The 61,011-nt window shown below is 47.5% G+C and overlaps 2 protein-coding genes across 8 annotated transcripts; one reads left to right on the forward strand and one right to left on the reverse strand.

The window, feature by feature from the left end:
* Positions 1-17,182: 17,182 nt before the first annotated feature.
* On the forward strand, positions 17,183-31,140 carry LIG3 (DNA ligase 3). The gene is made up of 20 exons (XM_071575242.1): positions 17,183-17,314; positions 17,837-18,372; positions 18,856-18,993; positions 19,876-20,073; positions 20,514-20,665; positions 21,591-21,757; positions 22,415-22,492; positions 22,602-22,770; positions 23,527-23,682; positions 24,076-24,207; positions 24,968-25,047; positions 25,496-25,583; positions 26,126-26,203; positions 26,462-26,585; positions 26,961-27,103; positions 27,874-27,948; positions 28,507-28,653; positions 29,653-29,827; positions 30,527-30,618; positions 30,753-31,140. Exons 2-20 carry the CDS (start codon positions 17,856-17,858, stop codon positions 30,987-30,989), a joined length of 2,946 nt encoding a protein of 981 aa, XP_071431343.1. The 5' UTR covers positions 17,183-17,314; positions 17,837-17,855; the 3' UTR covers positions 30,990-31,140.
* A 785-nt stretch (positions 31,141-31,925) lies between these two features.
* Positions 31,926-60,703, reverse strand: RFFL (ring finger and FYVE like domain containing E3 ubiquitin protein ligase). Of its 7 annotated transcripts, none has more exons than XM_071575243.1 (9): positions 60,598-60,703; positions 57,031-57,105; positions 56,137-56,274; positions 42,681-42,868; positions 38,878-39,282; positions 37,243-37,329; positions 36,539-36,746; positions 35,350-35,373; positions 31,926-34,441 (listed from the first exon to the last, which is right to left on the reverse strand). In XM_071575243.1, the coding sequence occupies exons 4-9, from the start codon at positions 42,861-42,863 to the stop codon at positions 34,260-34,262; spliced, it is 1,089 nt and encodes a 362-aa protein (XP_071431344.1). In that variant the 5' UTR covers positions 42,864-42,868; positions 56,137-56,274; positions 57,031-57,105; positions 60,598-60,703; the 3' UTR covers positions 31,926-34,259. The 7 variants fall into 7 exon arrangements, with proteins under 7 accessions (XP_071431344.1, XP_071431348.1, XP_071431347.1 ...); XM_071575247.1 differs by lacking the exon at positions 60,598-60,703 and adding an exon at positions 59,189-59,328; XM_071575246.1 differs by lacking the exon at positions 60,598-60,703 and adding an exon at positions 59,125-59,328.
* Between the last annotated feature and the right edge of the window lie 308 nt (positions 60,704-61,011).

The raw sequence follows: 61,011 nt of genomic DNA on the forward strand, positions 1-61,011 counted from the left end.
TTCACCGCTGGCATCTTGTATTTATAGAGTGTAGATGGAGAACTTAACATCCATGTTTTCTCCTTTTAAAGTCTCTCCTTTGATCTAGTTATCCATCCAGGAGATTGCTTTGATCCTTGCAGTTTTGCTAATTCCAAATACGCAATTATGCTTATCTAGTCCTGGAGGATCTGAGTGTTTCAAGCTGTCCCTCACACACTGCTGGTTTACCAACACACCCCAGCTCTCATCAAAAGGAGTTGCTCTTGCCCAGAGCACCAAAGGATATAAATTCATCTGCCAGCCTCAAAAACCTGCTCCTCCTTGCCTGGCCACACCACAGGATGACAGGGAAGCAGGAGAGAGAAGAGGCTGACCTGTGACAGAAGGGCATCTCCTCGGGCTGAACAGTGAGGTTGGAGAGCACATGGAGGAGTCCAGAAGGAATGGTTCCACCAAGGAACAGAGCTCAGGGCTCAGCCCACTGGGTCACCTGGTCATGCTGCCTTTCCCTCTCTGTCTCCCTGTGTTTCAGTCACTCAGAGCCCATTGCTTACAGAGCTGGCATTTGATGCCAGGCACCAGGGGGTGGGTGAGGAACTGGACATCCTGGCCCATGAAGGAACCAAAGTCAGTATGGGAAGCAGCAGAAACGGCATGGGGAGCTGTTCTCCAAAGAGACAACCATCTTTCCCCATCCACCAACCACAAGGAGACTGAGCTGAGACTGATTCCAGGTCTGTTTGTTGCTTGTTTTAAAAATCTTCTCCCTTACAGTATCAGCGAATGAAGGCTGGTGTTATCTAAACCTGCCTGTTCTCTCCCCAGGGGAGCAGGGGGGGAGGCAGAGGAGGAGAATGCCATTATTTCATGATGGGATCTGAAGTGGTTGGGGATTTCCTTTCAGCTTCCAGAGGATTGAAACAAATTGAGATGCAACACCCTAATGCTTCACTGCTCAGTATTTTGACACCACATTTCTGCTCAGCACCTGAAACGGATCTGATGGAAGACGTGACCACAGCCATGCTCTCCTCTCTGCCACCAACTTCTTGTTTGCTGTTCCCCATTCTCACACTCAGAAAGAAATTAAAGCCTTCTCTAATGTGTTAAAGAATGAGAGGGAAGAAACACAAGAGGAAGGAGAAGGTAAGAAAATCTGAAGAAGCAAGTGGTTATAGCTGCAGTACAGCATTTAAATAATTATCTTCTTACATGAGCCCAGACAAGCCTTCTGGAGGTGCAAATTTTCTCCCACCAAAAGACAATTGCAGGTTCCCTTCCCTCCCTATATAAAGGCTGGTATTTCTTTTCTTGCAAACTGAAGGCTAAAGTGGCAGTTTCTGTGCAAAAGCTTCTCCTACCAACAGCACAAGGAAGAAAAATCACCTATTATGTCTTAGCACCACCCTGGCACTACCAGCAGCTTTTCAAGAGGCAGATTATGCATGGAAGGTGGGAGCCCAGCTACTAAATCACCTTCCTCTATCCAGCAAAGCACATTATTCATGTTTTGCTTCAAACAAGGCTGACAGTACCAGAGCAGCCCCAACAACACATTGTCTTCAATAAATCAGCTGAGAGATTAAAGAGGACTTTATTTTGCCAGTCTGCCCTCATGAGAACCACTTCTCAGGAGCTCTCAGAAGTTCAGACAGGTCCGTACTGAGGTTCAGTGTCTGCCCTTGCAGAGGGAGCCACGATTCCACCAGGGGGTGCAGGAAACAGGCCTGGACTGGGGAGAGACACCTGTTAGTGATGCTGAGTGCACAGTCCTGCCACGGTGCTCCAGTGAAAACCCTCCCAGGAAAGCTGTGCCAGTGGAAAAGGAAAGGAGGTGGCAGGGGTTGGAGCCCTTATGAAGGTGGCTTTGCTTGCCACACTGCAAAGCTCTCACACAGGCAGAGTTTGCTTCTTACAGAACTTCAGTGATCACCATCACCTGAAGGTCCAGGGAGGGTCACCATAACCTCCCAGCAGAGCTGTGTTTGGCAGACTCACTGTTCAAAGCTGCAGCCTTCTGAACCAGCTCTTCCAACTGAATTACTTGCCTGACGCTTGATAAGTCTCAGTGAACTCCCTTTCTTTGTAAGGGAGGACCTTGAAAATCCAGTCTCCTTTGTATAGCAGAAATCCCCATTGAGTTCTTCTCTGGAAAAGCTTAACACTGAGTTTATGCTGCAACAGGGCACGGGCTCAAGCTCTGCCAGGGGAAATTGAAGTTGGAGAGCAGAAAGAAATTCTTTGCAGAGAGAGTGCTCAGGGGTTGGAATGGGCTGCCCAGAGAGGGGGTGGATTCCCCATCCCTGGAGGTTTTTCAGGGACTGGTTTTTAAAGGGACTGGAGTTGGACCAAGGGTTGGACTTGATGATCTCAGAGGTCTTTTCCAACCCAATCCATTCTATGATTCTGTAATTCTATGAAACAGAGCAGATTTCTGCTCTGACAGATTTTAAACTATCAGTCCTAGACATAGATACACCTGTTGAATGTTTCTGAGCTTTACATTTTGCCTGAAAGAGACTCAGTGGTGTAAGATTGTTTGTAAATTCAGTAGGGAAAGGATGAGCACTTAGTAAATATTTTTTTGTAAAGTTTTAAGAAACAGACCTGGTAACAAAGTTACATTTTTTGTGACTGACTGCCAGTGAGTTTCACTGTAACACCTCGTCTCACTTAGGTGAGTGCAGCTCTACCCAAGACATTTTTCTAAAAAGTAGGTTCATCTTACTCTGAAGAAAGACAACTCACAGGTGATTCTACAGAACTGAAATCTATTTAAAACTGTGAATTGCAATACCTCACTTTTTTCTCCTTGAAACATTTGTCTGCACAGGTGTTGCACCTTTGGTGGCATGGGGTGAAAACAGAAGGGAAATGGAAGTGTATGGAGGTCATCTGGAAAAGAAAAGAGGAGGGAAAAGAAAGAAAGGAAGGGAAGGTAATATGGGAATAATACAAATAGTTCCAATCTTGTTCCTTTGCATAGAATGTGTCAGACAGGTAACATATGTGGTTCCAACCCAGCACAAGCAGCTAACACACTCCATCTGCCCAAACCACCAACCCAGGCAGATTTGGGATGATAGATGAAGGACTGGCAGGTATTTATCCCTTAACTATCCAGAGATTTAATCATCAGGTAAGCAAGAAGGCTGCTAAGAAGCTCCTGCCTCACAGCACAGGAATTTAGAAGCTGAAGGTTGCCCAGATTCAAAACCTGCTGCATTTGATTTTCATGCCTGTTTTACCATCACTTAAGAGACAGACAGCTCCAAGTCACTTGACATTTGCACTGGGAGACCTGAGCAAACAGACAGAGCTGGATAAGGGCGTCTCTGCTGCGTGTGCTGACAAAGCAATGGACAAACATGTCAAGGCAGAAGCTCTGCAAGTGTGTTTGGCACGGCTGCAGCTCGGAATAGAGCGGGGAGAGGCTGCAACAGTGTCGGTGGGAGCAGCAGAGGCTCATAAAACACCTCCTGTGCTTGAGGGATGGCTCTGGAGGAAAAGGAACAGAGGGAAAACTGGAAACTTGGCCTTCCACAGCACCTCACTCGCTCCTGAAGGCGTGACATGATCTGCACGGTGGCCACACGCACCGTTACCCTCCTTCTGAACCAGCAGAATCCAAGCTTGGTTAGACAGAGCTGGAGAGCAGGAGGTTTATATTACAGAGCTGAGACCTCTCACAGCTCTGTTAAAAATGCAGTCTGACCTCTGTTCTAAAGCACTTTAGGGAATCTTTGTCCCAGAGCTTGAGAAAAAGGCAGAGCTGTAAATTAAAAATGCATTAGTAGTTTCTGAGGTGGTCTGCAGAGCTGGTAGGAGAGTAGCAAGGAATTTTTAATTTTTTATTTTTGGTTTGGGGTTTTTTTGCATTTATAAAAAGTTATACCCCAAAACTATATGCAGTGCCTTAGCATGGAAACACAGATCCACTAAAAATGAAGAAGTAACATTTAAGCCTTGTATTGCTCAACAGAGGAAATGGCTTTACTGAAAGACCCAGTATATTAATTGTTGTTTGTAGCACTCTTGGAATCCTCTATGCCTTTGTGATATCTACATAAAAGCACAAACCCCTCATTCTTTCCAAAATAAGTTTTTCTATGCTGTTTCAGATACATGAAATGCACAGAATTTGGACACTTTCACTTGTAGCTGCACTAATTCCAGGTGATTTCTAGTTAGGGCTTAGAGAGCTTTGATCTACTTTCAGCTAAAAATCAAGTTATATTCCACACATTGGTTTTCTACTGAGAGGGTAGTCTGAAATTAATCCATAGACATACTATTTTACTGCTTTTGGACTGTATTTCCTGTTTGAATGCTAGAGGTGTTTGATGGAAGGTAACAATCATTTAAACCTTAAGAACAGTCATCTTGGGGACACAGTTGTCAGATTTAAGGATCAGGAATTATACAGGCAGCTGTAAAAGGATAGGAAGTGAATAGATCAATATTATGAGGTCCAGTAACTGAAGTATTAAAGTGAAATGGGGGAACTGTTTGCAAGAATAACTTGATGATTTAAGTGATGCAGCAACTTCAGGGGCAGGTAAGGATCAAGTAGAACCTCTGCACCATTTCCTGAAGGGGTTAAGGACATCCTGACCAAAAAGAGGTTTGTCCCAAAGCAAGGACAGGCTAAGGAGGTCTGGCAGTACTGCCCAGCTCTAGGCTGGCAAACAAAAATCCTTGACAGAACAGCACTGGCAGCCTCTTCATCTGCAGGAGAGTCACCAGGGGAGCATTTGTAGGGAAAAGATCCCTGACATCACACAACCCTTTAGCAGGTGCTGTCAGCCCCCTCCACATCTCTATTTACATGCAGGAAGTGAGCAAACCATCAGTGAATTAATCTTCCATTTCCATCACACAGTTAAGGATGTTTATGGGCAAAGCCCTGAGTGTGCAGTAACATTCTGTGTGATGGTACCAGTCCTAAGAGAATCTGGCATTGTTTGGAAGCATTTGGTCAATGGCTTTGTGGTGCTCACTCTGCATGCAGAGCAGGAAGGAGCAGCCCAACACATCAGCCACAACACGGGTTCTCCAGAAGGATGTGGATGTTTGAAAGCAAGCCCAGGATGCAGCAACCCTGCCAGTCTGAAGAGCTACTCAGAATTCAGATCAGTTCAGGAGGAGCTGCACAGCTCACAGGGAAATGGAGCGAGCCAAAGCTCTGCTCAAAGAGCTCAAAACCACCCACAAAGTTGGGTGTCCTATTCCCCTTTGAATTTCAACCAAACACATGAGAGTGTCATTTGTCATGTGGGAAGAGTGATCCAAGTCGTGTCATCCTTCATCCCATCCCACTCCAAGCTCACAGCACAGGTGAGTTAAATTCTTAATGTAAGATGACTTTATGAATTTCACTTGGATTTCAGAATTGAGCCTGTAGACTTAAGCATGCCAGGTCCAAAGAGCAGTTATTTGGTTTAGTGATTTTTGTGGGACACAGACTTTTATGGTTGCAGCACCAAAGTTTAGAACCTCTGGTATTTTTGTGGATTTTTGAACATGACAAAGCAATTCCACCTGGCTAAGCAAGTCCAAACCAACAATCCAGATTTCTCTTCCAGCCCCACCTGAGGATAAACTTACCTAAACACAGCCTTTTATCTGCCTTTGGAAGGCAACATTATATCAGAAAAAAATTTAGTAAGATTATTTAATGAATGAAGAAAACAACTGCCTTTGGTTCATTCTCTTGGTCCTCTTATTTCCTGTCCCCTTTCAAAAAAGTGTCTGTTTACAGACCACAGCAGGGTCTATTAAGCCCCTGGATCCTGTTATAACTCCAAAATTTAGCTCAGATCACTCCTAAAGAAGCAGGAAATGCCCCAACCTGGTTCATCTGTACCAGGTAATGGAGAGGACATTGGGAAGTGGAGATCACTCCAAGCAACACACTCCTGGAGGAAGAGTCATCCTGGTCATCCCACCAAAGTCCAAAGGCAGATCATCCACCTCCTGTGTTTGGACACACTGCCTGAGGTGCTCAAGAGCCTTGGAGACATCTGAAATTCAGATTGGGAGGCTCTGATTTCAAGGGTTTGTCAGTGTTTGTTTCTCAGCAGTGCTATTAGCCCTGACCAGATTTCAGGCAGCATTAGCAATTCAAAGCATCTCAAGGCAAGGACACAACCCTTACAGGGAGTGGAAACCTTTCCTACATTTCCTAGCAGCAAAATGGTGTCCTAAATCAGCAAAAAACAAGACAAAGTGTGGAAGGTTCCCACAGGAGAGAGGTTACCCTGCTTGTTTCAGATCTCAGCTAAGAGGTTCCAACACCAGGTAACCTCAGCTCCTGTACTTTCTATGGAGCAAACACAACCCTTCCACCTGAGCTGGCTGACAGCAATAACTCTCCTCACACTTTGCATAATGAGGTCCCATCTATAGCTCCAGAAGTTGTTTAACCCTCAGCAGTGACTTATTCCAGGCTACCAGCCAAAGGAATGCTTAAGTAGAATATATGTAGCTATGATCTCTGCAGGCTGGTATTCATCTTGTCTCAGAAATTGTTTAGGGCAGAGAGGTTAAGAAGAATAGAGTGCAGGCTTAAAAAAGATTTGTTTCTAAGAGACACTTCACTACATTCATTCAATTTAGTGAAAAAACTAAGGTTAGGAGAATGCCTTTTAGGAACTATTGTCCCATGGTAATTTAATACACAGGTCTTCAAAAGAAGACAGCAGTTAAGAAAAGTTGCAGTTCAGTCAGATAAGGAGCTCTCCCATTAGTATGGATTAGATCTAAACACCTTAGAATAGCTGTCAGTCTCTATACAAGGCACATCCTATACCACTTCCCTTTAGACTCTACAAGCCAAGCTACCCAGAGCTTTTAAGGGGCCCTGTCACATCACAGACTTACCAATTAGTCTAAGAATATCCCTGAAGTAAGGCCAAAAAGATTCTGATCTAGATAAGGCAATTAGGCCTGGCTTAAAGAAAGTTCACTGACCAGACAGGCATTTTTCTCAAATAGTGCAATTCAGCATCTCCTGTCATAAGAGGTTGGAGTCTCCAGAAAACAGGGAGTGAAGCACCCAGCTCTGAGCCACACACCTCTCTCCCAGGCAAAGAACCAGCAGGGCTGATGCTTGGGGTGTTTATAACAGCAGGAGGCCACTTAGTTGGGTTTCATCTGCAGCAGGTTGGTGTGTCCAGCACTGTGGGCATCTGCCCAGACAGTCAACCTGACCTTGTGCATCCAGGTACTGCACATGGAGTGGCTTTCCCCAAAACACCAACAGCAGATGCTGACCAAGACAGTAAAGCTTTTTTAAAAGGTTGTTTTAAATGTATTTGCTTCAGTGTGCTGGTGTTTTCACTCACTCATCTGCATCTCACTGAGATTCCAGATTTGGAATTATGAAGGGGGAAACTGGGAGGCAGGAGGGAATGGGAAGGGAAGACAGAGGGACAGGCCAAGGCTGGACTTTACTGAGGGGTCAGCAGGAACCTCACATGTTCAACAAAGCCCCTCTACCTGAGACAACTGCACTCCATGCACAGGGGCAAGCTGGGCCCTGTGAAGGACCTGATGGCTCTCACAGCAACACAGGGAATTTATTTGTATTTAAGTCTAGTTATTTGGCTGGAGCCAAGTGGCAGCTCCTCAGTTCATCTACAGCCAGTTGCAAAACCCTTCAGAAAGACAAAGGAGCCTCATTTCACTGGAAGGGAAGGGATGAGATATCCCAGGCAGCAATAACCCTGCATCCCCCAGCGGGCTCTGAGGAATCACAGAACCAAATGGCCCCAAAGCAGCATTTCCATATAGGTCAGAGGTTTTGCATTTGCTTTGGCTTTGGTTTGACCCCATTTCCCAAGCCCCAGGGCAGTGCAAGTGAGACAGAAGCATTGTGACAACCCATCCATCCTCCAGAGAGGGGAAGGCAGCACTTGGCAATCATTAGGACTCCCACTGTTGCTGCAGGAACCCAAACCCCTGGTTCCAGCACTGGTATCTCGTGGCAGGGCCTTTGGAGCACAAACAGCAGCAAATAGCCCATCCCTGGAGAGTTATTCCCTGCATAAATAGCTGCATAAACAGCTCTGCAGTGACAGTCACAGTCTGGCTCTGAAGAGTTTTATGTCCCCAGTTTCCAATGAGGACTGGTTTAATTTTTTTTTAACATCCTGTCTCCCTAATAAAACTCATCTCCAGTGTGGAATGGGCCCTGAGAATTGCAGTTCTCTGATCATAAGTGCTTTCAAGTGATGTGGCACTGTGATCAATGTGAAGGTTGGGTTAAGGTTTAGACTGCAGCTTTTGGGAGTCACACAAGTCACTAATTACACACACAGCCCTCAGCACAGCAATGTGTAATGCTGCTCACTACTTGAGGGAAGATTCAAAGAGGAATTACACAGTTTAGCACTAAAGTAAGAAAGTTCCTGTAACATTAAAAAAGCAGAATTTCCCTCCAAGCAGAGGTTTGACTGTGCCTCCTGAGCAAGGGGTATCTGAGGCTCTGTTAAAGCCCAGAGACAAAAACTCCTGCACATGCTGAAGAGCAGAGGCCAAAAGCCACAGTCTCCAGAATTCCTTGTAACTGAATTTCCATTTGCCTTCCAAACTGTGGTCTTGGCTGTGGAAAGCCTCAGAAGTCTAATACTTGATGCCTATGGGGTTTTTTATTTTTTTCATTTTTATAGATTTTAGAAGTGTTTGTAACTGTAGTAAAAAAGCAAATGTAGTGTGTTAATATTTCTAACAGCTTAAGTTCATTGTTTGCCTCCTAACCTTACCACGTATCAGTAGCTCAAATTCTTTTAGCTGTTTAGACATCTTTTCAAAGTAGAAAACTAAAGAAAGTCAGAAAGCCTGCAGAACAAAACATAAACATAAACCAACAACCTTGAGTCTAAGAACACTGCAAAACCTCCAAGAGCCCTCTGTGTGCTGAAGAAGAAGAGAAAGTTGAAGACAGAGGGTCCCACTGACCCCAGCCTCAAATCTTGAGGTGTGACCAGGAGCAAGACGGGGCTGGACTGAGAGATGTGTGAACTTGGGATTGGGTGGACATTATTATAAAAACCATGGAAATCAGTGGTCAGGGGGCATGTCATCATGTATTCCTAAAAGCCCTAAGCCTAGACATTAAAGAATCTTCATTTTTGTCTTATCCCACTATCGGGGTCACCCTTTCTTGGGGTAAGGTAGATCAGAGGAGGCAGAGACAGCTCAGGCTGCAGTGGGATCAGGAGGCTCACCCAAGACAAAGGACTTTATTTTTAGTAACAGCTTCACTTTTATCTACTCCTGTATATAACATGCCAGCACACCATTGGTCAGCAGTTCACCTCACACATGGAAAGAGTCTACTGGTTACAAGGCATCCACATCCTACAGGTGCCTCTCTGGTCCTTAGGGATGGATCATCAGTCACCTCAGACCTTAAGAGATCCACACACACACTGTCACCCCCACATCCCACACTAATTTGGCTCAGAGTCTTTTTGGGGTCTCTCACAGCACCAGCTTCATTTAGCCAAAGAGATGCCACAGCCTCCTTGGGCAGGACCAAATGGAGTGCCTGTTGTTCCTGCTGCTGAGCCCTGAGGTGAGATTAGATCTGCAGGTCTCAGCCCCACGTCGCAGGCAGCATCCAATCTCTACTGGATTTGTTCAGGAGTTTCTTTCACAGAGCAGCTGGCGAGTGCAGATTGGACAGATGTGGCTGGAAAGGACATGGAAAGGTGCTCAGCAGCCTGGGACGACTTTGGGTTAAAGCAGAGAACCTGAGACCCAGAAAGGAGTTAGAGCTGCCCTGTCTGTGTCTGTTTGTACACAACTGCCACTTAGTGTAACGAAGAAACAGAGAAGAGAAATTGGGGATTTGAAGCCTGCAAGATTCCTGGCTGTTAAGATAATAAGCAGTGCTTTTAACCCAACCAAGTGCAGATCCAGTGGGGACGATGAAAGGTAGGCACCAATTAATTGCACCATTTTCTTCCTGGTGACAAGTGTTATTTTGCAGAACTAGTCAGAATTATTTCAACAAAAAGCTGTTTGCATTCAAAAATAGCCTTTTTATCAGAAGATGTAAAGAACTTTCCAAAATAAAAATGGACAAAGGTGTTGAAACTTTTATAACCTTTCTTGATAACATTTGCGGGTTTCTGAAATTAATTTTAGATGCCTCAAAGAACAGGATCACAGTGATCTCCAGGGTTGGGCAACAGTGGTTGCCTAGCAAGGTCAATTAAAAAAAATTCAGCCATGGTTTCAATTTCATCCTCAAGGATTCAGAGTTAAAATTTTGAAATAAAATTTTGAAAAAATATTTTGAAAAAATCTCCTCCCAGCATGCAGAAATGACAAATGAATTTGGGAAATGCTTTGAAACAAATCCCCAAAAATAATATATGTCAAGCTTTGACATCAGATTTCCTTTGTTTTCCAAAATTAGGTGTCATCTTTCAATCAGCACCACCACAGAGGGTGAGATTTGTGTTCACTGTACTTGCCTGTGTAATGATGCTGGTATAATTCACAGCAGATGTACATTTGGGGAGGAATTATTTTCCTCAGAACCTATTTGTGTGGGAGGATGAAGTATGGTTATAATGAAGGTGCAGTGGGAGCTGAATGACTTTGCATCTCAAGTACAGGTGCACTTGGGTGTAACTTAAACATAGTTTGCAATCTCTCTAAATGGAGCATTTATAGCCAATTACACTTGTCATTCACCTTGCAAATACCTCTATCTAATTTAACAGCATATGCAGCAGGCAGAAAAGTAAAGGATATTCTATTAGGTGACAGCAGAATAGAAGTGTGGGGATCTGCATCTGTATCTGTTGCACATTTGGCAGATTTCTCAACCGAAATAGAATCAATTCAGAGAGTGGCCTCCAATGCCCTTATTCTCCCTGCATCAGAAGCCTCCTGTCAAATGCAATTTCCTCCAGGAAGACATGTATCTAGTTGAGACTCTCCAAAACCTGTCCAAGTGATTTGGACACTCACTTCTCATTAGTATTAACAGCAAATGGGCATGAGCATCTCCTAAATGCCTTTGGAAATCTCTGACACGATTTTTTTTTTTGTGGCTGTTAAATGACTCTTTGGGCAACCTGCACTAGAAATGACAAATTTCACATTTGTTTCCCTGTCCTCAGACATTCATAATGACCATGTCCCAGATGTCAAGATTTTCCCTCAGAAAGACAGCTGAGATGTGGTAAAGGGGAGGGGAGAGACAGATTGGGGCTGTGCTTGGATTAAAGGACAAAGTTCACATTCCAAAACTGTCTCCTGCACGGAGGGCTGTATATACCAATTTTAGGATGATCCCACAGTTATTGTCATCTTTTTGTCACTGCCCCAGGCAGGCCTGTCACTGTGATGGGAACAGGGATGCAGAGCAGCTCCATGGCTGCAGTGCCACAGGCACTGAGTCACTGCCCTGCAGAGTCCAGCACAGAGGGAAGGGAAGGAGAACCTCCCTGGGAACACCTGGCTGTGAGCCCTGCAGAGGGAACAGCTGTTCTGAGAGACCCAAACATCCAACATCACACCTTAGAGCAGATCCAGGCCCACTAAGGAAGTGCAGGGAACTCACCAGTCTGGGGAACACTAAGAGGAAAACGTGAACTGAAGAACAGCAAATTTCTAGAGGTGTTTAGCCTGGAGAAGAGGAGGCTCAGAGGTGACCTCAGCACTGTCTAGAACTACCTGAAGGGAAGTTCTGGCCAGGTGTGGGTTGGTCTCTTCTCCCAGGCACTCAGCAATAGGACAAGGGGGCACAATGGGCTCAAGCTCTGCTAGGGGAAATTGAAGTTGGAGAGCAGAAAAAAATTCTTTGCAGAGAGAGTGCTCAGGCATTGGAATGGGCTGCCCAGAGAGGGGGTGGATTCCCCATCCCTGGAGGTTTTTCAGCTGAGCTTGGCCGTGGCACTGAGTGCCATGATCTGGTAAAGGGACTGGAGTTGGACCAAGGGTTGGACTTGATGAACTCAGAGGTCTTTTCCAGCCCAATCGATTTCATGATTCTAAATTGACAATAGATTGTATTTTTCCTTTTCCCCACCAAACTGAGAGCCAGAAAGAGGCTTGGAAGAGATTTCATTCCTGTCATACCAGATTCCACTTTTCACACCCTCAGAAGGCAGAAGAAAACCTTGCAAGCCACTTGTCCAACCAAAGCACCACAAATCCCTTCAGACTGAACCACAGAGCTGGGAGCAGCTTTTCCTTACAAAGCCCTCTCTAATAAAGTCAGTCTTACCAACAAACATAAATGCAAATAAGTGAGTAATATTGAGCTTTATAAATCCATTATGTGGCTTCTTGATCTGTTATTTAACTGACATCCCTTCCCTTTTTTAAAATGTATTTCATGTATATGTGTCTGTTTTCTATAATCTTTTCCATTTCTCTTATCACTTGTATTTTAATAAACCACATGTCCAGATTCAGTATCTTCTTTAGCAGTCGGAGAGGGAGATATATTTGTTCATTGGAGTTATTAAAATTCTAAATACCTCCCTCTTTTTATTTGATTTTAGTGAGATTCTGGACATTTTCTCAATACCAGGAAGATTGGATTCGTTGGAATATAACTCTTGACAGAAGTCTTGCATCACAACTTTAATTTTAGTTCAAACCCCATTAACTTAAGATATCCCCAGAAGATCTGGGCAAGCTGAACCTTTTTTTTTTATGAACTATTTTCAACCCTAGTTTCAGATGAAACTAAAATGTGTTTTTTGCTTCTTAACACACAGACAAAACCTGAGACCATTATTTCACTTTCACATATATTTTAACTCCTGAGAGAACTCTTGATGGACACTTGTCTTAAGCAAGGACAGACTTAAACCTTTAAATCTGACTTTTTGGGCATTATCTTCTTGGTATTAGTGGAATAAACTACTTAAAACAGGGTTCTGCTTTCCTGGGGGCCTCTCTAGTCTGTCATTGCTGACTTTTACACAGAGGGCACATTATGTTAAGAGGCTCAGCTCAGCAATTCCAGTTTTAGCTACCAGGAGAGACACCAGCAGTGATTTCTCCCTAACCCTTGGAGAAACAGCAGTGATTTGTCTCCTAGTTTTCTCTCTGTTTTCTGTGAACTCAGTGTCCTGTAGTTTTGTGGATATATTCACTGGATATATTGCTCTACTCACAGCTGTTTAAAGGTACATCTTGGCCAATGTGGGAGTTGGAGGAGTTTATTCAAATAAGCCCATAAAACCCAGACTGATTTTAATTCCTCCCCTTGCACACAAACCTTCCCACTCAGACCAAGGACTGTAGATGCACATTGCAACTTCAGGGGAGGAAAGTGCTTCCATGGAAAACAGGAGCAGTGACCAAACTCATAGCCTGTCAGTCCCATGCCAGCTGGAATCCTCCTGTCACTTCCTAATGTCATCTCAGAGCTGTTAGCCACAAAAAAGTTCCGAAGATCAAACTGAAAGAGGGTAGATTTATATCAGATATTGGGTAGAAATTCTTTACTGTGAGGGTGGGCAAGTCCTGGCACAGGTTGGGCAGAGAAGCTGTGGCTGCCCCATCCCTGGAAATGTCCAAGGCCAGGGCTTGGAGCAACGTGGGCTGGAGGAAGGTATCCCTGCCCATGGCAGGGGGTGGAACAAGATGAGCTTTAAGGTTCCTTCCAGCCCAAACCATTCTGTGATTCTATAAAGAAGCACAGTTTCAACTTTCCACTTTTCCCTTGGGGCCACAGTGGCAAACCAGCAAAAATAAAGCTGCAGGATCTTCAGCAACATTACCAAAGAGAGCTGGAATTGAGAGTGCCCCAGGTTTGCTGCTGTTATTCCCAGGTCTTTTCAAAGCAACCAAACAGCAGCTGTGTCTGCTTCTCACACAGAAATGAATGTGACACTCACCCTTTCTCGTGGCAACGTTCTGCCACCTGCCTGTGCACTCTGCATTTCAGCACAGCCAGGGCATCCATCCATCTCCAGCTGCAGCACAGCTCTCCAGAGGGGCAGCCTCCTACTTACCTGTCCAGGCTGCCATCCAGACTGAAAAGAGCCAGAAGCAATTCATCCCACCCTCACTGAAGCCTCTGCATATTCCTCAGCTTATTGTAAATACAGCCTAGTTTAGATCAACTGGCTGACATTAGACAGTAAAAGTTGGGGGAGCAGATCCCACCCCTGCCAGGGTGCTCAGCTGCCTTATTTAAACCCTTAACATTGTGCTGCAGTGAGTGTCAGTCCCTGAATCTGTTTTTCACAGACTATTCTGAGCTGGAAGGGACCCACAACGATAATTGAGTCCAACTCTGAAGTCAATGGTCCACACAGGGGTTGAACCCACGACCTTGGTGTTATTACAACCAAGTTTTTATCTCTTTTACCAGCTCAAACACACAATTAATGGCAGATCTCACCATGATGCTGTGAACACCGTGCTCTGTGCTCCCAGAAAGCTCTCTCTGAACACTGTACCCAACACACTTTTACCTGGGTTTCACTGTTTTCTTCTCCTCTAAGTGTTTATACAAACTATTGCATCCAGTCATTGCTTGTTCTGCAAGTAATATCTCAGTGGTGCATCTTTTTCAAAGAGAACTGAATGATTCAAAATTGAACCACATTAAACTTACTCACTTCAATCCGAGTCTGCCAAAGGGATGGTCTTGGAGCTGAATGCACACAACCAAAAATCTGGAGCATGGTGCTGGTCTGGGTGTCTTCCACATGAAGTCAACAGCAGTCAGAAAGTCCTTCATGACCCCTCTGAATCCTTCTGCAATTCCTCCTGGGTTTCCAGCACTTCTGGGCCATGAGGGACAGGAAGGTGTGTTTTCATCCTGAGACAATGGATTGAAAGCATTGTCTGAGAGCAAAATATTGCAAAGTACTGAAAATTAATGCAGACTGTCTGCTTCACAGCCAGATCCCAGTGATCAGAAATGCTTATGTCAGACTTCATCCCAGTTTTGTGATCACATGGTTGTTACACTCATCCACAGCCCCAAATAGTGTGGAGTTTGGTGTGCTGAGGGGAAGAAAATGCCTATAGCTTGTTTTGCAACTAATTGGAGGCCAGCAAAAAGAACTGCTGGCTGGAGAAGCAAATTCTATCCTCATGTCTCCTACTCTGCCTCTGAGGTACAGCAAAGCAGGTCAGAGACAGCCTGGCCATGTCAAGCTGCACAGCATCCTTTCCTTGGATGAAGGCAGGAATCCTGTGGTGGTGTGTGCCATCCATGCCAACACCCTCAGCAGCCTCCTGGCACAGCACAACAGCAATTTTATCAGAGAAACAGGGTTGGCTGCCACCACCAGAGAGCCAGCAGGTGGAGTGTAGCTGTGTGCCTGCTGTACTGGGATGAAGGGCTGTTCTCAGGGGGATGGGGTGACACAGCAGCACCTCAGGGCCTGCACCAACACAGTGAGAGGCTCTGAGAGGGACGGTGTCAGAGGTCATGTGGAAGAGCAGAACTTCAGGGCTGTGCAGGCAGAGTGTGCACTGATGGAAGGCTTGGGTTGAGGACCAGGTGACATGGCAGCACCTCCAACCTGCACCAGCAAGGCCCAGCACTCTTGAAGGGCCCATTTCATGAGGCTGAGGGTCATGACGTGGTTCAGACCTGCACAAACACAGTGTAGTGCTCTTGGGGGGACCATTTCTAAGGCCAGGGGACACCATGGCACCCCAGACCTGCACCAACATGGCACGGTGCTTTTGGGGGGCTGGTGTGGTGCAGCCCCACACAGGGCACTCCTCAGACCTGCCCCAGCTTGATGTTGTGCTCTTAGAGAGCCAGCTTTGGGAGACTGGGATTAGGGAATCACCTCAGGGCGGGACACACAGCACTCCTGTGGAACCATCTGTGCCATGGGGGAACTGGAATCACCTCAGGGTGGGACATGCAGGGCACACACACAGTGCTCCTGTGGAACCATCTGTGCCATGGGGGAACTGGAATCACCTCAGGGCAGGACATGCAGGGCACACACAGTGCTCCTGTGGAACCATCTGTGCCATGGGGGAACTGGAATCACCTCGGGGCGGGACATGCAGGGCACACACAGTGCTCCTGTGGAACCATTCGTGTGGTGGGGAACTGGAATCACCTCAGGGTGGGACATGCAGAGCACACACAGTGCTCCTGTGGAACCATTCGTGTGGTGGGGAACTGGAATCACCTCAGGGCGGGACATGCAGAGCACACACAGTGCTCCTGTGGAACCATCTGTGCCATGGGGGAACTGGAATCACCTCGGAATGGGACATGCAGGGCACACACACAGTGCTCCTGTGGAACCATTCGTGTGGTGGGGGAACTGGAATCACCTCGGGGTGGGACATGCAGGGCACACACAGTGCTCCTGTGGAACCATCTGTGTGGTGGGGAATGTGGTGGGGAACTGGAATCACCTCAGGGCGGGACATGCAGGGCACACACACAGTGCTCCTGTGGAACCATCCATGTGGTGGAGAACTGGAATCACCTCAGGGTGGGACATGCAGGGCCCCTCTATCCCTCAGGGCACAGCCCCTCTAACCCCTCAGGGCACAGCCCCTCTAACCCCTCAGGACACAGCCCCTCTATCCCCTCAGGACACAGCCCCTCTATCCCCAGGACAGCCCCTCTATCCCCAGGACAGCCCCTCTATCCCCTCAGGACACAGCCCCTGTAACCCCTCAGGGCACAGCCCCTGTATCCCCTCAGGGCACAGCCCCTGTATCCCCTCAGGGCACAGCCCCTGTATCCCCTCAGGGCACAGCCCCTCTATCCCCTCAGGGCACAGCCCCTCTATCCCCTAGGGCACAGCCCCTCTATCCCTCAGGGCACAGCCCCTCTAACCCCTCAGGGCACAGCCCCTCTATCCCCTCAGGACACAGCCCCTCTAACCCCTCAGGGCACAGCCCCTCTATCCCCTCAGGGCACAGCCCCTCTATCCCCAGGACAGCCCCTGTAACCCCTCAGGGCACAGCCCCTCTATCCCCTCAGGGCACAGCCCCTCTATCCCCTCAGGACACAGCCCCTCTATCCCCTCAGGGCACAGCCCCTCTAACCCCTCAGGACACAGCCCCTCTATCCCCTCAGGGCACAGCCCTCTATCCCCTCAGGGCACAGCCCCTCTATCCCCTCAGGGCACAGCCCTCTAACCCCAGGACAGCCCCGCTGCCGCCCGGGCGGGGCGAAGGGGCGGAAGGGGCGGGCCGGGTGCGGCGCGCGCGGTCCCTACGGAAGCCGAACCGGCGCTCTCGTGTCCCGACGGCGGCCCCGGCCTGAGTCGCGGGCTGGGGCTGCGGGGGCGGCCCGGGGGGGTCCGCGCGGAGCCGGGGAGGGGAGAGCGATGGCAGCACCGTGAGGAGCTCGGTGAGCGGCCGGGGAATGGGGGCGGCCCGGGGCGTGCGGCGGAGGGTGGGCCGCAGGCGGGAAGGGCGGGAAAGCGGCGGCCGGACGGGGCGGGTGTGTGAGGGGAGAAGGGGCTGTGGGGGTGCTGAGGGTGAGCAGGGGGCTCTGAGGATGAGTAGAGGGCTCTGGGGGGCTGAGGATGAGGCGGGGGCTGTGGGTGAGCAGGGGCCTATGGGGAGGCTGAGGAGAGGGGGCTGAGGGTGAGGAGAGGGAGCTGAGGGTGAGCAGGGAGCTCTGGGGCGGCTCAGGGTGAGGAGGGGGCTTTGGTGGGGGCTGAGGGTGAGGAGGGGTCTCTGGAGGGGCTGTGGGTGAGCAGGGGGCTCGGGGGGTGCCCAGGGTGAGCAGGGGGCTCGGGGGGCTGTGGTGGGTCGGTTCTGCCGGCTGGTCCCGGACGGGGACGGGGTGGGCGTTGCGGGGCTGGGATCCCCGCGGCTCCCGGCGGACACAAGGCAGGAGCTCAGTCCGTGTCTCTCTCTCCCTCAGCTCTCCCTGCGCGGCCTGGATGCCCACGGGCTGCGGGGCTCTGTCACTCTCCGCCCGGGCCCTCGGCAGGGCCGCAGCGCTGCTCTGTCCCCCTCTGACTCGGGGGTCCCTGCCCAGAGCCCTCCCCTGCTGTGTGGGACGCGGCGCCAGGCGCTGGTGCCAGCTGCTGTCACAGCCCGTGTCCCCGCAGGGCAGCAGTGCCGGCGCTTTCCCCGTGCCCCCGTTCGCTCGCCCAGCCTGCACGGCCGACATGGCAGAGCAGAGGTACTGCGTGGACTACGCCAAGCGCGGCACCGCCGGGTGCAAGAAGTGCAAGGAGAAGATCGTGAAGGGGGTGTGCCGCATCGGGAAGATTGTTCCCAACCCTTTCACGGAGTCTGGCGGGGACATGAAGGAGTGGTACCATGTCAAGTGCATGTTTGAGAAGCTGGACAAGGCCCGGGCCACCACCAAGAAAATCGAAGACATCACAGACTTGGAGGGGTGGGAAGAGCTGCAAGATGAGGACAAAGAATTAATCAACAAACACATCTCAGGTGAGACACAGGGCAGCATCTGTGTCACTTTTCTGCTTCCTTTCAAGGTATGCCACAGATTGCCACCCAGGTGTGCCTTTACCACAAAATCCTCATGGATGTATTTGTATGGCTTTAGGGACAGAGTGGGCAGTGCTGCTCCAATCTGTCTCAGCCCTGTAGGAAAGGGAAGAAGCAGTCAATTCTACAGTGACACCTCTTGATTCTTTTGTCACAACTGATTGTGCAGAAGATCTAAGTGATTGAATTCACAGGCAGGTAAATCCCAGGAGGAAGCATCACTTACTTTTCACTTTCAGCTTTTTCCACGATCTTCAGTAAATTATGTTTTAAGTTTTGTTATCCAAAAAGCATCCATTCATTTTTTTTTTGTCCTCGAATTCCCAGTTCTTTTAAGCCTTTATTGAAATATGTCACAGGTAATATGTTGAGGGATGTATGAGGTTATTTCTTACTGCTTATTTGAACCTTTCTGGTTTGCAGAAGCCAATTCCAAGACTTCAGGCACCCCGAAGAAAAAGGTGATAGTCCAGGCTAAGCTCACTGCCACAGGACAGCTGACCACAAAAGATCCATTTGGTCTTACCAATCCATCACCAAAGAAGTTCTCTGGCTTCACAGGTAGGACCTAAGAAACTGATTCTGGGAAATCAGTTTCTTCTAATAACAGTTTTCACTTGGCTCAGATCAATTTTCTATCTATAGTCTTAATTAGTTTTCTGAAATTCTGGTTTGCCAGAAGTTGTCAGAGGTTTCTTACACTGTCAGTCTTGAAAGAATGTCTTGAAAAATGTTGGAGTTTCTGTTACTCCCAAGGAGACAAAGGTTCTGCCATAACCCCCAATGTCAGGCTGGTGTGCCCCTGACTCCAACTGCCTTCATCCTTTGGACAATTCCAGTCAAACTGAAGGGATAAAGTGGAGCTCAAAATCTCTACAGAGCTGGTTGTGGGGGATTCCCAGTTGTGTTCACAGAAGGGAGAACTGTTACCTTTCAGCAGCTTGTCCTGGAAGCAGCTGCCAGTGGGACAGTTGGTGTGTGACTGACCTGTAGCTCCAAACCATCCAGGGCACAGGTGGCCACAACACAGCCTAAAAGATGTAGGAATGTTGATGTTAGGAAAGAAAATGGGATGGAGACATTTCCCCTCCATTTTAAAAATGATTTTGTGGAAACATCTTGCCGTGAAGAGCAAAGGCTTATAAAGTAGAAGTAAAACTGAGGCATCTGCCAGCAGGAATTCCTTTTCACCATGGTTTAGTGCTACTTGTCTGGTAGAGTTAAGGCCCAGAAAATTCTGGTTTAATGTAAAGAATAATGAAAAAATAGTTTGTTTTATAGTAATAAAGTACAAGTCACAAATTTTGGGATAGCACACATTAGTCAGTTCTGAAGCTTTGCCAGCATGCTGGGACTGCTCTCAGCTTGCCAAGCAGAGGTGGCTTTAGAATTTACACTGTATTGTACTTGTTAAAAAAGCAACTTGTTATGTGTTTGATGCAGCCAAGCCAAAGAATTCAGAAGATGTCTCTGCAAACTCTTCCCACAAGTCCAGCCTGTCTGCAGCCAGGTGTGACCCGAAGCACAAGGACTGTTTGCTGCGGGAGTTCCGCAAACTCTGTGCCATGGTGGCTGAAAAGCCAAGCTACAATGTGAAAACACAGATCATCCAGGACTTCCTGAAGAAGGGATCTGCAGGAGGTATGGTTCCTGCTTGGAATTCCCAGTGTATGAAGGCCCTGTTAAAGTCAACCTCACAGTTTTTATTTCAAAAGGAAAGGTGAAATCAAATCAGATTGCTGTGCAGTCCCAGCTATGTGATGTGGTGATTTCTGAACTGTGGAGAAAATGTTTGCAAAGTGACCTGTTTAAAGAACAAATTCAGACAAGAGTGTCTCACTCTGTTGTAGGGAACATTTTTAGGTGCCAAATCTAGTGCTGAGGTGAGATTTGGAGGAAAATTGTAGGAATTTCTCCTAAGAAACCTCCTTTCACATGAAGCAGAGCAAAATGGGGCAAAGAGAAAGCCCCAGCTGTGGGTTTTATCCCCAGGGTCATGTAAATGGGCACAGACAACCAGAGCCTGTGTGTGAAAATAAGTTATCACAGTTCTAATTGTCTCTGCTTCTGTTTTTCCCCAGATGGCTTTCATGGTGATGTGTACCTGACCATTAAGCTGCTGTTACCAGGTGTCATTAAAATAGTTTACAACTTGAATGATAAGCAGATTGTGAAGCTGTTTAGTAGGATTTTTAACTGCAACCAGGACGAAATGGTCCGGGACCTGGAACAGGTGAGCACAGACAGCAGTCCTCTGAATTTCTTCCATACCCAAGTCCTTTGGGTCTGGAAATTCTGTAATGGTTTGGGGTTTTTACTTGTAATCAAAAGCATTATCTTGACTGTTAGAATGGGAGCTGGTGGTTTATTTTGTTTTTCTTGGCATTAGCAGTTTTCATAGCATTTTCCACCATCTGGAACCTGTAGAAAATCATGTTTGAATAGAAAGAAAGATACAAATTTCCCTATATTAAATTCAACTTTAGAAAGCAAGACAAATACCTAGACAAACTGGCTTGCATCTGTTTGTCTGAACAGCTTTGTCTGGCACGTTCCTGTAAAGGATTTATACTATTCTTTTTGTAACATCACGTATCAAAACGTGGGATTCACTTGACAGATCTGTCACTGTGAGCTGCACTTGGTGGATACAATTAATCTACACTGGTACCTTGCAAGGGCTCACGTGTGCATTGAATTCCTGTGCACTCTCTGATTCACTGCAAGATGGAGAAAATGGGTGAATTGGATAATGAAGGTAATTCTTTCATCTCTGTTCATTGCCTTGGTACACACTGCCTTCTAGTGACATCGCTAGCCTGTTTCAGATCCCTGAGTTTACAGGTGGATTCATCCTGAGGAAATAAGAGGTCTGTGGATTCATTCTGAGGAAATAAGAGGTCTGTGATGCTGCAGTGAAATACAGAGCCATGAGATGATGTTGTACTTTAACTTACCTTTTTTAGCAAATGGAACAGCTGGGCAGCTTTGTTCTATCCTGTGGCAGCTTCTTGGATGTTTAATTCCAATTTCTTCATACAATCCCAGCATCATTCCTGTCCTTTATCCTGCTTACTGGAAGCATGTTGAATCCCCAGTGGCATCCCCGTTCTCTGGCCATGGCTCTGATCCACCCCCTCTTTTGTTTTTGGAGACAGGGAGATGTTTCCGAGACCATCCGCATCTTCTTCGAACAGAGCAAGACTTGTCCTCCAGCAGCCAAGAGCCTCCTGACCATCCAGGAGGTGGATGAATTCCTAATCCAGCTGTCAAAGCTCACTAAGGAGGATGACCAGCAGAGTGTTCTGCAGCAGATCAGCCGCAGGTGAGGGAAGCAATTGGCCTCTGGAGGTCTGTCCTAACACTGGGAGTGGTTATCTGTGGATCACAGACTGGAGTAGGTGAGAAACTAATGAGCCACAGAAAGTGAACTTAATTAACTTCTGTAAGCTGCTGTTAGTGGTGTGATTAAGACACCCTGACTACTGACCAGCAATAGGAAATATGTAGGGCTCCTGTTCATGCCAGACAACTTCATCCTTGACTGTCAGGACACTGTTCAATCAGTACCGAACAAGTGACTTGCAGAACTACCTTAATGGTGTTCAGCTGGTAATTAAGTTGCTTTTTTTAGGTGTGTTGAGTAATGCAATTAAGACATGTTAGATTCTTGCTCTGGCTCACTTTGTGTTGGTTTGATGCTGAGTATGTTACTGTCACTTGATGCATTAATTAAATAAATTTTGGATGGTACGTCAGCACTGAGGCAGAATTAATATTGGCTTTCAAACATAAGGATGCTAAAAAGCCTTTTGGATGTTCTCTTGTGCCTCTGAGGTGTCATTAGTAAGGTGTGTCATTTGACTTTAAACCCTCAGTAAGAGGAGGGCTTTTTTTCAAAGAGATTTCTATCAGTTTCTTCTTTTCAGCTGGAAAGTAGTTCAGTTTACTGTCCACCATTACTAAATCTTCTGTTTTTCAGGTGTACAGGCAATGACCTGAAATGCATCATCAGGCTAATTAAGCATGACTTGAAAATGAATGCTGGAGCAAAGCACGTGTAAGTCTCACTTTCACTGTGAGATAAACCCAGGAATGTTTGTTCCATAAGGCAGGAGCAGCAGACCTGACGCTGGCGCCCTTTCCCTCCTGTGCGCGGTTTGCTCCAGGTTGGATGCGCTGGATCCCAACGCCTACGAGGCGTTCAAGGCATCCCGGAACCTGCAGGACGTGGTGGAGAGGGTGCTGCAGAACCAGCAGGAGGCTGAGAAGGTGCCGGGGCTGAAGAGGACCCTCAGCGTGCAGGCCTCGCTCATGACCCCTGTGCAGCCCATGCTGGTACGTGGGGCCCCTCCAGCCCAGCGGGACGTGGAGCTCTGGGGTGCTGGCAGAGACCTCACCTCAAGGGAGCAACAGCCAGAGAGTGGTTGTGGGCAGTGTGAGCTCACAGTGCTGATTTTTGACTCTGATGTGATCCTTGTGGGTCCCTTCCAACTCAGAACAGTCTGTGTGATTCTGAGGTTCTGTGACTCCTGTAGTGTGCCAGATAGAATTATAAAAATGGGAATGGTGATGAGTATAGAATTGAATACAAAGCATTTTCTGCTAAGAGGCTGATTTTCAGCATACTCAGTCCTTACACCTTCAGTGCCACTGCCAAGCTAAAATCGTGACTTGCTTTCAGTCCAGAAGTGACTTTTATGTTTGTTTGCTGTCCTTCCAGAAGTTGATCCTTTCTCTGGAAATAGTGTAAGCTTTCCTTTGGATTAGAGATTTGAACAAGTTTGGCTTTTTGTTTGAACAATACAGAGTTAAATATTTACTTTTGGGCTAAGTGCACTCCTACAAAAAGCACAGTACTTACACCTTGAAACATTTGGAGGAGATAAGCACTGAAAAGCTGTAATTATCTGGACATATGCAGATGATTCTAAGTAAATGAGTAATTAAGAAGAGCAAGACTTGGACCAGCTATCAGAGACCCTGGACAAAAAGATTTCCAAGGAAACTGGCAGTTCATTCATGAACTCAGGTAGGAGTGTGTTTATTTTTCACTGTATCACCTGAGTCTGGATCTCCTCTCTCCACCTGAAGGCTGAAGCCTGCAAGTCCATCGAGTATGCCATGAAGAAGTGCCCCAATGGCATGTACGCCGAGATCAAATACGACGGCGAGCGGGTGCAGGTCCACAAAAACGGGGATCACTTCAACTACTTCAGCAGGAGCCTCAAACCTGTCCTCCCACACAAAGTAAGCACCTGTACACTGGCTGGGCCAGCTCCTCCACTGGATTCCACAGTTGTTACTTTGGAATCTGTAGGTATTTGGAATCTGGAAAAGCAACACTCGGTAGAACTGTAATCACTTGGGTTTGGTGCACAGTAAGAGCTTGAAACTCAAATTAAGCCATCTGCCAATACATGCTCCATTTTGGGAGCCTTGATGCCAGTTGGGTGATGTGGTTCTATTTATTCCTTCTTCATTTTTCTATTTGTAGGCTGTGCTGTCTGTACCATAATAAAGTTAGTGCAGATGTGCCCATGTGTACCTCAGACACTTCTGGAGAAAATACTTGCATTGGAGTAAGTCCCTCTCTTCAGCCAGTAGACTTATTTTTTCTTTTGTTTTTATTTTTTTCCCAAGGTAGCCCATTTTAAGGACTTCATCCCTCAGGCTTTCCCTGGTGGGCAAAGTATGATCCTGGATTCAGAAGTGCTTCTGATTGACAACAAAACTGGCAAGCCACTTCCATTTGGGACTCTTGGTGTGCACAAGGTAAAAAAGAAAATTAAATAAATCCCCCTTTTGTTGTGTTTGGAGCCTGTTACTCTGCTGATTTAAATGCACCAGCACATGGTCTGTTATCACAGGGTAATTTTAGAGCTCTGGGGAATAAATAAGATCCCTGAGAAGGCTCATACTAATGAAAAGCTACTACCCTAATACAATAGATTTCATGTTAACCTGATCACTGGCAGGGCAGTAAGAAAACTTCATTTCAAGATAAATATTAAAAAAATCTTTGGAAAATCTTGCAATTTGGTCATTGCTCCTCATGACTGGAGTAGTGCATGGCAGAGTGGGAGACCACAATGACGCAGAGTGTTTAATCCATATGAGTGTTATGTAGTGCTTCTGTCTGGACTAAATGGGGGTGAGGAAGAGGACAGTAAAATGAAAATTAAACTCCAAGGGCTTAGGTTAGAAGTAGCCATTAATCTGCTGTCTCTAGAAATGTGTTTGGGTTTGTTGCAGCAGCAGTGACAGATGTTACATTGCCCCAAGTCACTAATATTTGTAGCATTATTTCCCTGTCACCAGGAAATTAACATGTTTTATCTTCTTAGCCTGTGCTTTGACACATTCAGTTTAAATCTTAATTCTCAGAATACTTCTCCTATTAGAAGAGGCCTAAGCTTATCCTAACTAAAATATTATGGAGATTGAAAAGCCATCCTTTTGTTTCTGTTCCTTTTCTGAAACTGGTGCTGCTTGCTGGGACTGCAGATTGCTTTTAATGGATCTTGTCTTCCAGAAAGCTGCTTTCCAAGATGCCAACGTGTGCCTGTTTGTGTTTGACTGCATCTATTTCAATGACATCAGCCTGATGGACAGGTGTGTTTCTGGCAGGTGTGAGAGTGGCCTGACTGGTTTCCCAGCATGAACTGGCTGGAACACATCACCAGTGCAGAGGAACCAGTTCACTTTGGCTGTCAGACATGCCACTCACCCTGTAAAAACAAGGGTGTGTGGGAGGGTCCTTGCTGTGCCAGGGAATTTCACTATGGAGCTCCATCTTGCTCTGCAGGTTCAAAATATCAGGGTCAGCTGCATTTCCAGTGAATTGGTGTGGCTCAGTCCCAGCTTATCTTATGTCCTCTGAAATTAAACACACTCTTAATACAGAATTTCTATTTTACAACTTCCCGGAGGACAGTAAGAATTAGTTGGAACTCTGTAGGATAAATCATTTAATTACTGAAATAGCTTTTTTCAATGTTCCTGTGATTGGTACTTCACATTAAAATCACTGCTTGTCCTCAATTATCCCTTCCTGGCTTAGGCCTCTGTGTGAACGTCGCAAGTTCCTCCACGACAACATGGTGGAGATCCCCAACCGGATCCTCTTCTCGGAGATGAAGCACGTCACGGTGAGCTCAGGGCCAGCCCCCAGGGCTGCACTCTGCACTCTGCACTGCTCCTTTACCACACAGCCCTTTCAGGATTGTCTGCAAATTCACCCTGTCAGAATGGTTCCACTTCTGCTCTGTGTGCAAGGCTTCTTGAGCTACTGATTTATGTAGCACCCTGGCTTTGGGGGAGAGTGCATGTTTTGAGCAGAGAAAGCTTTTTGGGAAGAAGAAAAGTGCATAGGTCCAAAGGCAGTTGGATGGAGAAGGAAATCTCATCTTGAACATATGGGGACATATCAGGGACAGAGTGGGGCAGCCTCATCTCTGAGGGGTTCTTTTAACAAGCCAACCCTTTTCTTCTTGGGACTATTCCCAGTTTAGTCACTGGATGTGCAGCAAAGAGATCATTTATGGGATCCTCCTTGGAAAACTGTTATGCTATTACCTGTTCCTCTCTCTGCAATTGCTTTGGGTTTAGTGCACCACTACTCTAAACAGAAAGCCTGAAGACCACGGCCCTTGGACAGTCCTGAGCTCACTGTGATTCCTCTCCTTTCCAGAAAGCTTCAGACCTGGCAGATATGATCACCCGAGTCATCCGTGAGGGGCTGGAAGGGCTGGTGTTGAAGGACATAAAGGCAAGTTCACATTTGCTCTTCACTGGTGTGTGCTGGGAATTGGGAATAGCAACAGAATCTGTTGATGAGGCACACAAGGCTGAGCCTTCTTGAAACACCTCTGGATTTTTTGGATGCTGACATCCAGTCCAGGTTGTTCCTTGTGTATTGACACTGCTGTGCTTAGAACTGCTGAGCTGGATAAAGGCAAGGGTTGTTGGAGGAGCTGCTGCCCACCAAGGGATCTCTCTGAGGGGGTTCTTTCCTTGCTTTGCACAGGGAAATTATGAACCAGGCAAACGACACTGGCTCAAGGTGAAGAAGGACTACCTGAACGAGGGGGCCATGGCTGACACAGCAGACCTGGTGGTGCTGGGGGCGTTCTACGGGCAAGGCAGCAAAGGTAAGTCTGGAGCTGGCTGAAGTTTTGTCAGTTCACAAAGCCCAGGCTTGTCCCTCTTCCAGGCCTCCTGTAGCAGTTTGTCTTTAGCAGAATGAGGCTGGTTGTAACTGGTTATCTGCTGCAGCCCAGCACCTGCCGGGCTCTGAGGGCACTGGGGGTCAGGCAGCACAGCAGGGCTGGAGCTGTTGGGCTGGGTTCTTGCACAGTGCAGGGTCTCAGTTCAGTCTGTGTGTGGGAGCTGGTGCTGTGGAGCCATCACAGGCCTGGATCCCTTGGACTCCCAGAGATGGAAGAGGGGGTTGGCTCATGTCTTCACTTTTTGCAAAGCTGTGGTTTGTCCTGTAGATGTGACCCACCCTGCTCTTCCCTCTGCAGGTGGGATGATGTCCATCTTCCTCATGGGCTGCTACGATCCCAAGAGTGAGAAGTGGTGCACTGTGACCAAGTGCTCTGGTGGCCACGATGATGCCACCTTGGCACGTTTGCAGACAGAGCTGGACATGGTGAAGATCAGCAAGGTGAGAGGGGCTCTGGTGTGGAGCTGAGCAAAGGGAGGCTCACCAGAGGGCTGAGCTACTGTTGAGGGGCTGGTTAAATGCTGGTTGAAGTGCTCTGCCAGGAATAAGATGAGTAAGAGTTGAATAGATAAACTGCTCTGACACAAATGAGGCACTGCCTGATGAGGCACTGCCTGGGGTTTGTACTCAGACACTGAGTGGGGAGCCAGGCACCATCTGTTTCCTGCCTGGACAAAGTTTTTTTGGGAAGGGTACCAATTTTTTGTCCTGTTTTTTGAGGATATTGCAATTGGCAAGGACAGTCACTAGATGGGGCTGCGAGAGGGAAGAACTCGAGTCATACTTACAGCTCCATAACCTGAAGTGTTGGAGTTAAGACTTGTGATTGACTTACGTGGGGAATCTTACTTTTCAATACTTGACAAATAAACAGAGAATTTTAATATTTACTTCACATCCTGAAGGCCGTTTTCATCAGGGTTACAGAATCTTTACAAAGTGGGTAGTTTTGCATGAATCACAGTTGGAGCTACAGTGTTACTGTTTCACATACAGAATGACAGGAATTGAGAGCTGTCTTACAGGTTATATTTGTGATTTCCTAGGTGAGAGAAACTGCTGCAGGTCAGTCTAAAGCAAGTTTCATCCATGCAAAGACAATGTAACACCTGTATACTGATTTAGTTCTAGGTTATGTTTTAACAATTTCTGTAGAAGTAGGTTCATGTATTATAAGTGTTTTCATTTGGGGTTTGTGCTTTAATTAATAGGATCCTAGTAAAATTCCACGGTGGCTAAAAATAAACAAAATCTACTACCCAGACTTCATTGTCCCAGATCCAAAGGTGAGTCCTGTCATAGTCATTTAACTCCATTTCCCAGCCCTGACAGAACAATCTACTGCACGTCCTTTAAGTGTACAAGTTGTCTCTGTTACAAAATTAGTCTTCATACTTGGAACAGGAAATTAAGCACAAGTTTTCATCTCTCAGTCTTGTGAGTGCATTTGAGGCTAAAAGTTTCATAAGGAAATCACACCTGCAACACTTTTGGGAAATAGTCTTAAAAACCTTCCAGAAGTGACTTATTTTAAATTTGAGACATGAAAAATCTGACTTAAAATGGTTGAAGCACAACTGTAACCCAGAGGTTGGATGGGTCAGTCTGCTTTGTGCCTTGGATGCTTGAAAGAAAAGGTATTATTTAGAAACTGGCATAGTCTATTAGTGAAGGATTTCTGTCTTAGTGGAAAAAAGTAGGTTTTTCTAATTAAAGTGACCAGGAAGGTGAGTGTGTGTGTGGAACTCTGTGCTGGGGCAGGAGGGGTTACTGAACAGCCACATTAGAGTTGGTTCATAAGAGAACATGGGGATGTGACCTGAGTTTGTCCCTGCCCTGCTCAGAAAGCCCCAGTGTGGGAGATCACGGGGGCCGAGTTCTCCAAGGCCGAGGCCCACACTGCCGACGGCATCTCCATCCGCTTCCCGCGCTGCACCCGCATCCGCGACGACAAGGACTGGCAGACGGCCACCAACCTGCAGCAGCTCAAGGTGAGCTGCCCCTGCCTCTGCACACGGCTGGGTGGGAGCTCTGGCAGCAGGCTGTGGGTAAAACACAAATTTGGGTAGCAGGGTATGCAGTGGAGGGACCTACTGCCTGGTACCTGTGATGGTACGTTCCATTTTCTGTTTGTCCCAGGCTCAGGCCACTTGCTGGACTGTTCTGATGTGAATCTCACTCCTCCTTGGGGCCTCTCAAGTCTCTTGTGCTGTTTGGTTGTGCTCTGTCAGGAAAGTCCATGTTGGCAGCTGGTTGTAACAGCCCCACAGTGAGGAATTGCCTTCCTCAAAGTCGTGACCTTTGTTCTCTTTAGGGTCGTTCAGGTTCCCATGAATGGCTGAGATTGAGAGCAGCATTTGGGAAGTGACTGTGGGTAGCCTGGCCCAGTCCTGGGGCACAGGGGCAAGTGGGAGCCAGCCAGGCCCCCCAGGCTGCCCCCACACACTCACCTCTTTCTCCTGGGCTCACAGAACTGTCCCAGTGCCAGCCCTGGCAGTCGGTGAGCTCAGAGCTCAGGGTAGTTCTGCAGTCTGGGCAGTCCTCACACAGCCTGTGGGGTGCTGGCAGCACCTGCCAGTGCTGCTTATGCCATGGAAATGAGGGATGAGCCTGCCCTGCTGCTGCCCTGCAGCCTGTCAGGCTCCCAGTGCAGGAGAGAGAGGCACCTCTGCAGATGGGTTGTGCCCAGGGAGAGCAGCAGGCACTGCTCATCCTGCAGGCTCTGATGAATTAGTCTGTCTTGCTCTGCAGCACATGAGTGGATGTGGCTTTTGATTCCTCCCTGTGTGGTTTCCCTTAATGCCAAGCAGAGGGGAGGAACTCAGAGAGCTTGGGCAGAATTAATAGGGAAATGGCTACAAAGAGATGCAGGAAGTAAAATCATCTGAGCAAACAGTTGGGGGAACAAGCAAGAGGAGCCCCTGTAATTACAATTGCAGCTCCTCTCTCTGGTGTCAGACAGCATTAACACTCTGTGTCTGGTGGGGCAGGAGCTGTACCAGCTCTCCAAGGAGAAGGCTGATTTTGGCATTGTTGCCGGGGAGGAAGATGAGTCCACAGCTGGCAGCAGTGGAGAGAATGAGGGGAATTCCAGGTCTTCCACACCTCACAGCAGTATTAAAAGCCCCCCAAAGAAGTCACCTGCAAAAGCCCAGAAGCCAGAAGGTAAGATGGTGCTTTCCAGGTGAGGAGCCTCGGGCTGTGTGCTCTGTGTTTTGGGCAGGCTGGCCCTGGATCTTTGCCTTCTGGCAGAGGCTGGAAGATCCCACAGCACCTTTCACGTGCATGTCAGGGATCATGGGAAAAGCTGTTCAGACCCTTGTTTTGGCCTGTGCTATTCCCAGCATGGATTGAGTAGCCACAGCTCTGAGGTGTGCTGGCATTGGGAAAAGATGGATGGAAACAGCACTGATGCTGCTGCTTTGAGGTTGGTGTTCCCTGCTCCTGTTCCTGCAGGTCACGTCCCATTTGGTTAGATATTTTTGGCCATGAACCAGTATTTAATTTTATTTGGATGGAATTCATGCATATAATGGGACACCTGCAGGGAGGTGATTTCCAGGTAAATTGAGTTTGCATTTGTCACTGGGGAACACTGTGAGGCAAATTGCTGAGCAGTTTCCAGAAGGACAGTGTGGTGACAGCACAGAGGACAGGTGGCAGCAGCATCCTGGAAATGAGGGCAGGAGGATGTCCCACACCACTTAGAGTAGAAAAATATCTTAATAGTTACATTCTAATCCATGGGTTTTCCAAAAAGAGGAGAGGAAACTTTTCCTTTTTACTCTCTTTGCTGTCTCCCCTCATGTTAATACACAAGTACGTGGACAGAACACAGAAATGAGGCAAGTTTTTTGTTTTTAGAGAGCAAAGCAGTCATTGAATCCCCTCAAAAATCGGAGGAGAAACGAGGGGAGAAGAGAAAAGCATCTGAGATGGAGGACAATGGAAAAAAGGTACAGTCAGGTGGACAGCAGCCACTGTGGGGAGGGGAGGAGGCTGAGGCAGGTCAGTTGTCTGCTCACCTTTGCCTTCCACCTGGACACTGCTGTCTTACCCATCCGGGGCTTCTCCCCCTCTCCTCCCTCAGCACCCACTGCTGGACATTTTCACGGGCGTGAGGCTGTACCTGCCGCGCTCCGTGCAGGACTTCGACAGGATCCGCCGCTACTTCATCGCCTACGACGGGGACCTCATGCCAGAGCTCGACGTGGCCTCGGCCACCCACGTCATCGGGGACACTGGTGACAACCCTGGTGCTCAGCGTGTCTCCCCCAGGTGGATCTGGGAGTGCATCCGGAAGAGGAGGCTGGTGGCGCCCTGCTAGCAGGGGGAGCAGGACAGCTGGGAACTAGGTAGGTGGAAGGAATGGTGAGATTGTCCCGTGGAGTCGTGGATAGACATCAAATGCCATCAGAGGTACTTGCAAAGATCCACAGCAACCACATGGAATAAATTAACCCTCTGAAGAAATGTCACTGCTGAATCCCATTTTCCTGCCCATGTTGTAGACCACTGCACTCATCCAGGTGCTGGTTTAGTCTCCTTGGGTTTTTAAAGTTTGGGTATTTTTATAGAAAAAGAAATAAAACTGAAGCAGTTTCTCCTGTGCTCTCAGGACTTACTTTCCAAAGTTTATTCTCTGCCTGGACAGGAAAACAGACCACCCAAGACGTGAAGCTTGGCTGTAGTGCCAGGATAAGTTTGCTGTGTGGGTACAATTCACACACAGGTCACGGGTCCCTCTCCTGGTTTGTTTTCTCTCTCCTGTCTCTGACACACAACTCAGGTCTGCAGCAGCAGCAGCATTTGCACCTTGGTGTGGGTTTCATATTAAAACCAGGACACCAAATAAGCCTCTGTTGGAGCAACTGCTGTGGCATTATCCAGGTATCCTCCTGGAGTGTTTGTTTTCCAGAGTATGTTGCTCCTGTGTTCTACTATTCATGTTTCAACAAGTAAAAGCTGAGAAAGGAACTCCAGCACCTCCATCTTTTAGGATAACTGAGAACTCCTTCTGGGAAGCTGTTCAAAACTATTGCAAGTACCTGAATATTAATGAAATAAGGAAAGGGAGGGTTTGGAAATACTCATTTTAACTGCTTTGCAAATGGCCACGTGCATTTGATGTCAGGTCACTGTTTTCTTCTACACTTTGTACCCCCTACTAAGAGTATTTAAGCAATGTCTGGTTGAGCTCCAGCAGCAGCTGTGGGATCCCTCTGCTTTCTCCCTGCGTGTTGTAACAGAGTCAGAAACAAGATTAACTAAATCACATTTCAACTTTATTATAAAATTATAAACCAAACTTCTGTACCAAAACTAGTAAGTTTAACCATCATAGTACCAAGAGGATTTAATAGAGAATAACATGCCCTGTCAAGTAGAATATTAACCTTTAAAGTCTTTAAACAATGTACAATGTCCATAAAGCACATAAATATTTTCATTTACTTTATTAGTTCAAAATATTCTATTCCTTTGCATCATTAATCAGTTTCCTCCAGATTTTGATTTTCCTTTAAAACAACTCACTCATATCCATAAAGTAGAGAATTCATTTTTACAAGGGAAGTAAGAAGAGTCCTCCCTTCAGAAAGCACATTCTGGAGTCACAGGGTGGGTGCATCTTCTCATCCCTAAAATTTCAGTTGTTGATCTGCAACTTGATTTATCTGCTGTAGAAAATAAGCCTCCCCTCTACAAGGAGAGGTACATCTGTCCATAGGGGAATAATCTTCCTGCTGAATTCCCCCAGCCCTGAGTTTATTGAAAAATACAATATGAATTTTCACAGTGAATTTACTGAGGCTGCTCAGCACTCTGTGTATTCCTGTACCTCTTGGAGGTCCCTGTGCCCTCTCCAAGAGCAAACACAGTCGTAATTACTTACCTGCCTTTTTTTTCTAGCATGATGCACTGAATTGTACCAGTTCCTTCTCATGCTGGAACCTGTTAAACCTCAAGCTAAAGATTAAAGAACAAGCTGACCAGGCAAAGCAGTGAAGCTCAGCATGTTTAGTTCAGCAAACTGCAGCAGCTGTTGCCTTGTGGTGGAGTTCTGAGGCCACCCAACAGTGCAGGGGTCCTGCCACAGATCCCTCACCTCAGGTGCTCTCCTGGCTCCAGCAGAGCAGAGTGCCTCCCTTCCCTGCAGCTGAACTGTACTCATGCAACACTCCCTGGTATAGAATACACACTATTTAATTTGCTGTTGACATTATTACCACTTGCTGCACAAGCAGCTTTGGTGCCATTCCTGTAACTGCCCCTGGAATGCTCCAGGAGCTGAGGGGACACTGGGATTGTGCTGTTCTCTGCCAGCAGCCAGGCAGGGGCTCAGATAACACAGAGGGATCACTTCTCCTCCCAGCCAGACAGGAAAGGTTCCCAACTTCTCCCGTGCCCTGGAATGAGTGTACAATCCCATGGTGATGGAAACTTAAGGCATCAAGACTGAAGCTCAGCTGTGCAGCCAAACACACTGTCTGTTTCCAAGCCACTAAGGGGAACATCCTCCAGTGACAATCACCTCTGGCAAGTTCAGCACCTGAACATGCTGTCCAGGAGAGCTGGAAGGGCAGGCAGCTCTCAGGGACCAGACCATGGACCCTCCTTCCCACAGAAAGTACAAAATAAACTGCTTTTGGTCAGTATGGACATAACAGACCTGTGAAAGTGAGCCCAGGAGGATGGGGGAAGCTGCAGGGGTGATTGCTCATGGAGTCAGGGGAGATGAAGGCTTTCTCCCATGACTCCCTTCTAAAAAGAAAAAGTCACCTGTACTTAAATATGATTGTGTAGCAGTGGAGTCCTCACTGCTCTCCCACCGAGTGGTTCCCTCACTGAACCCTCTGGAAGACTGAAACCTTGGTTGGATTTGTAGCTCCCAGTCAGTGAGGGCAGTTCAGGTTGTGCTGTAGAGTCAACAACAGTCAAACCAGACACCTCCCTCCCCGTGGCAGCAAACACAAACCACCACACACAGCAAGGCTGAATGTTCACAGAGCCTCCCTGCCAGCAGTTTTCAGTAATACAAAGGCAAATTCCTATCAAATTATACATTTTTCCACAATTGCACTAGGCTGGAATTAGGGAAAATGGAGGCAGTCTGCCTGTCCTGCAAGCACAACAAATCTTACATTAAATTAAAATTAACAAGCACAGTGACATTTTAATCTTGGAAAAATCAAGTTGTTGCTGGGTGTAGCCTGAGCAGCAAAACAAAGGACACTTTTTGAGACCCCAGTTCACTTTTATTATACAGAGGAAAATACAAAGCCTCTGGAGCTGATCTTTGTGGTGGAAAGCCGGGCATCCATCTGTCCTCAGCAGAGTGGATCAGGTTATCCTGGGATGTGGGTGGTCCATGACTGCTGGCACTGAGCTCCAAGGAGTGCAGGCACTGCGGTGTAAAGCACGATGGTGGGAGGAGCAGACTCAGGCGTGGCTCGAGTAGGACAGTTTTCCCCAGGCTTCCTCCTCCCCTCCCATCCAGGGGGGTCCATTTGCTAATCTCCAGCATAACTATTTGTAACAATTTCAGCCATTTCCCTACCAGCAGAAGAGGCTTTAAGGCATCCCTGAAGCTCACAGACTACGTCCTGAAGACATGCACGGCCCTGATGACGTACTGGCGGCAAATGGGGCACTCGCTCATGCGCTTCCCACACTTGGTGCACGTCACCATGTGCCCACACTCCAGCAGCACACAGTCAATGGGTGCATCCATGCAGATCCTGCACAGGTTGTCCTCGGTGCTGGGCTGCCCAGCACCACCTGGGGGAACAGGAGACCATGGATTGATGCTGAACATTCACCATCCCTGGAGGTTTTTAACCTGAGATTGGCCGTGGCACTGAGTGCCATGATGTGGTAAAGGGACTGGAGTTGGACCAAGGGTTGGACTTGAGGTCTTTTCCAACCCAATCCATTCTATGATTTTATGGATGTGACACTGAGTGAGAATCCACCACATCTTGATCACAGAGTGCCCTGGGCTGGTGATCACAGTGAGGTTGGATCAAGGGTTGGACTTGCTGATCTTGGAGGTCTTTTCCAACCCAATCTATTCTATGATTCTGTGATCCTATGGATGTGGCACTGAGTGAGAATCCACCACATCCTGATCACAGAGTGCCCTGGGCTGGTGATCACAGTGAGGTTGGATCAAGGGTTGGACTTGCTGATCTTGGAGGTCTTTTCCAACCCAATCCATTCTATGAAGGGCTTCCCTAATGGAGTTCTGCACATGGACAAAAGAATTCCCCTTGTGTCTGTATCTGCTCCCTCAGCTGGCACAGGACAGGGTTGAGCTTTTACACAGCATTGTGTGTGATGATGAAAACAAATCCCCCTGAGATTCTCAGCCATGAGGCAAATGAAGCATCATGGGTGTCTCTTCCCAGGTAACCAATAGGACAAGAGGAAATGGCCTAAAGTTGTACCAGGGAAGGTTTAAATTGGATATTGGGGAAAATTTCTTTCCCAAAAGGGTGTTCAGGTACTGGAACCACCATTGCTCAGGGCAGTGGTGGAATAAATAACCCTGGGGGGATTTAAAAGCCATGTAGATGTGACATTGGGGACATGGTTAGTGGTGGCCTTGGCAGTGCTGGGGAAACAGTTGGACAATCTTGGAGAGTTATTCCCACCTAAACAAGTTCATAATTAAGGATATCACTCACCAGTTTGATCGTCTGTGTCCAAAACTGCAACAGAAAAAGAAAGTGATTTGGTGAGAACTGGGAAAGAAACAATACCAGGCAGGTACTGAAAGCCCTGAGGGAGTTGCTAAACCAAAACTGCTTTTGCTGATCCCCACGGGAGGCTCAGGCTGAGCTCTGAGCAGGACAGGTTCAACAACTGGCAAGAAACTTTCTCCCATACTGATCTTACACAACAGCCAAGGCTTCCCAGAGATAAGCAGCAACCCAAGGCATGTCCCAGCTGTGAGGACAGCCTTGTGTGCAGAGTTTGGCCTCCCAGTGCTGCACCTGCAGCAGCCCCTTGTGCCAGTTCCTGTGGTGTTACACAATCACCAGGATTGTTGGGACACACACAGAGGCAACTGGGATTAAGAGAGAAGGATAAAGTCCATGAAAAGACAAGATACAATGAAAGAAGAATATAAACCCAAAGCAGTGTCTTAAGTCTTGTATCAGCTATAGAGGACAGTGCTCAGAGAGATGTGTTTAAGGAAACAACACTACTTTGGACAGCACTGAGAAACAAACCTGTGAAATCAAAGTGCTTCAGTTTTACTTGTAAGTAATGTTTTAAGTAATTTTTAAGTAATCCCCAGAAGTGCAAACTGGCACCTAAAAGTCAAGGCAGACACATTCTCTGTGCACCTCCATCCCCTCCCCTCTCCCTGGGCAGGCCCAGCATGTGCAGCAGGAACGTTCTGTGATAAGACAGAGCCAAGCCCCAGCTGCACAGCCACTGTGCTGAGCTTGTGCCCTGAAATTTGCCTTTTGGTGGCAGTTTCCTGCCTGGGCAGGGCATTTCCCTGATCACTTTGCCAGTTACTGTGAATCAAGAGATAAGAGCTCACCACAGCACATCCAGTCACACACCAGCTGTTCTGTGGGTGTGGCAGCGCCCAGTGGCATCTGCCAGGCCCACACACCATCTGAGGTGAAGGGTGCACAGCTCTCATGTTGCTGCTACAGAGCAGTCACTGTCCAGAGCCACCACAACACTCCTCAAATAACTACAGATAGTGGTGAACAGAGTTCAGCTACTTTAATGTGCACAGAATTCCCTCCTCACTTGCACGAAACAGAAACATTAAGATAATTTCTACTTCTTTCCTAAAACTCTCCATAAAAACGGAAAACCTGGAAAACAGGCCCATATTTGCTAAGTTATTACCTAGATGTTGAAGGTCTTTCTCTCTGTAGAGTCGGGTCACCCTTTCCAGCAGCTCCCACTTTTCACAGCAGCCTTTGTAGTTGACGAAGTTGCGGGCGAGGATTTCCTTCAGCTGCCGCACGGAGAGCGCGTTGATGTCCCCAACGCTCCTCAGGTCGGAGAGAGAAGCCTTCCTGCCCAGCACCAGGTTGTCTTCAGAGTCACTAGACTGGAAGGGAACAAAGACACAATGATTGAGTTGGTTAAAACTTGGTTGTATTGATGCCAAGGTCGTGGGTTCAATCCCCTGTGTGGGCCCTTGACTTAAGAGCTGGACTCAATGATCCTTGTGGGTCCCTTCCAGCTCAGAACAGTCTGTGATTCTTGCCCTCAACACCTAAACCCACAATTTGAATCAACTTTCAATGTGTGCATGAGCAGGAGTCCATGTTGGATGTACATAAAACTGGTTACTCTGAATTCTTCATCTATCAGAAACACAAGTCTTAAGGTAGAAACCATTTCCATTATTAGTGTCCAAGTGACACCAGTTCCTTCTCTCTGTGTAGGACAAGATGCTGCCACAGGAAGGGGGTGGTTGGGTCTGCCAGTGGTCAGGCTCAGTTACTGTCCAGCCACCCATCTCTGCAGTAACAATTCCAAGGTAGCAAACACAGCCCAGAAAACCTGGTCTGCCTTGTCATCCAGTCCCAGGACACACCAACCTGTGTGTCCTCCTCTGCTGGTGCTTCTTCTGCTGCATCCTCAGCTGCTGTCACACCGACTGGGCTCGGAGGCACGTGACCATTTGCCTACAAAAGGGAATAAAGTTTTCACCAGTGGTGTGTCTGTGGGTGTCTGGAGGGAAATCAGCAATCCCTGGAAGGACAAGGGCAGCCCAAGGTACAAAGCCAGGCAGGCTCACAGAGGGGTTTTCCTGTGTGGCACTTAAGCAAACAAAAGCAAAACTTTTTGAAACTGAAGTGCAACCCCTGAACCTTGAAAGCCCCAGTACAGAACTTGGGCAGTAAAATCCCACATGATGCTCTTGCGAGGCTGGAGCAGGAGACCAAATTTCTACACACACAAGTCTATGTGTATATATGGAATCCTTCACACTGTGATGTGATGTCAGAGCTCTGACACTCGGGGGTGAGCAGTGCAAGGTTCTGTTCAATCCTCCTCTAACACAGCTCAAAGTCTACAGATCTCACAGTCACCAGACAAGCCCCTCCTCAGGTGGGTTTGGGGTGGGCAAACAGGAGACACTGAGTGAAGGACCAGCAGCAGCAAAGCTGGAGACAAAAAGCTGAGCAGCTGCTCTGGGCTCTTCATACAACAAGAAGTATAATTGTGTCTGACTCACCCTCACAGCCATCCTGCCCCTCTGTTTCCTACTGACAAAGGGCCTGTAACCTCACCATGCCACTTACTCAGGTGGGGACTTGTTAATATTTACAGAGCACAAGAATAACAATAACCATCAAAGAGCCCAAACTGTGGCAGGATGTCAGGCAAGCAGAGACAAGAACCTGAAATGTATCACAGGGCTAAGGGAAGGCAACAGAGCTGGTAAAAACTGGAATGGCACTATCCAGAACACCAGGGAATGAAAATGCCTTTTAATGATTTGTAAAAAATATTCTCCCAGGAAAACTCTTCCTTTGAACCAGACGTATCTGCTGAGGAAGCAGAAGGTACACACGTTTTCAAGGAACTAAATACACCTATTAACTTTGTAACAGGACAAGGAGCAGATGTCAGACACTGAGCAAACTTCCCACAGCAGAGAGCAGAAAGACAAACAAAGCAAGGTCAATAAAAAATAATTAAGCTCAAATGCCCCTGACGAGGTTTGTCAGAACTGCAGGTTCATCATAAACCAAAGACTTGGCAACAGACTCGGGGTTTGTTTTCTATTAATTTGAGTGCTGGAGACACCAAATCCTCACCCACCTCCAGTCATCTTTCTCCCCAGTTCCAATTCCCAAAGTGCTTTACACTGTGCCCGTCTGGCACAGGAATTAAAGAACAGTATCAGCCATTTCTTTACACCTGCACACAGTTGTCAGAAGTTGTCAGCACCAAAGGACCAGTCACAGGAGCATCTTGTGGCAATGCAAGTGAGGACCAGAGAACCAGGGAAAACCCATCCCAAGCCAGTGCTGCTGTTCTGAGAGTGATTGTTTGATATACTCAGCACCACCCACCAAATTAAAATCCACTAATGAATGGCACATCAAAATTAGTGACAGCAAGTCACAGCTTCACACAGCAAAACCACATGCAACATCTGAGTAGTTACTCCAAAACCAGAGATGAATGAGTTTGCAAAGGATGGTTCTGGCCAGAGACTGTACCTGTTGGTGTTCCTGAGCTGCTGAAACTGAGATGGGATCTGTAGACACTGAAGACTCCTCGAGTGAGGTAGAAGAGGCCAGGCTGGTTGGGGGGTGACTCACAAAGTCTTGCTGTCCAGAGGCTCTGGTATTAAAAGTGTTTGTTCTTATCTGATCTTCCTGGCTAATTACAGGCTGCTGGCCAAGGATCAGAAGCACCAGGTCCTCCTTTTCACGACAGAACTCTGTGGAGATCTCATGGAGTGCCAAGTAGTCCCGCAGGTCCTTCACCTTCATCTTGATCAGCTCCTCCCGCTGGAAGGCCGTGGCTCGGAAGCGCTGGCAGAGGTGGCAGAGCAGGGGCCCCCCCTCGGGCTGGCTGGAGCAGGACGTGCAGAAACTCTTCTTACAGTCCAGGCAGATGTGCTGGTGAAGAGAGGGGAGAGGGATCAAACCATCTGTGCCAGCAGGGCAGCAATTCCCTCCCATCCAGAGGCCAAGGGGAGCAGCAGCCTCTGCTAAAGCACAACCAAACCTTGGGATTTATGGGAAAGTGCCAAGTATGTAACCCGTGTTCCTAAATGAGGAAAGGACTGATCCCTGAGCAGATCACTGCGTTCCTCATGGTCCTTGGACTACACTCCATCACAGAATCACAGACTATTCTGGGCTGGAAGGGACCCACAAGGATCATGGAGTCCAACTCTGAAGTCAAAGGCCCACAGAGGGGATTGAACCCATGACTTGGTGTTATTACAGCCAAGTTTTAACCAGCTGAGCTGATCTCAGGGTCAAACCCACCCTGACACTTCTGCTCTTGGATGGTTCCCTCACATGACAAGAGTTTTCTGCACTGGCTCATACAGTTTAAGGGACAGGAAATCAGGAGACTGAGGCAGGAGACTTGCACAAGTCCAGCCAGTTGTGCCTATCCCTCTGCATTCAAAAAGCCCCAACATTGGAGTGAACTGCTTAGAAACATTTCTCTATTTCATAAATTGCTTTAAATTACCTCCCCCCTGCCTTTTTTTCCCTCCAATTTCCTGCAATCACTAAATGAATTTTTGTTTCACCATAAGAGGGAAAGGGAACAGCAAAGCTCACAGTGTCTGACAGACATCAAAGAATTCAACATTTATTTATACAACAAAAATAGCTTATTTTGAAAATAATACACACGCTGTGTGCCAGTTAGAGCTAGACAGAAAGTGTTGGAAGTTTTGGAAATATTAGGCCCCAGACATTTAAAAACTTTACAGATTAAATTGTGTTTAATGTTTATATTTGATACTGTTCTGATCTTGTCACTCAGGGCTCGATTTTCAGAAGTTCCAAGCACTCACAGTCCGTGTTGACTTCAGCAGAAACTTGACTGTTCAACACTTTGGAAAGGCAAATTCTACATTTTCCAGTAGGAATAGCAGCAGAACAGCCACATTAAGCGCCTTTTAAAAAGCCCTGAGGGAAGAAAGAAGTGGTTTCAGTGCTGGTTAAAAAAGCTAATTCACAGCCTCAGAGTGGCCAAGCACCATCTCTGAAATCCTGACATCCTGATCCTTCCTTTGCACCAGGAAAAATACACACGTGGAGCTGGAGAAGCAACAAATACAAACTCAAAGACAAAAAAAATTGTTTTATGAATTGGTTGTGGTGATTAAAGAACATCTCTACCTACACAGTTCAAAGAAAGCAGGTGTTTCTCATGTTTTACAGGGTGGAAAAGCACCACTTGCCTACAAAAGCTCCTTGTGATCCCCTTTACAGCCTGGAGCCCCCTGGCTGCTCACAACCCTTCCAATTAACACCAACAGGCCTCTCATTTGGACCCTGGGATACACTTAGAGTGGAAAGAATCCCAATTTCCTCCCCAAGCGTTTTAAGACAAGCAAACATCCACCACAGAGAGAACCTCTAGTCATGCAAACTTGAAACCTCATCCCCAGAGCCCTGTTTGGGGCCCTGCCAAGGAAAAGAGACTTCCATCATCACTAAGCAAGGCAGGAAGGGCAATTCCCACAGAACATCCACTTTTGAGAAGTCTTCCTTAACCTGGTCGTTATCAACACCATTAACATGTCGCTGACTTTTCTGCCCCGTGATTGCAGGAGCAGTCCTGTCTCTGGGGAGGTTTCCAGGGCACAGACAGGAACTGAGGCCTGTGTGTGTCCAGAGCAGGGGAACAAACACTCCACAAAGGCAGAGAAGTGGAAAATAACCTCACCGACAACTTGCCCTCTCTCAGTTGCCCATTTCTGACATAACAGCAATGAGAACTAAGACCAAAAAAAACCCTAATAAACTAAAAAAACCAACACCACAAAAAGCCCACAAAACTACCCAAAAACCCCCAAACAACCCCACGTTCCTCTGGCAGGGGAAGCCTCCCTGTGCCCTACAGATTGCCAAACCTGTTCCAAAGGGAACCACAGTATTGCCAAGGACCTTCCAGCCAGAAAACCACCCCTGGAGCACTCCCATCTCTTGGTATCACATGAGCAAGAACAGAGCAAGGACTGAGTTATCTGAAGTGTTTCTTGCAGCCATTAACAGTAATAACAGCCTGTCTGAGTTACCAAATTATATGTTTGAGAATTCAAAATAAACCCAGGCATATCTCTGGCTTATCAGTTCAGCACTCGGATGCACCTTCAGACAAACAACTCCCCAGCCTGTATCTGAGCACCAAGTGTTTAAACAGGCACAGTTGGACACAGCTCAGCATCAACCAGCTTTTACAGCTTTGATATATTTGCTGAACTACAGGGCAGTGATTGAAGGCACTGGGCTCTTCAGAATGATTATTTTAAAGTGTTGTATATTAAAGCCTGTTCCTAAAAGGCCAGGCCATGTCTGACTGATGCTCACACAGCACTGAAACACTTCACACCAGAGGTCTGGCCAGGATGGAAAACAGGCAAATCAAAAGTCTTGTAGCAGCACTTGTTTTGGAGTCTATATATTTACAAATGAAGTTTACAGACAAGATAAAATAAATTTGGATTTGGTTTTGGGACTTTTTTTTTCTTCAGCAATTCTACACACACCCTCAATAACCTTTTCTGGCTTTTTAGTTTGAGGGGGAAGTTTGGAAAAGAAACAGGCAGATCTTCCTTTACTGAAGGCACAAACATCACTGAACTTCTTGCCAGAACTTCGGTTTTCTTTTTAAAAGACATTAGTGTTTTTAAATAATAATAACTGGAGAAGAGGAGGCTCAGAGGTGACCTCAGCACTGTCTGGAACTGCCTGAAGGGAAGTTCTGGCCAGGTGGGGGTTGGTCTCTTCTCCCAGGCACTCAGCAATAGGACAAGGGGCACGATGGGCTCAAGCTCTGCCAGGGGAAATTGAAGTTGGAGATCAGAAAAAGGTTCTTTGCAGAGAGAGTGCTCAGGGATTGGAATGGGCTGCCCAGAGAGGGGGTGGATTCCCCATCCCTGGAGGTTTTTAAACTGAGCGTGGCCGTGGCACTGAGTGCCATGATCTGGTAAAGGGACTGGAGTTGGGCCAGGGGTTGGACTTGATGATCTTGGAGGTCTTTTCCAACCCAATCCATTCTATGATTCTATGACCTCATGTTTAAGTTAATGCTTCTTTTAAGTGATTATCAGCAGTTTGCCTTTCTCCTTCCAGGCCTGGGAAAGCCAAGTGTAGTGAAGGTTAAGCCCTTCCAGCCACATTAATGGTGCCTAATTGTGAAAGGATGCCTGCAGACCCAGAAGCCGAGACAAGCTCTTTTCCCACATGGAATATCCTCAGTCAGAGACCTCTCACGTGATTCCTTTCCCGATGGCTCTCTGGGTGAGCAGGGGCAGGGCCGCACTCACCTTGCCGGCGGGGCTGTCCAGGCGCAGCCCGCAGGCTCTGCAGCTCAGCTCGGGCGCCGTGGGCGAGGGGAAGGAGCTGTACCCGGGGTTGGAATAGGCCTGGGCTCGGGGAGGCGGCGGCGGCGGCTGCAGCTCCTCGGGGGAGGCGTCGAGGCACAGCCAGTTACAGCAGCTCGCCCACATGGTACCTGCACATGGGGACAGCACACGGGTTACATATAGATACATGTATCTATAGCTATACGTGGCTAAACTCTGAGAATGAAGCTTTGGGAAGGGCTCTCCCCACGTGCCCTTCCAGCCTGCACAGTGGATTGTTCAGGAGAGGCACAGTGTGCTCAGAACTGGCCCCACCGTTTCAGCCCCAAGGTCCATCTGCCGCGGCAGAGTGAGCTTGGACAGTGACTGGGAAGCCCTCGGGACTGTCACAGCCCCCGGCACTGACCGGGGCTGACCCTGCTGAGCATCCGAGATCTGACGGGATGGGATGGCAGGGAGGGGTTGAACTGCCAGGGGACGGTCCCACTGAGACTCGAACTCACGACCTTGGGATTCAGAGCCCAGAGTGCTCTCCTTTGCACCACAGGACTGCCCCAGAGGTGTGAGAAATGCTCACATTTTACCAATAAAAATGTAGAGGGGACAAAGTCATCAAAGCAAAACTAAACTTTTATTTAACAAATTCACCCAAATCGGGTGTGTCCCTCTGGCCCAGGAGACAGACCCTGAACAAAAAGAAACAGAACTTTTTATACCCTTTCCAAGCCAAAAGATCCCTGTCCCCTCTTCCTACTGGCAGGAATTGGGGTTCACAGTCTGGCCTGGTTTGTTGCCTGCCCAAGATCCTCCACTCCCCTCCAAAGGCACAAAAAACCATTGGAAATTTACCCCTTCCCTTATTCTCTTACAGTTCCTTGAGCTTCAGCAAAACCTTAATTGTTTCTAACAGAGGGGACAGGGCAGTGACAGCTGAGGGGGGACGAGGCACCAAGTGCAGCCAAACTGCCACCAGCATTTGTGTTTGTAACAGTGCTTTGATACAGTGACCCCTCAAGGAAATGGATTTTATCCCTTCTCCATCAAATCGTATGGTCTTTGCTAATTTTTAATCAGAACTGTACTAACTTTGTATTTTATGTTAATTTTTGATTTTAGCTTGTACCTTAGTTTGTCAGTTCTGTTAACCAGGCAGAGCTTTAGACAAAGAGGAATTTCACCCTGTAACATGAGCTGAACTTGAAGAAATAAACCAAAACCTTGTTTAGATTAAAGGCTAAGCTGTAAGAAATAATAGGCTGTAAGAAATAGGTTGAGGCTTGAAGCTGTAACGTTGTTTAGTTAAAGGAAATACAAAGCTGCAGAGATGAGAGCAGCCCATTGGAGCTGTTCAGATCACCCCAAATACCCTGCTGGACTTTGGGGAGGGGTTATCAGTTGTAACTAAGTATATAAACCTGGAAACACAAAAGTCTTGTTGAACTTGTCTGTGGTGGAATTATTCCCCATGTTCCCAGGGCTGAATAAAAGGAAGAATTTTGTTCTATTCTACTGGATTTGTTTCCTTCAATCAGTTGGAAAGTGATGATCCTTCCCCTGCAAAGCCCCCACGCCCAGCCCAGCACGATGTGCCTTTGGTGGGAAGGGGCAAATACAGCTCAGGGCAGTTGTTACCAGAATTCCATGTGAAGATAAGATGAATTTTATGTTCCACTTGGCTGTATGAGAGTCTAAGTTTGCTCTAACAGGCTGTCTCTGTTTCACCAAGCTGCAATACCCTGGGTTTGTGCATTGGGAAAAGAAAACAAACTCAAATTACACGGTATAGAGCAGTTAAAGAAAATCAAGGGTGGCTCTTCAGCTTTATCCCAAATCCCTCTACAGATTTACAGCTACAAAACCTAAACAGATAAAAGAAAAGCAAGGGCAGTGGGGCCCCTAATTTCATATATGCCAGTTGAATTTACAGCATGACAAGGCTAAATCATCACACAGTGAGTCAATGTCAGTAAAACAAGAAAAATCAAACACTGACTTCTGGTAACTTGCGTGGGAAACAATTATATCTGAGACACAATCACTTGTTTATGTTTTTCCAGTCAAACTACACATACACATACATACATACAGACACACACAGACACTTACCTAAATTCCAGTGGAAAATGCTCAGTTTTGAAGTCTCCCAAGACCTCCTATGCAGCACTATTCCAAAAATACACTGCTATAAACTTGCTTTGGGGAGTTTACAAAGAAATCTGAATTCATCTGGGCATTCAGTTTCTGCAGCACACACCGTGTGCCATCACTTAGGGGTAAGCAGAATACAAATTGCCTCCTCTGCCTTTCTGTCTCACACAGGAGTTCCTGAAGTACGTTTCTTTTATGTCTTAAAAATCAGGTCCATCACTGACAGTGTTGAGCAACTGCTCAATTTTATAAACTTCTGGAAATAAAACATCTCTGAGCTCCACAGCCAATTCATTCCTTTCCCCTCAGTCAGTATTGCCACTGTGAAACTCCAGATTCCCCAGGGAACGGGGCTGGTATGAATCCTAAAGCTTATTTGGTATAATATCCCAACACACTGTTCTGTTCTTTTATTTTTTTTTAAGCTGAGTTCAATCTTTTGGGCTGATGTACTTGAATTGTGAAGCTTTTGCAGTCTGGTGCTGTTCCAGTGTCTGCAGTTTAGTGGCATCTTTAATCCTTTCAAAAACCTCGCTGTGTTTGGCTGGTCAGAGTTCTGCTGTCCTGACAGAGCCTTTCAAACAAACCCCCAGTGTGAGCTCAGCCCTGAGCCCTCCCTGCAGGATCAGCACATTGCAGGGTTTGAGAGAAAATCTGCACACCCCTGACACGATGCATTCTTGGGGTAACTGATGTGCACATCCTGCACTGTAAACTGCACTTAGACTGGCAACCAGGTCTCAATAAAGAGTGTAAATTGCACTTAGGCTGCCAACCAGATCCCAATAAATCCATGGAGAGAAGCGTTCCATGAGCAGAGAGAACCCATCGCCCATCTGTGTCAGCTCTGCACTGCAATCAAACACCTACTTTAGATGGCACTGATAAAAGAAACAATTACCCTTCTCTCTGCACATTAATTTTCAAGCTCTCCATCCCACTCAGAAGTTAACACAGCTTTTCTATTGCTAAAACACAGAACTTCTATGTTAAATTATCTTCTTTGGAGGTTTAATTTCTTCCTGGGAATTGCAAATCTAAACAAGGTGAAAGCTGCACAGCCAAACAAGCCTTTGGTTAAGCTCCCTTCCTGTCTCAAGGACCCCTGCAAGCTGCAGGCCACCCACGGTAACAGAGTGCACAAATCCCACTGCCTGCCCCCAAAAACTGTTTCCCTAAAAGACAAGCCTGTTAATTCCCTCTGGAACACTGCAACATGTCAAACACTGGGAAGACAAACACAAGGCAGTGCACAAACTGGGATAAAGCAAGACAGAGCTCAGTGTTCAGCTGGGTGTAGCTCTGTGACTGCCAGCGAATGAAAAGGCCAACAAAGGATCAGACATTGCTTTGGAAGAACTTTAATCCTGCAAAGCTACAAAAACATGGAAGGGAAATGTCCACCAACCAGGACTGTCTCTGATCGGTAACAGCTTTCCAAAGGTGTCTGCCTTCAGAAGGGGAAGGAGGACACACCTCAAACATCTCCTGCAGCTGCACTAAGACAACAACAACAAACAGGTAAGACTCAGCAGCTGCTTCAAGAGGGATTTTTCCTTTGTTCTACCACACAGGATGAACTTTAGACCGGAGGAAACAAGCCATGCCACAGGGAGAGCAGTGAGATTTCAGGATGGCAGTTTCCTTGATAACTCTACAATGTCCCCTACAGCCAAATGATCCCCTTATTTATTTTGTTACCTGTTCAGAGGTACCTGGTCAGCACCAATGAGGAACTGCTCATTTCCCAGGGTAGTCTGAAGGTCAGAACCACAAAGCCCTGCCCTGTGCAAAGCTTCTCTGTCCTCTGTTCTGCACCCAAAGGAGCTCCACAGCTGCCCTGAAGTGACACAGAAATGCCCAGTGGAAAGGGCTGGGTAGACACTTCCAGTAACCTGACTAATATCAACATGATAGCTTGGAAAATCAATGACATCATGGATGTCAGGAATCCTCGAGGAACATCTCAAATAAAAGCTGTTGATTTACTGGCAGGACTGATGTTTCAGGCATTACTGATACCAGCATCACTCCTGGACAAAATGCTCCTCCTGGCTAATGGGAGACACAGAAACAACTGTTCCCCCCATGGACCTGAGTGTGGGTTTGGCAAACTGGAATTCTCCCAGCAGTGACTTCTGACAGCCAAAACCCACCTGCCCTAAATCCCAACTGCACGTGGCACTTGGAGCTTCTGCCAGAGCACAGGGAGAAGGAGTTTCACCAAGGGTGGAGACACGAGATCAAACAGTCTATCCCAGACTTGCAAGCACATCCTCCCACGTGGCAATACCACCTTGGGAAGGGGGACTTGTATCTTATTTCTTGAGCTGCTTTAAGAGAAGCCAGAAGAAATCCAATAAAATTGGCAGGGAGTTGCTTGCCCTGTTCTGTGGGCAAAGCAGTGCCAGCACTCCATCATGCTCTGCTCCACTGCTTTTTAAAATCCATTTCTTTCCTTTTCCATTATGAAGCTGTGGATGCCACGACTCTCTTCACTGAATTTAAACACAAGAGGGAAATTCATTTCATCACCTGCTCATTAACACATTCTATACACCAGCATGACTTTTGTATAAATTTGCAAGCATGATTTAATTCTGGAGGACAAACCAGTGATGTCAAAGTCTTCCTCCCAGACACAGCTGAAGACAGGATTCATAATGCAGGCCTGAATCTTATGATTTCCATCTTCATTTAAAAAAGTGTTTGAACTCAGGTTCTCACAATATATATGCAATATTATTGCCATGACCTTGCTAGCTGCAGTATCAGACATCTGTGCCTACACACAGGAGTTATTACACATGTTATTTGGATTTTATCAAAGGGGAGGCTGTGACTGTAGAGGGAAACTGTGCCCCATGTTTGAATATAAAACTTCCCTTTATTTTCCTAAGAGTACAAAAACTAAGGGACTAGAACAAGCAAAAGGAACACCTCAGAACCAGCGAGCTTCCAGTTCTGTGTAATAAAGCTCTGGAGGACTGGGCCTGCCTTCTTTTCCTGACTACTCAGGAGTTCAGCAGCTGGAATGCAGTAGCACCAACGAGACACTGAAATTAAGGGATCAAAAGGAACTGAGCTCCCAGAGGCAGCTGATTTTACTCCCACATGAGGAGAAGCCACAGCAACAAGTAGTTCTGCTCCTGCGAGGCCTTTAACAGCAGGGCTGAGGACCCTGGAGCTGCTGCAGATGACACAGGGTGCCAAAAAGGGAGGGAGATGAAGGACAGCAGGGAAGGAGATGTAGGACAGCAGCTTCCAGTGGTGTTTCCTCATCAGCTCTAAGAGCTGCTTCACACCTCCTAATTTAGAGAGGACTCTGCTCACCACAGTGAGCTGCTTTTCCATCAGCTCCCTGAGCCATCAAGCTCCTCTCTGCACCTCATTTGTCAGGAAACCATCCCCCTTGCTACCCCCTCACTGCCCTCAGAACCTGCTATGATGAACTACAGATGCTCCACAACAACAGGAGTCCAGCTTGGCACCCATCCTGTGGCTCCACAACAGCAAAGACACAACTCTGAAGGCAACACAGCAAGCCTGGGATGATGCTGTTCACAAAAGCAGCAGCTCCTGCCATTTCTAGGAGTTTGAAGATTGCTGAAATCTGTTCAGGAAGCCAGAAAAAGGCAGTATGGCTTTAAAATATTCATGTATTGCTAATGCACCTTTAAAATTCCTAAATTAACCAGATCTCACTTTCATGAATGCTGTTGAAGTGGTTTAAGTATTTAATGAGTTAACCACCTTGGTGCCTCCTCAAAGGCATTGGGCAGTTGTTCATTGTTACAATTTAGTACTTCCTTTTCCCAGTAAACCTGCACTGATAAGAAATCCTTTGCTAAAATTAGTTGCTCTAATAACCCACCACTTACAAACTGAATTCACAGCTTAGTCAAAAATTAGTTTCTACTTCATAACAGACCTATAGATTATCTGCTCAAATGAGATTTATGCAAAAAGCATTATTTCTATCAGCCTGTGTCCCAGGCACACAGACCTGAATTGTGAGAAATGGGAGCAACCATATGTTGGGACAGCTGGAAAAGTCAGCGAGTGAGCCACTCACAGGAGGGACAAGGGAAGGAGGCAGCTTGCCAGTCTGAGCATGGCAGGGTGTCTCAACCAGCACAGAGCATGAGAAAAGGAAAAGATGGGACCAGCCCTGGCCATCTGTCATAAAGTATGTACATCTCCTCTGCTGGATGTAACAACTGGATTGAGCACATCAGATTTTTATGGAGGGATACAAAAAACGTGTTTATAGGTAAAGGAACCAGTTCATCTGTGCCCAAGGTGACAGCATGCACACCTTAAAAAAATGGGCAACTAAATACCAGCACTGTATCACAGCTAGAAACAGGACAGACACAGCGATTTGGGGTTAAAAGGAGGAGGCATTTTCCCATTTTGTTCTCTGCCTTCCAAATGTCTGGAGACATTTCCCATCTCTAATCACCTGAGCATACAAAAGCAACATCCTTACAAAGACAAATACCTGATTGCCCACCGGTCTGATCAGCAACTTTGATGTGAGTCTGAAACTTCCCAGGCGAGAACCTGCGCACCTATGAGGTCAGAGCGCTCGGGTCGGTCCACGCCGAGCACAGTCCCAGCTCCGAGTTCAGGGTTCCTGTGGCTCCTTGGGGAGGATTCTGTGCATCCAGGAGTGCCTGCATCCAACACTCACGTCCAGCGGCTGCTTCCCACAGCCAGAGGGGGCTGACAGCGGCTCGCCATGCCCGCGCTGCGGCTACACCTGCCCGGCTGGGTGCGCACAGAGCGTGGCTGCAGGTGCCGCCCGCGCCCTCCAGTAACAACCCATCTTCGGTTCCCTTCAGCACAGCCTGACACAGCCGCACCTCGGAGATTCCTCCAAACGCCGCTGCCTGTGGGTGTCAGGGGTCTCGAAACCCCCGCGGATCCCAAGGCGGGCAGGGAGGAGCGGGGCGAGCAGCTGCTGGGGCAGCGTGAGCCCGCCCCGGTGCGCTGCTGCTCCGAGTGTGCGAGCCCGAGGAAGGGAATCTGGCTGCGCCCCAGCATGTTAATGAAGGAAGTGACATGCATTTAGCAGGGAGCAGAAAGTAAACAGGGCAGCGCAGCGGGGCAGGGTGCGGAGCGGGAAGGGCTGGAGCGGGGCCAGGAGCTCGGCACAGCCACCCTGAGCCCGGCGGAACTCACTGCGGGGCAGGAGCAGCACCCACACAACAAAGAATCATAGAATGGATTGGGTTGGAAAAGACCTCCAAGATCGTCGAGTCCAACCCCTGGTCCAACTCTAGTCCCTTTACCAGATCATGGCACTCAGTGCCACGGCCAAGCTCAGTTGAAAAACCTCCAGGGATGGGGAATCCACCCCCTCTCTGGGCAGCCCATTCCAATCCCTGAGCACTCTCTCTGCAAAGAACTTTCTTCTGATCTCCAACTTCAATTTCCCCTGGCAGAGCTTGAGCCCATCGTGCCCCCTTGTCCTATTGCTGAGTGCCTGGGAGAAGAGACCAACCCCCACCTGGCCAGAACTTCCCTTCAGGGAGTTCCAGACAGAGCTGAGGTCACCTCTGAGCCTCCTCTTCTCCAGGCTGAACACCCCCAGCTCCCTCAGCCTCTCCCCACAGCACTTGTGCTCCAGTCCCTTCTCCAGCCTCGTTGCTCTTCCCTGGCCCCGCTCCAGCCCCTCAATCTCTTTCCTGAACTGAGGGGCCCAGAACTGAACACAACACTCAAGGTGTGGCCTCACCAGTGCAGAGTCCAGGGGAAGGGTCACTGCCCTGGGCCTGCTGGCCACGCTAGTTTGGATCCAGGCCAGGATCCCATTGGCCTTCTTGGCCACCTGGGCACACTGTTGGCTCCTGTTGAGCTTCCTGTCAATCAGTCCCCCCAGGTCCAGAGGAAACCACCAGTTACAGAGGAAACCACCATGCAGACAAAGACCCTTTCACGCTGCTACAACCTGGTTTATGGTGAGTAAACCATTTGCAAGGTAAGACCTTGGAGAATTTCCTTGGATGAGAGGAAAATTAGGAGTTCTGAAATAGGTGGAAAAAACACAGTGAGTATTTATTCTAAGGCCATTCTGCAGCTGTATCAGCATTTATCAACATGCTCTGAGTAATCTGCAAGCTCACTCCCAGCAGCACAGGATGCTCTGTTTGGTAGAAGGTTTAAAGACAGATCTCCAGTGGAAGCACCTAAAATCCCACCACACTGTTACAAGCACAAAGGGGCTCAGCTTTCAAGCACCTCTTTGAAATCAGAGCACTGCAATTCCCATCTGAAAATTGAGAGAATGGTTTTGCAAAGCTGTGTGAATTCTAGAGCAGTTCCTGGGAAGCTGATTCCAAAGGCAGAAACAGACACTCACCTGACTCCCAGCCTTGCACCTGAATTGCAAACTCAACACTCACCCACCTTCCCTCCCCTGTAGCACAACACCAAATTTCCCCCATTTTATCAAGAGAAGCTTGGAAATCCTATTTTATAAGAAACTGGGTACCTGGGGTGAGTATTATTTCATTGTAAACTGTTTATTTTGACCTAAAGTTGCACTTTATATATTGCAAAATATTTAGATTAAAAGCTCTTGCTATTAACTGTAATTAGGTCTGGGGACATCTGCCAAGATGGAAATTCAACAGCCTCTTTCCTTTGCAAGTCAGTGACATTCTTCTAGCAAGTTAACACAAAACCACTTCATTAATGAGATCATGTGACTGGTTTTAGAGAATTATTTATCTTACCCAGCCTGTCTCCATTCCTTAGTCCCATACCTCTTCCCAAGGAATGTGCTGTGACCTCAGACAGACTCCCCTCCCTTTCACTCTCTGCTGTGCTGAAAAACAATTCAAAAAGCCCCTGTGCTCTTTCACATTAGTTTGATATTCATCAGCAAGACTAAATAAGTAAGCTGTAATATACAGCACAAACCAAGTCAGGAAGAGAAGAAAGGAAACTCTAGAGATGGAAGATTCCAGAGTACTCAGGTTTTTTACCATTCCCACCCTCCCAGCATCTTGTGTGGGTGTTCCTGTGTCTCTGTCCTTTGTCCCACACTCAGAAGTGGCAGTGAAAGGGGAAGCTGCCCATGAAAACATTATCAAGGAGCAGTCCAGGAATCCCAGACTATCACTACCAACTCCACCAGTCCTTTTCTTTACAAAGAAAAAAGTCCATGATGGATTTTTTCTCTCTTCCTTCACATCATCACAGGTCTGCTTGGATTTAGTTGCAGTGGGTCACTGCTAAAATTGTGACTGCAGTAATTGCAATATGTAGCAATAAATTGCTCACTGAAAACCAGAACATTTAAATAACCATGTAACTTAACCAGCTCTACTCCAGGAAGGTTGTCATTCCACACTCAAAGCCCACCTAGACCACTATTCTGTGACATCCATGTGACAATGGCTGGGGGAAGTTTGCTGGGTTCCTGCCAACCTGGAAGCCAGAAAGGGGCTCCAAAGGCACAGCAGATGCTTTTCAGAGAGTCCTCCTCCTCCTCCTCTCAGTGCTGCAAATACCTCACTCTCTCAGCAAATTTTACAATGCCCAGAATAGAAAGTTGCTGAAATTAAGTTTCTGCTGTGCTGCAAAAGGCTGCTGTGGACTGACTGCAGCATTTGGGTATTGCAAACAAACAGGAGCAGATCCACAGCTTAATCAGGGGCATCCTGGGAGCAGCTTTGACTTTGCCTCAGTCTCCACCATGGAAGAAGGTACCCACTGTCAGATGGTTTAATGACACTCCTCCTAAATGGGGGCAATGCAGGGGAGCTGGAGAAAAAACAGGGAGAAATAACGTCAATTTGTATTTTCATCACATCACTGGAGTTCCCACTTGAGATAAAAAGAGATCAGTCTCTTTCTGTTGAAATCCTTGGCCCCAGAGGCCTATGATGACAACTGCACATCTTGTTTCATTGTGACAGGAGGTTACAAACCTCCCCTCCAACTGGATAAATCACATATTCATCAACAGTTCATCTCTGGAATGAAGCACAAGCAGTTGAGAGGAGAAGAAAGAGGTGCATTCTATCCCATACAAAGTCCTCAAACTGAAAACCAGCCTTCCCCCCAGCCTGCAGAGGTGAGGACACACAAAGCTGTGGAGATGTCACAGAAACCTCCCTGTCCCATCAGGATTCAGAGACAGACCCCTCCACAGCAGCTGTTCCCAAAACAGAGACAGCTCCAAGCACAGCCTTAACTCTTGCAGTGTTACCCATCCAGCAGCTGGGGCTGGGCTGGAGGAGGGACAGGATCAGCAGAATTGCAGGAAGTTTCCCTGAAATTGGGATTTCTGTTGGCACTAATGCTCTAAAGACTCTGGGCTGTGTGTCCAACACCCAGAATGGAATGTTTGCTGATAAACTACAACACCAGTTGGAAACCCCCTAAATTACTTGCCATGTCAAGCTTCAGGTTTATATTTAAACAATAAACTAAATCTTCCCTCTCCAAAAATCAAAATACAGTCCAGAAATTCCTTGCATGCAAACCCTATTCTTTTCCCCCCTTATTAAAAAAAAAAATCAGTCTAAACCCCATGGAATTTATACAAGTGGAGAAGTGCACGTGCAGCAGAGCTGCATGTCCCACAGCTCTTGCAGACTGGCAGGAACCTCTAACCTATTTAACTGGAGCCTGAAAAAAGATCATTTTTATTTGGCTGGACTCAGACAGATCTGGATGTGTGTAACTGAGGCACATCATAACAAGTACAAGCACTGCAGACTCATTTCACAGCTATGCCTCTTCCAAATTAACCTGAATTCAAATCCAAACTGGGTGCTGAAATAGAATAAAATGCAACTGCAGACACGCACAAAGAGCAGCACGCACGTCACAGCCACAACAGTGTGGGAAGCTCTGCCCTCCCAGACTGCAGAAAGACTCAGGAATTAGTCAGCAGTTAAAAAAAGGTCAAGGATATTGAATACAAACCTGAAGATGAGTTTTGTTACTGAGACAACAAAAGATACCGGAATAAAAAAGTGAGTTTATTTATGGTTTAGTCACCTCATCTGTGGACGGGTTAAAATGCCCCACCCTCCTGTGGAGGAAGTCAGGGCAGGTGGAACTCTGAGAGGCACTTTGAAGTTGCACTCAAAGCATTTCCATAAATATTACTTTTGTGGCAACCTCCATTCAGCACTGGAGCTCTTGAAATCAGAGTTGCTCACATGGGTGAGAGCTTGAAAACCAAGGGAAGGTTCAGGCCTTACCATGCTGTGTGTGCCAGCAGGACCAGCATGGGCTCCTCACAGCATTCCTGGGACAGATGTGGAAAAGTCCATTTCCAACCATCTGCAGGGTTTCCTTCTAGGGCTGAAGGATTCTGAACTGACTCCTTTGCCACCACCCTTGTTCCATTTCAGTGCCTTTCTCCTTCCAGCCTCAATCTGCCCAGAACACCAAGCACTAGGGAGCCCAAAACAAAGCAGCCTAAAATCCAGGCTTTATTCAAGCTTAAACATGAGCAACCCTAACAGCCATCACATGTTTTTAGTTACTGAGTTGAGGAGTCACATCCTCAGGAGATTCTGCAAGAGCTCACACAGGAGCTCACCCCCTTTGGCAGCACAAACCACTCAAATAAATGTATGTTTGTCTCTTGGGACTAAAGCCATTATCCCCCAAAAAGGTAGTTCTCTTATATTGCCATGTCTCTATACATGTGTTATGTCAGAACATTCAGATTCTTTGTCAAGCCTTTTAAGCACCTGTGTGAGGTGCCAGCAGAGGCAGGACAGGCACCCTTTGATGGCACAGCTCACCTAATCCTGGGTTGGACTTGATGTTCTCAGAGGTCTTTTCCAACCCAAGCAATTCTATGATTCTGTGATTTGATGGAGCTGACACAGATCCCCTGCAATGCCTGAGAAACAGAAGGGATGAATTATGCCACTACCAGCCTCTGACTGGCAGGAACCTGTGCCCTGAGCTCCGGGAGCATCAATCAGTCCCTACATAAACACCAGCTTCAATTTCTACTTTTTCAACTGTACAGTCAAAAAGGACTTTGAAATCTACACTTTATTTGGAATCTGAAAAATAAACTGTTTCCAAACTGCTCTGCAGTGCTTGTGCAAGGGCCTCAAGACAGGCAGGGATTTGGGCAGCTGTGCCACAGCCACAGAAGCTGCATTTTAGAGCTCGCCCTTCTCTGGAACAATTGGAACTTTCTCCAGGCCAAAGTCCATACACAGAGCACAGTGTTTCCCTGCAAGCACACAACAGCTTCATTATTGTTTAACTACCCAAACCCAGCTCCAACAATCTATCAAGCTTGACATTTTATCCCTCTCTGCTGCAAGCCCAGAGTCCTGGGCATATATAGGAAGAGGCTCGTGGACTCAGTTAGAAAAGTTATTTTGTTAATCTAAACAGGGAAACGTTTTCCTTCTTTTAACCATTAATTTGCCACTTTTAAAACCTGTTCAGGAACCCACAGGCCTGTTTCTCTTCCAGATTAACAGATCCAAGTGTCTACCAAGAAATGTATTCCACTAGATAGAATCATAGAATGGATTGGGGTGGAAAAGACCTCCGAGATCATCAAGTCCAACCCTTGGTCCAACTCCAGTCCCTTTACCAGATCATGGCACTCAGTGCCACGGCCAAGCTCAGTTGAAAAACCTCCAGGGATGGGGAATCCACCCCCTCTCTGGGCAGCCCATTCCAAGGCCTGAGCACTCTCTCTGCAAAGAATTTCTACCTGATCTCCAACTTCAATTTCCCCTGGCAGAGCTTGAGCCCATCATGCCCCCTTGTCCTGTTGCTGAGTGCCTGGGAGAAGAGACCAACCCCCACCTGGCCAGAACTTCCCTTCAGGCAGTTCTAGACAGTGCTGAGGTCACCTCTGAGCCTCCTCTTCTCCAGGCTAAACACCCCCAGCTCCCTCAGCCTCTCCCCACAGCACTTGTGCTCCAGTCCCTTCTCCAGCCTCCTTGCTCTTGATGAGTAAAAGCTACTTTTAAAGATACATATAAAACAAATTCAAAGGCAATCCCATGGGGCAGGGATTCCTCACTGCCCCAGAGCAGCAGTACCAGCTGTGGCTCCAGCTCAGCCATGATTATTTTGACACCAAACTAACTACAGCACTTGCTGGTCCTCACCCTCCGTGCCCAGCAGTGGCACTGCTTGGCAGTTTTCCAAACAACCACGGCTGGAACACCAACATGTTCATGGAAAGAAACTCCTCAACAATGATGATGTAACCTCATGGAGTGTCCTCAAACCCAGTGCTGGGGGAATTCCTCACCTGAGTGTCTCCAACACCTCAGTCTCTGGGGGCAGGACACTTGGGAGCCACCCACAGGTACCAGCAAGGTGTTCTGACATCAGCAAGAAGGGCTGTCACACCAGTTCCAGTCTGGACTCCCATGGGGTTCTGACTCATCTGGGGAAAAGCCAACCAATAAAAGGTCATAGCAAGTGGTGTGGGTTCAGTGGTGCCACCTGTGACCCTGCAATTTGAAACCATCCATGTGTAAATACAGGATATAATGCCCAAAGGAACTGTCCTTCTGCAACAGGTTACTATGACAAGCTGCTCCCTAAAGAGAGCATTTTAAATCTGCCTGTTGGAAGTCTCAGTTATCATCAGCCTGAGCTAAAGGATTCAAAGCATGTGCTGCTTAAGGATATTCTTATAAGCACATCCCACAACCTTCTGAATATAAATAAAAAGTGGCAGCATTTTTAAAAAGCTGATATTCAAGTAATATTTTAGTCTCCACTGAAATAAAACATGGAAATTCCTATTCCAAGACTATTTGGCAGAGGAGTCGGAAGGAATTAGAGAAAGAAACTTGATGAATATTTTTGAGTAAAGGGAAAGCCCCAAGAGCAAATAATGTGAAGAATTTGTACATTTTACAAACACTGAGAACAAGAAACAGCATCTCAGGAAACAACAATTTTTTTAAAGAAATTCCCTCAGGGGACATAAATTTAACAAGCCAAAAAGGCCTTTCAGAGATTAGAATGAGCCATCTCAGTTCTGAGGAAACCACCTGAGAAAGAAGGGAAAGACTAATGCAAAGTCTGAACTCTTGATCTGACAGTCATTCTCCTGGTTTCTTAAGCACAGTGATAATTTTTCAACCTTGCAGTGCTCTTTGAAGACTGAATAATTGGTTTTGGAGGCACATACCATCAGGGGGTCAGAAGCCTTGGCATGCAGAGTCCTGGTCCTGACATCAGCTCAGCAGGGACAGGATTGTCCCACCTGTGGAACAGAGAGGACACTCACTCACCCTGAAAAGCATTCCATGCTCCAGCTGATGGAAGGTCACACTGCCCATTCCTGGCTTCTTGTAATGACAGTTTAAGGGGAGGAAAACAGGCTTGATGTGGGGAGCCAGACAGGTGCAATCAAGGCTAATGACTGGAATTAGGGGAGCAGGAGCCAGGCTGGGGTTTGGTGATGGATGTGGGCAATCAGGGGAGGGCTGGGAAAACATTGGCACCACCAAGGCCATGGAAGGGCAGAGCACAAAGCACAGGCAGATGAACAGCAGCATCAGAGACCCACATGGCACTGCTCCACTGCCCCCAGTCTTCATCCAGACTCAAGGATCCAGCAATATCCAGACTGACAGCAATATCCAGGTAATTCAAAGCCAGGCTGTGGCTGTAGTCAGAGCTCAGACTAGAGGGAAGTGCTCAGTTCCCTCAGTTTTTGCTACCAGGGACCCACAGGTGCTCTTTCCCTGCTCAGCAGGAGGTCACACAGTGACAGTGTGTCTGAAAAAGGGACACGAACACACACTTATCTGCATCCCACATGATCCTTCTACCACAATGTGTTTATTAAGCACCAAGTACTTGGCTCAAGGTACTTCCTGATTCCTTATCCTTGGATCAGGCTTTGTATCCCTCAGGACTGGTCAGGAGGTTTAAAAGAAGAGGTGGAGGGGGGTGAGCTTTAAGTAGAACAAGGTGATCTTTAAGGCCCCTCCAACCCAATCCATTCCATCTGAAAGCACACTCTGCCTCTTAGAGATGTGAAAGTCACCTAAGCCTAATTAAACACAATTTCCCTGCATGTATCAGAGTCAAGCCAACACACAGCAGGTGAGGAGAGCATTTTCCCTGGCTAGACTTGAGGACACAAAGTCAGACTCAGCCTGCCCAGCCCCACAGCCCCCTCTGTGAGCCAAAGGTGGGTACACAGAGGCAGGGACACCAAAAAGCAGACCCTGGAAATCTCCTCACACTCTCCCCACCAGGCAAAAACTGGCTCAAAGTCCAAAGCACAGGTTTAATAACCTTTCTACAGACAGCACTGGCAATTCAGCTCAAATCATGCTGCAGCCTGACTGAAGAGTTTACAGTCTCAGATTGCTGTTAACAACAACCCCTGGTTCAAAGCTGCACAACAAGTGAAAATTACATCACTGAATAAACAAACAAACAAAACAACACAAACCCACACTGAAGTCAACCACAATAAAGAGAAAACTGAAGACCTGAAGAAGGCAGATTTCAGTCAGACTCAACTAATGAGCACCAACCCCATAAAAACAATCATATATATTATTCCTTTCTACTCTCATTGCAGAGTATTGCACTCAGCTCTCATTTTAGGAGCCCAATCACACAAACCTGTCAGTGAGAAGGACTGACCCTCACTGAAAGCCAGCCTGCATTTTCTACCCTACAATTAAAACCAACACTTAAATGATGGCAATAAACCAACCCAATTCAGCAGAAACTTAAGCAATTAAGCATTAACCCACGAACACCACTGTCAGGGCAATCAGCTTTAATTAACACTTCAGTTGCTGCAGCTGAAGTGGATCTGCAGCCACAGGTGCAGCCAGAACTGCTCCAGCATTCCCAGCACCACAGAGAACTGCCCAGAATGGGAAACAACAGCCAGAAGTGATTGTTTGTTTTCATTAGACCCAACTGTGCTACCAAAAGCCATTATGGCCACAAAGAATGACTGCAAGGTGCCCCTCCCCATCACTGTGGACACACACGTGTTGAGGGGAGTCAGTATTTGGTAAGGGAAATCCCAGGATCTGCAATTTGTAAGAAACATTTAAAGCTCACAGCTTTCTGCTCCTCTTCTCAGCTCTGGGAAAACAACCTAACAGTGGAAAGACAAAGGATTAGAGCTCTTGGTTTGTGTAATCATGTCTATGCCTTAATGATCATGGATCTTAAAATCTGAGCTTCAAAGTTTTGAAATTCAACCCACTCCAGTGAAAGCACAATGAAATGCCAACTTGTAATGCACCTGTCACTCCTCATCCTGATGACATGGAGAGCTGGAAAAGCTTCTTGTAGATCCATTGCCTTACCAATTCCATCACCAGGTTAGAAATAACAGAAAACTGCCACTTTTGTGAAACCAAGACCACATCCTGTGCTCCCCACATGCTGTGTGTCAGAGAACAGGAAGTGAGCTCAAATGAAACAGAAATAAAACCTTTCTGTCTCACCCAATTAAACATTACCCTGGGCACAGCCTAATCAAAGAACCACAAAACTAAACCCCTTCTATCTACCTTTAATGTTATACTTGGTTCTGCAGTACCTTAAGCACACCCAGCTTGTCCTTGAAAACGTGTGAAACTCTGAAGAGCAACTGGTTATTTATCAAACAGTCCATCCTCAATCTTGTTATCAATCCCTGAGCTGAGGAGGCTCAGGCAGGACCCTGTGGATGTTCTCACTGCAGAGCTGACATTTATTAACCTGCAGGCACTGGAATGTTGATAAGAAACCCACCAGAAATGAGTCAATACTTTCCCCACAGGAAACACCTTGACCTGCTTACAGGAACAAGCTGCTCCGAGGAACGCTCCAGTACTTCTATTTTCTGACCTCCTCTTGTTCTCTGTGGCAAAGGAAGGACCTGCTCAACTTTCACTTTGCTGTACCCCTCTCAAGCCTGAGCAGAAGGAAATAACTTTGTGTCCTTGACACCAAACTATACCCTTGACATGTTAAGATGGAAAGAGACAACAATTTAAGCAAAGAGCTCTGCAGAAGGCTGGTGCTTATCCAGAATTCCTCAGCTCTGACAGCGACTTGAGCAGAACAACCTTCTACTAAACCCCAGAGTGCCCTTGGGAGCACAACTCAGAAAAGGGAATAGTTGCTCAATGCCACTTTTTAGACAAGAAAAAAGAGGCTGCATCAGAGTCCCATTTGCTCTTAGTAGGGAATCCCTGCTCCCCTACTGCCCACACCTGGCAGCCCCCCAGAACCCTCACCCCTCCCTAACCTGGCAGCCCCCCAAATCCTTACAAACTCCCCCAAACCTTGGCAGCCCCCCAAAGCCTCACATACACCCCCTGGCAGCCCCCCCAAAGCCTCACAAACCCTCCCCAACCTGGATGCCCCCCAAATCCTTACAAACTCCCCCAAACCTTGGCAGCCCCCCAAAGCCTCACATACACCCCCTGGCAGCCCCCCCAAATCCTCACACACACTCCCAAACCTTGGCAGCCCCCCAAATCCACACACATACATCCCCCAGCAGCCCCCCCCAAAGCCTCACATACACCCCCTGGCAGTCCCCCCAAATCCACACACACATCCCCAAACCTTGGCAGCCCCCAGATTCTCACACACACACCCTCGGCAGCCCCCCAAAGCCTCCCACACACCCCACACCCGGGCAGCCCCTCAGTGTCCCACAGCCCCCTCGAGGCCCCAAGCGCCAGCAGCGCCCCCAGCACCGGCAGCGCCCCAACCGCCTCACCTGCCTCCTGCGGAGCCGCGTGCCGGGCGGGCAGTGGGACCGGCCCACCCGATCCCTGTCCGGGTCCCAGTCCCGATCCCTGTCCCAGTCCCGATCCCCGGACCGGCCCCCGCGATCGGCGGCGGCGCCGCTATGGCAACTGGCAGCGGGACCGGGCGGGCGGAGCGGCCGCCATGGGCGCCGGGCGGGGCAGCAGCGCCCCTGGCGGCGCGGAGGGCTCAGTGCGGCCCCCGCGGGCGCGGCGGGTCCGGGGCCGCGGGTTCGAGACTCGCGCGGGGCAAATGCGGGAGGGGCGGGCTGGGGCTGCCCCTGGTCCTCGGGGCCGTCTCTGCGTGTGCACGGGAAGAGAACATATGCGGACACATCACGGAATCAATGCTCCGCCATCATCAAGTCCAAGCTGTGATCCAGAGC

The sequence above is a fragment of the Pithys albifrons genome, chromosome 21 (genome assembly GCF_047495875.1).
Source record: "Pithys albifrons albifrons isolate INPA30051 chromosome 21, PitAlb_v1, whole genome shotgun sequence".
Lineage (NCBI taxonomy): Eukaryota > Metazoa > Chordata > Aves > Passeriformes > Thamnophilidae > Pithys > Pithys albifrons.

What these genes read in the sequence shown, in the direction of transcription:
- LIG3 (XM_071575242.1), top strand. Translation starts at nt 17,856, where the DNA reads ATGCCCACGGGCTGCGGGGCTCTGTCACTCTCCGCCCGGGCCCTCGGC. An exon ending in GAAGAAGGGATCTGCAGGAG is followed by an intron (nt 20,074 to 20,513) that starts GTATGGTTCCTG and finishes GTTTTTCCCCAG; the next exon opens with ATGGCTTTCATGGTGATGTG. An exon ending in AATGCTGGAGCAAAGCACGT is followed by an intron (nt 22,493 to 22,601) that starts GTAAGTCTCACT and finishes GGTTTGCTCCAG; the next exon opens with GTTGGATGCGCTGGATCCCA.
- RFFL (XM_071575244.1), bottom strand. Translation starts at nt 42,863, where the DNA reads ATGTGGGCGAGCTGCTGTAACTGGCTGTGCCTCGACGCCTCCCCCGAG. An exon ending in CAGCTCAGGAACACCAACAG is followed by an intron (nt 37,330 to 38,877) that starts GTACAGTCTCTG and finishes TCCCTTTTGTAG; the next exon opens with GCAAATGGTCACGTGCCTCC. An exon ending in GAAAGACCTTCAACATCTAG is followed by an intron (nt 35,374 to 36,538) that starts GTAATAACTTAG and finishes TTTCTGTTGCAG; the next exon opens with TTTTGGACACAGACGATCAA.